The following is a 72,089-nucleotide window of genomic DNA, read 5'->3' as shown; positions in this document are numbered from 1 at the left end:
TATGACCATCTTGCTTTCTGTTCCTTTGCAATCACAATTACATAAACCTAATTAATGGGATGAGAGCACATGCATGCCTGAGTTACTAGTGGTAGTCAGAACTCCTAGAGGATCAACCACACAGAGCGGAATAATTGGATGAAAATAATAAATCTTTTTATGTTGTAAACTTTTGGCATTTTTGTTTTGTGGTCTCAGACACTACAAACCATGTATAGTTTTATCACCTCTGTCACAGAAAGTTCTTAAAGCAAAGACTTGTTCTTACATTTCAATACACTCATATAACATCTTTCAAATATGAGTTTGTAGTTGGCTACAGAAAAATCCCAGCTAGTTGCAAAATTTATTTATCAAGTAATTCAAAGATCCCTACCATCATAGAAACAAGATAAAAATAAACCATAATTAGGGTCTCCTTGGTGGCTCAGTCAATTGAGGATCCGACTTCGGCTCAGGTCATGATCTTACGGCTTGTGAGTTTGAGCTCCATGTTGGGTTCTGTGCTGACAGCTCAGAACCTGGAGCCTGCTTCAGATTCCATGTCTCCCTCTCTCTCTGCTCCTCTCTCTCTGCTCCTCCCCTGCTTGCTCTGTCTCTCTCTCTCTCAAAAATAAATTAAAAACATTAAAAAAATAAAAAAAAACAATAATCAGGTAGTGAAAATAAAACTAAATAATAAAAATACATTTTAGTCACTTAGAATATAATTAAAGTAAAACTTTATATAGCTATGTAACAATTATAGTAAACTAAAAATAAAATGACATTACCAATCATGAAGTCATTATCATCAAAAAGAATGAAAGTAGAGAAATTATATGTGAACAAAATAGTGGGTTTTAACCACTTTGTAAAGAAAAAAAGGGGGGGTTTAAAATAAATTGAGTATTCAATTTAAGCTGAACGAAGGGAAAAACAAACCCAAGAAAATTAGAAAGTTCAAATTATTAGATAAAGCAAATGTTAATAAAATTAAAAAAAATAATGAGGCATTAGAAATGAAATGGAAAAAAAGATTAATTGAAACAGTCAAAAAAAGTACAACTTTCATGAGAAATAAACAAATAGAAAACACATGCAGACTTTTTGAACAAACTGAAAATCAATAACTCTTCTTAGATCCATCAGAGAATTGAGGTCACAGGACAAACAGCTGCCCCCAAATTGGAGATACAGACAGTTGGATATGGAGAATCACAATTTACCAGAACAGTATCCCTCAAACAAAAACCTCTGTTAAAACCTGCATAGGACAACCTAAGCTAAAATTGACAAATTGTTGGAAGCTGAGTGTGAACAAGACTAAGGATTAAAAATCCAGGTCAACCCAGTCCTAGGACTTGATGCTCCACTAGTCCGAGGACCCTACACTTTTGTGAGTTATACCTCTAGGATCTCTACCAGGTTCTCAAATGAAAACTGGAGAAAATGCACTTCTTGCAGTGGGAGGAGAAAATGATTGTGTTAAAATAGGCCCAGAGCATTCTGTTATGCCCTCAAGAGAAACTATTTTACCAGACCCTAAGCAACTAGAGTTTTAACAGAACATGATTCACTTGGGAGAAGAGAAATATCCAAATCCAACCTGTAGTAGAGAAACTATAAATATCTAATTAATATAGGAAAAGTTGCACCCAGAGAGTTAACCTTTATTTGTACCAAAGAACTCACACAATAGAGAAACTCTATCTTTGCAATCAACATGAAAAATCTGTCATTGATAATTTATCCCTATAACAAGAACAAATTCTCATTGTCTAGTCACCACAGGTCTGTGATCACTGTGGATGAGTCCCCAATCAAGCTCCAGCCCTGGTGTGCTAAAGAAAACTCTAAATAGAAATAATCCCTAAAACAAGAAAAAAGTATTTATTTGGAGGAAGAAATTCTTGAGTTACACAAATAATTCATAATGGTGAAGTAGTTCAATTACATATTGGAAATCTATTACTTTTACAGTGACATTTGTAGGACATATGAGGTTCTTCACTACATAAAACATTCTCAGTGTTATGAGTGGAAGACAGTCTTCAGTGATCACTCATTCTTCAGTCAACATTAGTCATATCACACTGTGGGCACACCAATATTTAAGGCATATGACAAAGCTATCAGATGGAGTCCACGTCAGAAAACTCATACCGGGAAGACACATGACTGAGCAAATAATGTGGGCTTTGCCTAATGACCTACTACTTAAAATTGTAACATAAAGATGTAGGATTATAAAGTGGTCATGGCAATCCTGAATGCACAATTTGGAAACAAGTAATACATGAGATAAACCAACTTCAGTAGATGTGTACCTGTGTGTAAGCATGCAGTAGGAATGGTTGCTGAAATATTAAGTCTACTTGCATTTGTCTTGACAAAATCGAGAAACAGTATCTTGAATACAAATGGATTCCATTTGAATCCAAATGGAATTTGAATACAAATTTGAATACAAATACAAATACAAATACATTTGAATACAAATACAAATGGAATACCATTTTTCCTTAATCATATATCACTATTAGTCATTTAGTCAGTTTCTATATTTTGTGCATTCTAAACATAATTGCAAAGATATGCATCAATCAGAAAATACCTGAATGAAACTGAAAATTTTAGGACCAAAAATGAAGTGTGTTAATAAGTACAAAATATGTATATACATAAATGGGACCAAAAGATGATAAATAAATCTTTATTTTGTGAGTTAAAAAAAACTAGGGGATACAAATGATTTAATGAGTTTCTTTATCGGAGGCGGTTTCTCACACTGTTACCCACTTTACTTTCTCTTCTTGCTGAACTATTAAATGACACAACTTTTTCACATTTCCAGAGTGTTCCACAAGCCATCTGTTTTTTTCCTTACCAAAATATGGAAGTATAAATGCTTCCCTTTTTAACTTTCGCATCTAATTTTCTTCTTTTATTTTAAATTTCTGAGGACCAATATGAATTTCATGTCAGCTGCCAAATATTCAGAGATTTTCTGAAACTGGGTGACATTTAGCAATAGTAGTTACATTTTTGAATACTCATTCTACTTTGGTTAAAAAAAAAAAGAGGAGTTAGGCTAAGTCATTACATTTTGCCAAATCCTTTTTAAATTTCATCATGAAAAGAGACGATGGTATCTTTAGGAAACTTTGTTATGAAAACTGAAGCAAATGGAAGACTATTTCACAGGATAATAAAATAAAATGAGATCTAGAATTATGGGGGTGAAATAATTAGATCTCAATAGTTGTGTTAAATAGGAAGTGCTTTCACATACAATTGGTTGTGTTGATAAATAAATCGCATTTTAGCTCCATGTATTTGCATTTATGACTACTGAGGAAAAAAAAAATCTTCACTTAGCTGCCCAATAAACATCAGTCACCGAATCACCAAAAATCATTTAATTCTAGAAACATGAATTGCATGGATCCTACACTTGAAGCACATAAACCTATAATTTTTAATATGTGGATGAGCTGGTGTTTGACCTAATTTAGAAACATACCATACTTTGGCTGCTGTATTTATATAGGCTCCAAAATAATGTTCTTGAAGAGGGATTTATCCAAATATTTAAAGTTAGTATTTTTAGGTTATTGGGAAATTTTACTTATCCTGTGATTTCTCTCCACTTTTAAAATGAAAATTTTAAATCTTGTTTTATCTCTTTGATTACTGAGCCACTTCCTGCCCCAAAACATAAACTTAATGAAGGATTTTGAGTTTCCCAAAGACGCTTATCTACTTCCAAGCTGTTCTGTGTTCAGAGTGCAATTTGCAGTTATAAAATTCCTGAGCTTGCCCCATCAGGGGATAAACTAATTTCCAACTTAATGGAAAGATTTGTGATGGCTTAACTGTTTCATGAGGCTAAAAATTTAGACCAAACTGATTTTAAATCTCATTTCCAGAGAAAGATAGTTATAACCTAAGAATAGTTTTCAAAACTATACCCAATTTTTAAAGGTGTGTGCTCAAAAACAGACTATAGACTTTGTAGCTTCCTTGCCAGTGCTGGAAGGAACAATCACCCCATCACCCCATCATATGAATTGTCTTTATGGTGTCTGCACTCAGAGATTGATGCTCCAGGGAGAATTCACATCTCATTGAAGTTACTCTTAAATTTTATTGTGCAAGTGATCATGTAATTTAAAACTAATTCTGGCTTTTACAGTCATGTTTTCTTTAGCTCAAATTTAAGTAAATTGTCAGAGATGATAGTAAACAATTATGCTTTTATTTTGTAGTAAGGTATTACTTGGAATATAGTGCCAAGATTAACAATTTTTTATAAAGAAAATATATACAGAGTTACCACTATATGTTCTTTTGAATGATATTTTGAATTTCTTTAAAAAGTTATTAGTAATTATTAGATGTTGATGCTCATTACTCCTTGGAGAAATATCTAAAACCAACATCACTTTAAAATCACTAAATGATTTCCAATTGGATGATAAATATGAAATTCTTTTTTATAAAAATTATAACTTGAATGGATTGTGATAGCAGATCATGCATTAACTATTTATGTACTGTCAGAGCATGATATCTATGATGTCCATTCTAAGAAACACAGGAAATGGGTTATAGATATATACTCTTGGGGCATATTTTGAACTATTAGAGTTTATTTAAATATTTAGGTGTGGAGAATGTATTACTAGAGAAGGTCAAGACGTTTGTTTCTTTTTTTCCCTCAGCAAATACTAACTTTGAGGTAAAGTTCAAAAAATAAAAACTTCAGCTTTTTTTTTTTTTTTTTTTTTAATTTTGGAGAGAAAGAGAGAGATGTGAGTCAGGGGAGGTGGACTGAGGGAGAGACAGGGAGAATCTCAAGCAGGCTCCACCCTCAGCAAGGAGCTTGACATGGGGCTCAATCCCATGACCTTGGATCATGACCTGAGCTGAAACCAAATCAGATACTCAACTGACTGAGTCACCCAGGTGCCCCAAAACTTCAGCTTTAATACATACGGAGATGACGCGATGGCTCCACACAGTACTATAGCAATGGCAAAACTCTGATTCTATTGTGACTATTTTTACTTCAATTGTGATTTGAGACCTATTTGATCTTGCCTTTGTCACTCATATATGAGTGACTTTGGCTAAATTTCTTAACACTGTGTACGTCAATCACATTATCTGGAAACTAGTGATCACAGAGCTTAACTGATTTGAGAAAATTAAAAAAAAAATGTGTGAAAGTGGCTGACATATGTATTCAATAAAGTTATAAAGTCTGGTTGAATCAAAATATTTCAAGCCAGAAATTTTTCTTTGCATTTTTCTCTTACCTTAAGATCTAGTAATCTAAACTCTGGATTTTAAAAACAAACACAAACAAACAAAAACAACAAATCTAATGCTTATTTGACACAATGATATAACAACATCAACAAAAATCAAAGAAAAAAAGCTTAATTCTCATTTAGTAAAAGTTTAAAGTTATTTTATCTCTAAGGCTAACTTGTAACTATTATTGTAGATAAAATCAAAGTATAAAGGACATTATGACAGATATAAACAAATGTAATGTCTATAAAAATATAGTCAAGGAAGGAATCACATGTATACTGGTAGAATTTTGAAGCCTTCACAATGGAGATCATATTTGTGCTGGGCTTTGAAATATGAATGGACTTGTAACTATCAAAGGAGATAAGATAATTCCTCACAGAGGAAAAAGCATGAGCAAATTATGGGAATACATGAATGGGCATATCACATTAAAAAATAGGAGGACATAATGAATAACACTTCATTTTGTTGGGATAGAATGACAGGCAACAAAAACAACCCAGTAAATAAGATGTCAGCATTTTCATTCACTAATGTGGTATAAATATTCAAAAACATTCAAAAAAACATTCCAGAGTTAATTCAATGAAGCAGTGTTGTTTTACAAACAGTTAAATCACAACAGGTCGAATCTTTTCATTCATACTTGCTCATTTAATCCATCTCTGAGAGGATATAAACACAATTTGTCATATGAAAAACAAGTCATTATTTTAAATAAGTGAACTTTGGGGCACCTGGGTGGCTCAGTCGGTTGAGCGTCTGACTTCAGCTCAGATCATGAACTCATAGTTTGTGAGTTCGAGTTCCACGTCAGTCTCTGTTTTGACAGCTGGGAGTCTGGAGCCTGCTTCCAATTCTGTGTCTCCTCTCTCTCTCTCTGCCGTTCCCCCTTTCTCTCTCTCTCTCTCTCTCAAAAAAAAAATAAATAAATAAATAAATAAACATTATTTTTTTTTTTAAGTAAGTGAAGTTTAAGACATCTGGTAGGATTCCAGTCGGATTCCTCACTTATTATATTTGAATAAATAATCTTCAAACTTAACAAGTTTATACTAGTGCAGATATTAAATGGAATCCCATTTTTATAGTCCAATAGTGATAAGTAAGGGCTTAAAAATTTATTTAGTGATATCAGGTTTTGTAATTAGAATTAAACAAAAGCACTGAGTCAAATATAATGCAAGAGTAAAACACTCTTACTTTGTTAAAGGTAAAAATATTTTTTATGGTGGCCTTTCTCAATGGACATGATATTTCTAAAAATTCTGGTAAGAGAGCACATCAAATTAAAAAGAAAATTAGTTCTAAGAAAAGGGGTAGACTTATTTTTAGTGGCATTTATTAGAAAGGTAATACATGTTCATTTAACCAGAGCCGTGTATATGCAGGTTTGCTCACAAATACTCAGGAGTTATCTTAGATGTCTATGGTTCTATACAACTGGTCTGCTTAGTTTCCCACCTCCCTCATTATTGGTCTAAACTATCACCTCTAACCCTTTCCCTAGTCTAACAAATCTAGTCTACCTGGATTGAGTCTCTTGTCTTTGTTGAGACAGTAACTCTAGATAATACATTCCTAGTGCTCTCAGAAACTGCTGGTCTGCCAAGAAAAAGATATGACAGGGAGTAGAAGATTGAAGTAAAATGTTATTTTTATTTATTTATTTTTGCTTGATAGTTTGTTTTACATTTATTTTCCTGTTTTCCTTAGAGCTCACCAATATGTCGATATTCTTCCTCAGGGTTCTGATAATGAATACAAAAATATTACATTTTAATTAAATGCACGCAAATGAGAATTCAAAATAGATACAAAAAAAAAACCACTTTGAATGACTAGAATCATCTGCTAATGATTCCCTATTCTATCCTTAGACTACAATCGTGATTATAATGTGCTTGTTTTATTGCTATAGTTCCTGCTCAAAATTTCATAGTTATGATACCTTATTTTATTTTACTTATGTCTGGATGAATATTCACAGTAAGTTGTAAATATATGTGCACACATATATGAGCTTGTATATTAAAATATATTTATTGTATAATAATCCACATGTATGTATTGGAATAGATTTAGCATTTGTAAATTATAATGCTTATTTTAGATTACATATACTATATTTGTATGGAAATGAATGTGGTGATATGAAATTTTAATATGTTATCCAAGTATTTGCATCCTGGTGTTCATGATAATACTAGCAAATATTTCTATTCCAGTATTCCTAAAAACACTGGAGAAGTGATCTTACTAGAGAGAATTAAGAATTGGCAGCAATAAATATTTAGATAGTTTAGTGTGGGACTCAAACAATTTTTAAAAATCTTTCTGTAAATACACTTCCTTCAGCTTAAGGTATGCATATCTTCTTGATGATATCACCAACATCTTAGTAGTGGCCATTTTACTTTCAGTCTTTCTGGGAGCCACAAATATCTCCATACCCTGTGGCAAACCATTAACAGTAAAGTGCTTCCTTTTATCATTTTTACCTATTTAATTTTAAGTTTGTTCGTTTGTTTATTTAGAAAGAGAGGAGGGGTGCAGAGAGAGGAAGAGAGAGAGTACCAAGCAGGCTCCCATCTGTCAGCACTGAGCCAGACATGGGACTCAATCAGATAACGACCTGAGTGGAGATCAAGAGTCCAATGCTTAACTGTCTGAACCACCCAGCTGTCTCCCTTGATCATTTTTAAAAACTCTGTCCAAAGTCTTGTAATGAAGGGAAAATATCAAAGAAAATGATAGTCCTTCTTGTGTGTGTGATTGTATCTACAACGTTTTTCAATTTGTTTCCACCTATTGATGACTACTTTGATTTATTTTTTTCATGCGAGCCAGTGTAACTCTTGCCTCCCCCTTTACTTAGAGCCTTTGTAATAAGAATTATTTTTACATTTCTTGTGTCCATATCATTTTTGAACGTTTATTAAGTAACCCTAGTTTCCTTCACTTCTAGGCAGCTCCATATTTTTCTATTTTCTATATATATTTTCTATAGACTATATATTTTCTATAACACACACTTTGCCTAGTCTTCCAAAAATCAGCTTCGTCTTTTTTTTTTCCCCTGTGAAATTTCTCTGTAAAAACCCATGGAATTAAGTATGGCTTCTTTGGGTATCAGCTAGCATCATGCCTATTCCTCTAATGTTGCAGATATAGCAATTAGAAAACAAAAAATATATATATATATATGTATATTTATTTTCCTTTTTAAAAACAATTCTATTGAGGTGTAATTAAATACAATAAGCTACACTAATTTAAGGTGTGTAACATATGTTTTTAGACACACACACTCATAAAACCATTTCCACAGTCAAGATAATAAGCATATATATCATCCTCAAAAATGTCCCTATGCCCTTTGGTAATAATACCCTGCTGCTCATCTTGCCTACCTTCTATCATGTCCAAACAAAACTCAATCTGCTCTCTATTTCTATATGTTAATTTGCCATTTCAAGAGTTTTATATAAATAGAACACAGGGTATGTTCTCTCTTTTTCTTTTGCTTCTTTCATTTAGGACAATTATTTTGAGAGTCACTGGTAGAGTTTTCTGTATCAATAGTTCATTCCCTTTAATGCTTCAACAGTGTTCTTTTACATGGTGAGGCCACAACTAGTTTATCCATTCAATTGCTGATGGACATTTAGGTTGTTTCCAGTTTGGGGCTACTAAAATAAAACAGCTATAAATATATGTGTACAAATCTTTGCATGGATATGTGTGAATCTTGGGCAAGTGCATAGGGATGAAACGGTTGGATTTTATGGTGGTAGACCTATGAAGGGTATGAAGGGTACACCTTCAAAGGTGTAACCCTTGAAGAAACTGCCAATCCTTTTCCAAAGTGGTTTTACCAGTTTCCATTCCCACCAGGAGTCTGCAAGCCTTTCCATCCCTCTATAATGTCAACGTACTTTGTAGTTTCTTCTTTTATTTCTTTTTCGACCCACAGGTTATTTAGAAGCATGCTATTTACTTTTCTCATATTAAAATATTTCCAGAATTAATCTGTAGTGAACTTTGAACTTAATTCCATTGTGATCGGAACACATACTTTGTATGAATTGAATTCCTTTAAACACATTGAGTGTCGTATTGCCCAAAATACATTCTATCTTAATAATTTTTGTGTGTGAACTTAAACTGAAAATCCTGCTTTGAGGTGAATTAATTTATAAATATCAGTTATTTCAAATTGGTCAATTAGGAATTTCAACTCTTTAATTTATAGGCGTCCTCACTTTGTACAATAGAATGGAATCATACAAATCACAATGCTACTTCTGTCCACAGGTTCAAAATAGCCAAAGTAAAACAAATGTACCATTGAAGTAGTAATTTTAAAAGTTATTGTGCACACACTAAAAAAGACAGTTTACAAACTGGGAGCCCTCAAACCAGAACAGGGAATGAGGTTCAGGCATTATTTTGTTATTTACTTATTTACTTATATTGTTATAATGTAATAATATATGTTATTTACTTATATTGTTATAAAGCAGCTTATATAATGATAAAGCAGTGCCTGTTTTTCTTTATACTGGTCGGTAACAATATTACAATTTTCAAAGATCATCTCTATCAATCTTAAGAAATCATTCAAGTTTTGCCTATCATTTCCAGAGGCACAAGTAAGACATGATCTAGGTCAAGTTAGCCTTGCAAAATAAGCTGAATTAAGCTTTGCCTGCATGACCTGAGCAGTTCTGTCTGATCGGCAAAACTTCAAGTCTTGTCCGAGTCTGTCCTTGATTTCAACAATTCCTTCTGAGGTGTTTACTATCATTTATGTAGAGGCTGGATGAGGTAGAACAGCAGTGTATAGACATTTCTTTTACCTCTAGGTTTATGGCATGAGGATTCATAAGATGCTCTTAATATCCTATGTGTGGTCAGGCAATTATTAACAAGTGTGGAAGTATTCAGAAGTATAATAGTTTTAACCAAGATTTTACTCTTCTTCTCAATTTATTTATTTTTTACAGAAGTAACAGATATAAGAAAAAATAATTTATTTTTGTTTTATTTCCCTTTTTTCCTATTTTGTTTACACAGAAACACACAAAAAAAAATAAAGAAGAAAGAAAGAATTATTTCAAATGAGATACTGTTCTTTTTTCTTTTCTTAGTAATCTCTACACCCAACGTGGGGCTTGAACTTATGACCTCAAGATCAAGAGTCACATGCTCTGCTGACCCAGCCAGCCACCATTAAATGAGATTTTTTCCAAATTAAATCAATGCTAAAGATTTCTGCAATATCTGGAAGAGGATAAAAGTAGTTCCACATGTTTAAAAATACATGTTTATTCATTTCACATTACTATTGTTACTCTCAATGTAAAATCATGTGCCCTGATGCTATGGCAAGAAAAATTAAAGAAGAAAGTTAAAGTAATATGCTGCCAGAGGGAAAAGTAAAAGGTATTATCTCCAAATAAACATCAAACACTAATCATACATTTGTGGTTATCAACTATTAATACCAACATCATTATTTGGCCATTGAAAGCTCAGAAAATGATAATATTGGTGATGATGACAATGTTGATAATGATGATAAAATAACAATAAAAACAATATAAACTATATGGAACTATTTTAAAAAATTTTTTACGTTTATTTATTTTTGGGACAGAGAGAGACAGAGCGTGAACGGGGAGGGAGAGAGAGAGAGGGAGACACAGAACCTGAAACAGGCTCCAGGCTCTGAGCACAGAGCCCGATGCGGGGCTCGAACTCACGGACTGTGAGATCATGACCTGAGCCGAAGTTGGATGCCCAACCGACTGAGCCACCCAGGCGCCCCTAGATGGAACTATTTAAAAATATTTTAAAATATGTTCTCATTTTACAGGTCACAGTTCATACGGCTAGGATTGATTGAGCACTGCTTACATGGATAATTAAATTTACAAGACAAAATTCTCCCAGAGGATTCAAGACAGCAAGTCTCAAAACAGGTTCTTTTGAAAATATCAGTTTGCACTCTCACTGGGAATATCTTCCTTTGTGAACCATCAGGGTGGTGCTGGGAAGGACTGTGCTCCTCCCCATTGTCCAGTCGTTTTTCCAAGGAGAATGCTGATGCTTATTTTCAAGGTTGTTATTGATTGCTAAAGAGGTAATATATAGTCTGTCTGGTCAAACCCTTGCATTTCAGGTCACACCAGACTCCAGTTCTGAAAGTGCTTTTTACGTATCAAATGCAGCCTGTCTTCCCAGTAATTACATCACATTCAACTGAATAATACAGAAGTCATTATTTTCATTGAATTATGCACCTGCTTTCTCAAAAGTCTAGGTTAGTGCTATGCCCGCCTGAGTGAATAAACAAAAGGAAATTTAAATCCTGTGTGAATTTTTTTTCACTAACCATGCTTTTCCTGTATGCTCACCAACTTCAAATAAATAAACTGTTCCAAAATGTTCCAATTCTCTTCTTTATTCCCTATCCTCTCCTAAGTTCCTTTCATGTCTACACTCTCTGAATTCTCTTTCTCTTCATTCTTTTTCTCCATACAGATATTCTTATTTAATTATATAGATCTCAACTCTCTGTAGGTATAATATCAGCTTTCTGATACCTATAATAAGAGTTAATAAAGTATAAAGCTGTTTAATTTTATTCTGACGAATTTACTTTTAAGTCAAATGCTGAGATGTGTAGTGGCATTCTCACTGATCAGCTATCTGGAACACAAAGTCCTCTGGATTTCATGTTTGGTGAGATTCAGTATACATTAAAATCTGGTAACTGTCCTCTCAGATGTGAGATTACTTAGAAATGTGAAATTTTAAGGAAATATTGAGTTTAATATTTACAGACCAAAAGATAATTTTTCTGAGGTCTTTATATCTGTATGTAGGTCAACAACACCCAATAAAAATATATTTCATTACACATACATAATTTAAAATTTTCTAGTAATAATATTTAAGAAGTAAAATTAAATTTTAAATTACTTTTAAAAATACATATTGTTAACTCAATATATACAAAATTTTGTCATTCTAACATGGAATTAATTTAAAAAGAGTTATTTGAAATATGGTGTGTCTTTATACTTAACCTCATATCTAAATTCATACATTAAATTTTCAATGATTAAAATGAAATATAATCCTACCAAAATAATAAAGTTGTGTTTATCATAAAAATGTGTATTTCTTTGCTTTATAAATTAAAATTAAATTAAGTATTTTAAGTTTCAATTGCACTACTCTCATTTCAGGTGCTTAGTGGCTTGGTACACAAGTGGTTTGTAGCTTCCATATTGAATGGGACTACTACAGGTGTTTGAATCATACCCCTGAAGTCTGAGAGAAGTCTTCTGGATGGGATCTGCCTCACAAGCATTGTTCAAGAATGTTCAATCTGTACTTGGGCACCTGGGTGTCTCAGTCAGTTGAGCATCCAACTCTTCATTTTCACTAATGTCATGATCCCAGGGTCATGAGATTGACCTTCTTGCTTGACTGTGTGCTGAACATGAAGTCGGCTTCAGATTCTCTCTCTCTCTCTCTCTCTCTCTTTCTCCCTCTGTCCCTCTCCCCCACTCGCTCTCTCTCTTACTCTAAAAAATAATAATTAAAAAAGCATCTCTACTTAGTTCAAGGCCCAGCTGTCACTGTTCTGAAACCCAAAATCAAAATCAGATGCTCTGAATTTTTATTTTGCATTGGGTTCTGCAAACTAGGTACTTTGTCTAATCCCCAGCATGTGTCTGGTGACTTTGCACTTCAGCCAGCAATTAAATCTAACAATGTACTACATATAGATGACATGTAATTTTTATGTGAAAAGTGTTTGAAAAGGACTCAGTTCAAGTTTCTGGCAAATGGAACCGAGAAGCATAAATTCCAAAGTGGTTGGCCTATAAATATGATGATTTGATTTGATTTTTTATTTTGTTTTATTTTTATTTTATTTTTTATTTTATCCTATTTTTATTTTTAGATTATTTAACATGCAAAAGAAGAATAGTTCTTTGAGAGAGAAGTCTGCATTCAGGAAAAGAGAAAGCTCAAAGACATTTAGTCCAATAAGAGTCCAAATAGCATTCTCTCTCTGTCTCTGTCTCTTATTGTTTAAAGCAACTTCTTTTAAATCAGCAATAACTAGCTAGAAGAAGTTTTTATTCTATTTTTTATCCTCTTGAATTGTCTTTCTTCTTCTTTCTGTGTCTACTGGAATAACCTGGATCTTTATCTGAAATAGCTTTCTGATAACATTTTCTTGTTAACCTTTATGATTATTGACAGCATTAACAATTTTTTCTTTCTTTTTTATTTATTTATTTATTTATTTTTTTAAGTTTATTTATTTTTGAGACAGAGAGAGAGCATGAACGGGGGAGGGTCAGAGAGAGAGGGAGACACAGAATCTGAAACAGGCTCCAGGCTATGAGCTGTCAGCACAGAGCCCAATGTGGAGCTCGAACTCACATACCGTGAGATCGTGACCTGAGCCAAAGTCGGACGCTTAACTGACTGAGCCACCCAGGAGCCCCAACAATTTTTTCAAATTTAGTAATTATTTACCTCTGTAAAATTCTATCAATGGAAGTTAAATATTCCCTGGGACAATTGGAAAGCATTTTTTACTTTCACATTTTAACATCTCTATCAAGGTTATTGATTCATGTGTTAATATAAGTATTTTTCCCATGTGGGCTTTTACCTTATGGCATCTTTAGTCATCAGAATTTCTCAATATATGCTTAGCTACCACAGGAGGTCTCTGATACAAAACCAAGCTTATATATCTATATATCTATATATAGATATATAGATATATAGATATATATTATTAACAAGCGTCCTTTATTAGATTTAATATAAAATTAGTTGGGGAATTTTTTTAATTACTTAAGTGTCATTATCATTCTTTTGTTTATATAATAACAAGAAAAATTCAACAAAAATAACAAAGTTAAGTGTGACTATAAAAACATTGAATGTACTAAGAAATCTATTAAAATCTACATTTGGAAAAAATTAACTAAATGATGCAATCATCACATAATCCTTCCCATTCCTCCCATTTTTTTTTTTTTTTTTTTAATGTTTATTTTTGAGACAGAGAGAGACAGAGTGCAAGTGGGGGAGGGGCAGAGAGAGAGGGAGACACAGAATCTGAAACAGGCTCCAGGCTCTGAGCGGTCAGCACAGAGCCCGACGCGGGGCTCGAACCCACGGACTGTGAGATCATGACCTGAGCCGAAGTCGGACGCTCAACCGACTGAGCCACCCAGGCGCCCCCCTCCCATTTTTTAAATTATTTGGTCAAATATGCCTTGATTAGTTGGAAATTATAAAATTTACTAATGGGAAAAGCTATAGTTTATATTGTCATTCTGCAAGCATAAATAAGCACATTAGAACTTAAGATAGTAATAATTTAGTTTAGACCTCATATATAAAGAAATTTAAAAAATCCTTGATCAAACAGTTTTTTATTTATAAAATTTGAAATAGAATAGTGAGAAGAAAGACTGGAAGGAAAAGAAAGAACATTATAATAATAAAAACGTGATTTAAACTTTTTTTTCCCAATATATGAAATTTATTGTCAAATTGGTTTCCATACAACACCCAGTGCTCATCCCAAAAGGTGCCCTCCTCTCCTCAATACCCATCCCCCACCCTCCCCTCCCTCCCACCCCCCATCAACCCTCAGTTTGTTCTCAGTTTTTAACAGTCTCTTATGCTTTGGCTCTCTCCCACTCTAAAAAAAAAAAAAAAAAAAAAAAAAAAAGAGGTTAGAGTGATTTAAACATTTTTATGTACCATGAATTATCTACTAATTTATTAAGGTTTATTTGTTTATTTTGAGAGACAGAACATGAGCAGGGAGTGGCAGAGAAACATGAGCAGAGGGAAAGAGAAAATCTCAAACAGGCTCCACACTCAGGCTCCACACTCCACACTCAGAGGATTCCCAACATGGGGCTCAAACTCATGATCTGAAACCAAGAGTCAGACATTTGACTGAGCCACCCAGGCTTAGTTCATGAATTGTTTAAAATCTATATACATTATTTCTTTTTCCTCACCACAATCCTCTGATATAAGAAGTGTTGTATTCTAATTTTATAGATTATTACCTTTAGTAATAATGTCAGAATTAAGTAACTAATTTTCATAGAAAATGGTACAATTGTCACATTGACAATTAATTATATAATTAATATAATTATTACTGTTTTAGAAATACTTGATGCCAAATATGTTTCATATTCTGAATTTTCATTATTTTTAAAAGATGCATATGCCATGAATCTGCAACTCTACTGGAATATGAGATAGTACCTTATAATTAAATACATCATCAGTTCTATAGCAAAATATGAATATTACTATTCAATGGCAAAATAAAGAATACAATTCCCATGTTTTAATAGTAATTTTGTCATCAAATGATTTCAGAAAGAAATTATAAATAAGTTTTTAAATTTGTTTTTAATTTTTTTTTTGCATTTTTAAATGCAAATCAGTGATTGTGGATCTGACCAACTATACTATAACAAATTATAAATTTCAATGATATAGCAGGTTAAATTATTAAAGTGAGTTACAGCATTGTCACAAACAGACTTCCAAAAGTATATGCCCTTTACTCAGTAGAATGTTTTATAATTATAAAGAAATTGTATACCAACACTTCTATCTAATCAGTAGACATGAAATGATAGAGTGATTACACCAAATTTGAGGTTTGGGGTATGAGCTAAGATTGAGCAAACTGATTAAGATTCCTTGCATACAACACTAACAGCAGTAGTTAATGAGGAAATCATTTGAGTCAGAATGGTTCTATAGATCCTGATAGCCTAAATCCAAGGACAACAGAACATGAATGAAAGAAATTGGCAGCAGAAACAGCCCTGACAGTAAGATAGTCCAATATGCTGTGTAGACTTATCACATAAATGAAATTATTTAATTATATGTGTTTCTGCAAGTACAGTGGGTCAAGTGTATATACAGAGATAGTGTATTTATATGTATTTGTTTCTTTATCTTGTATTAATTTTCTATAACTTCATGAATTACACTTCAAATAATATGTGATCCCGAAACATTTGAAAATATATTGAGCCAGAGGTGCCTGGGTGGCTCAGTTGGTTAAGCATCTAACTCTTGCATTTGGCTCAGGTCATAATTTCACTGTTCATGAGTTTGAGCCCCACATCCAACAACGCATTGACAGCACGGAGCCTGCTTGGGATTCTCTCTCTCCCAATCTCTTTGCCTCTCCCCCATTCTTGCTCTCTCTCTCTCTTTCAAAATAAATTAACAATCTTTACCAAAAAAAGAAAATATATTGAGGTGAATATTAATAAAAATGTAAATCATGGTGTGTTTTGGGGGCTCAGTTGATTGAGCATCCAACTTCAGCTTAGGTCATGATCTCACAGTTTGTGGTTTCAAGCCACATTGGGTTCTGTACTGACAACTCAGAGCTTGCAGCCTGCTTCAGATTCTGTGTGTCTCTCTCTCTCTGGCCCTCCCTTGCTTGCACTCTCTCTCTCTCTCAAAAATAAACATTTAAAAAAATAATAAAAAAATTTAAATCCAACTGTAATATTGTTTGTTGACAATCAGATTGCTGAAGAGTCAAAGAAAAAGATAATGCCCAGGAAGTAGGCAACTTTCATACACTACTAGTTGATTATTTCTTCTTTGGTAATTTTAGCAATACACATAAATATGTCAAAGAATTTGATAACATGATAACATTTAATAATTTACCCCAAAAATACTTATATGAAAAATTATACTCCCCGAACATTCTTATTAAGAATGAAGAAGAATGTAAAATCACATGATATCTTAAAAATAGGATATTGGTAAATATATTACATACCCATACCATTGCATATTTGAACATCATTAACAGTTTTAAAGAATAGAGGTGATATAGATAATTTCCAAAATGAAATTTCCAAAAGACAATTTCCAAAAGAAAAAGGAAAATATATATCTATGCATGAATCACATAAGACACAATGCTGGAAAAATTGATTAGAAAAATACATAAAAATGAATTCAAATGCTTCATCTCAAGCCATTTACAAAAATCAGCTACAGTCAAATGAAACATTTAGATTGAAATACAGTGGATTAAGACCTTTAAAAAACATTTGGCACTGGACAAAGTGAAGTAGCTTATACTAGATTATATATGTTATATGTTTATATAATACGTATAATCAAGTAATATATGTTGTATACACACACAGATACACATTTACACATAAATATATTAAGTATATACTAAAGAGTTTAATAATGAATATTTCAGACTCACTAATGTATACAATAAAACCAACACCCATGCAACTACTATCTGGCTTACAAAATCAAACATACATAAAATAATTTAATTTAGGGGCACCTGGGTGGCTCAGTCATTTGAGTGCTTCACTTTTGATTTCAGCTCAGGTCATGATCTCACAGTCTGTGGGATCTTGGATGGAGCCCTGCATCAGGCTCTGCACTGAAAGCATGGAGCCTACCTGGGATTCTCTACCTCTCTCTCTCTTTCTGCCCCTCCCCTGGCTCATGCATGCATGTGTGTGTGCACTCTCTCTCTCCCTTTATCAAAATAAATAAATAAATAAATAAATAAATAAATAAACAAACAACATTTAAAAAAATAATTCAATTCTGGGGCCCCTGGGTGGCTCAGTCAGTTAAGCATCCGACTTCAGCTCAGGTCATGATCTCATGGTTTGTGAGTTCGAGCCCCGCATCAGGCTCTGTGCTGACAGCTCAGAGCCTGGAGCCTACTTCGGAATCTATGACTCCCCTTCTCTATCTGTCCCCTCCCCAGTTCATGCTCTCTCTCTGTCTCTCAAAAAATAAATAAACGTTAAAAAAAATTTTTTAAATATAAGTCAATTTAAAGTTGTACCTTCCTCATGGTTAACTACTGGGTAGGAAAATAAATGTCCCCTACCAGATATCTAACCTTATAAATATTTTCTTTTAAAAAAAAATATTTTTGAGGAGGGGCAGAGAGAGAGAGAGGGAGACAGAGATTCTAAAGCAGGCTCCTTGCTGTTATCGCAGAGCCCCTGACGTGGGGCTCAAACTCACAAACCATGAGATCATGACCTGAGCCAAAATCAGGGTTCACCTGACTGAGCCACCCAAGCACTCTAAACTTACGAACATTTTGTTTTTTAAAAAAACATTTTTAACGTTTTATTTATTTTTGAGAGAGAGAGAAAGAGACAGAGAATGAGCAGGGGGATGGCCAGAGAGAGAGGGAGACACAGAACCTGAGGCAGGCTCAGAGCCTTACATGGGGCTGGAGCTCACTAACTGCGAGATCATGACCTGAGCTGAAGTCGGAGGCTCATCCAAATGAACTTCCCCTTTTGAACATGGTCTAATGAAGACAACTAAAACAAAGGTGTAGGACCAAAGTCCTGATTCAAGCTCAACTAAGCATATTAGAAAAATTGGTATATAGCAAAGGAATTATAGATTAATTCAAAATCTGTGCATTGATTACAGGAGAAAAAGTGTTGAAGAAATTAATAATCAAGATGAAGAAAAATTAATTTAAATCCTTTACATAAAGTCATTCATAAAAATCAGTTACAGTCATGTGAAATTTTTAGAGTCACAGACAATAGAAAGACATTTTTGACACTGGGGGAAAAAAAAAGTATCTCATACCAGCACCAGACTGACTGCTCACAAAAGAACAGTAATATTTGGGCAAATGCACATGATAGAAATGTATAATACAATGAAGACATTAGAGAAAATAAAAGCATGAAAGACTTGAGGGTTGTAGTCAATAAAAGAAGGGTGATGCAAGGAATGAGCTCCACTTTCACATATATTTTTTTTTCTCTGGTAACACTTTTTTCCCCCAAATCTCAACAGAAAGAGAATGGTAATTAAAATGGAAAGAAGCAGTCATACTGGGCTAAAAAAAATAAAAATCAGAGCTTGGGGATTATAAAGCGGCTAAAATCCTGGAGAAGACTGAAATGCAGATAAGTTCCATAAATGCGGCATAAACTCAGCATGTGCATAGCAAGTCTCCATAAAGCATAGCAGAAAATCCAGCTGGAAAACTAAAAGAATGGGGTGATAATTTCAGCATTTTAGGGGGAGAAAAATGTTGACATTCTAACAAAGTGACAGGGACCTGGAAAGTACACTTGACTTTCATTTGAGACTCCACAAGAATGATCCCTAGAAATATTGGCCAGGCCCTAGAAGTAAGGACTGTATCCTAGAGCTAGGAGCAAAATAAAGGCTAAATCTAAATTTTAATATCTCTCTGTCTAATGTCTCTATGTCTCTCTCTCTCTTTTAATCCACAATATTTAACATTCAGGGAAAGTTTAGAATTTTTTTGAAGGACAAAAATTGACAATAAATAACACATTTTTACAAGTAATTTGAATATTGATATCTTATAGGGACATTAAATAACAAAAATGAATTGGAATCCTAATTGGAGATTTCATCTCACCTCTAAATAACTGGCAAATAAAAGCAGACAAAAATAAAGTCATTAATAATGTACAAGATTTGAAAAATAAGATTATTCAAATTAATTTACTTTTTTAAAAAAGTGTACTACACCCAATAACTTTAGCCTATGTATATTTTAAGGGGCAGTTGGAACATTTAATAAAATGGACAATATACAATACCATAAGGCAATTAACTAAAAATTTCAAAAACTTAAATAATTCAGTGTGGGTTCTTACACTCCTATGTAAGATTTAAATATGATTTAAAATAAGAAAATAATTAATGAAAGTTAGAACATTTCCCAAATATTTAAAGTTTAAGTCATAGACTTCTAAATAAACCATGAGGCCATATTTTACTATATATATATACATATATATGTATATATATATGTATATGTATACATATACATATATATATATATTTCTTTTTAATTAATGTTTATTTTTGAGAGAGAGAGACAGAGCATGAGCTGGGAAGGGGCAGAGAGAGAAGGAGACACAGAATCTGAAGCAGGCTCCAGGCTCTGAGCTGTCACCACAGAGCCCTACACAGGGCTCAAACTCACAGACCCTGAGATCATGACCTGAGCTGGAGTTGGACGCTCAACCGACTGAGCCACCCAGGTGCCCCAGAGTATATTTTGAATTAAATAATAAAATATAACATCAAAACTTATGGGATACAGCTAAAGCAGTACTTAAAAGGACATTATAGCTTTCAGTGGATATATTAGAAAGAAGAAAGTTACAAGGAAGAAAATGGAAAAAATAAAGAGAATTTAATAAATATCAGAAAATATTAACAAAGACAAAGCAGGTTTTGGAAAGATTTACATATGGAAATATTAATTTAAAAAAGTAAACCTGTGGGGCACCTGAGTGGCTCAGTTGGTTAAACGTCGACTTCGGCTCAGGTCATGATCTCAATGTTTGTGGGTTCAGGCCCTGCATCGGGCTCTGTGCTGACAGCTCAGATCCTGGAGCTTATTTTGGATTCTGTGTCTCCTGCTCTCTCTGTCCCTCTCCTGCTTTTGCTCTATCTCTGTCTCTCTCTCAAAAATAAATAAACATTAAAAAAAAAATTTTAAAGAAAAAAAAACCTATACACACAGAGAAATAAGAACATATTTTTTAATGTCTAATGCATTGATATATGAATTATATATGAGTTATAAGTAAAAAAAAATCTAATTGCAATATTAGAACTAAAATGTAGAAAATAGTGATGAAGGATGAGTGGGGATATTTGAGTTAATTATTCTATATTTTATGTTTCTTTAAGAACATGAATATATTGATAATGTTTAGAATGTCTAAATATGCAGTATTAAAAATAAAAAATTAAACTTAATAAAAAAATTGATTTACAATTTCCAACACAGTAGAGGTGTAAGCAATGTCATATAAGTATGTGATTAATCCTAAATAAAGCAAATAAGAAAAAGAAAATACATACAAAGGTCACGATAAAAAAAATTCAAAATGGGCCAAACCCACTGGCTAAAAGACATCATGTTGACTTAAACATCAGCTATATTTTAGCTGATAAACTCAGACACAGAAAATTTAGAAGATTAATATGAATAAATACCATTTGAGTGTACAAATTGAGAAAATTATTTCAATAACCAGCTCCAAGTTCCTTTTTAAATCATTCAAAGTTAAAATATACATATATATTGTAAAATTTCTTCCAGAATCTCTTAATTTGAACTCATTCTTATTCATGTGCCAATTGTAATTATCATGAATTCCTTTGGCATTCATTGTAGTAGCAGCAATTATCACAAAATTGTTTGCTATTTGTTATAATATGGCTGATCCATAAAGAATTTATTTGACACATATGAGGGCATTATATGTACTTTCTCTTCATAGAACTGCAATTTAACATCTGTGAAGTATTATTTAATGATAATATAAAATAAACAATTACTCATGTTAAGAAATACGTATCTACTACCATTTTAAGAGGTTACAAGTTAACCAAAATACAAGATGCTGTTAGCTGGACAGTTGCCCTATTAAGACACTGTGTATTATCTTTAGGAAGAACAACAAAACCCTCAAATTTATGACAATAGCACAATCACAGTCTTAATATTTGCATAAGACTTTTAAAGTATTTATATTTGCAATTAGTTCTAATACTTTAGAGACTGATGTGTCATAATTCATTTCAAAATATATGCTGACTTCAACTGGGTTACTTTAATTCAACTTTTTAGAAAATTTAAAAAGTTTTATGTGTGTTATAAATCCGTATAAGCTTTGAATATCTTCACTTACTAATATAGTCCCATGGTATTTGCATTGATAAATGCTCTTACAATCATTAACTTCAATTGTCCAACATTTTTCAAAAATTTTCTATGAAATGTAAGTAAATCCAGAATCCCAGGTTCCTAATACTACCCACTATTATGTTCTCATAAATTCAAAGGAGGATTAAATTTATTTCTAGCCTCAAGGCATTCTATATAACTAGAGATATGTATGTTTTCAAAAGTAATTTTATTTGAAGCAAATTTTAAAATATCTATCTGATAAGAATTTCATATTTATTAGTCCTGAATGTTTTTTATATCATTTATTTTCTTCATTCATAACTTGCTATTTCTTTCAATGCAATTGCTTTTTCCCTGAATAAAATCTAACGTCCTTGAACAAAAATTAATAATATTTGATCAAAACTTTAAAAATCCAATTTGTCAAAGCATTGCTCAAAGAAAGGTCTAGTGATTTTGTTTAACCTTACTGTCTTTAGTTTCCTCACCTGTAAAATTGGCATGTTAATATTTACTGTTAATAATTTCTATTAAAATTAAATTATATATGTGATTATATTTATGTATCATATATAGGATGCTTATCTCATAGCTTATATGAAGAACTCAGAAAATGTTACCTTTAAACAATGAATTATATCTCATTTTAAATATTACTTACTGGAATTCAAATAAAAATTGGGCAGAAAAACAAGTACAAATTTGTTTTGAAGGGTATTACAGGTTAAGTAAATTCATCAGGATTCTGCTGATTCTTAAGAGAAGTTTTAATTTTTTATACACTAACTCTCATTTCCCAGAATTCTGAAACCTAAAATTATTTTCCAAAAATACTTTGAGAAAAATTCTAAGTTAATATTCAAAAGTAATCCTAGAACATAGAGCCTATTATGGAAAAGGAGTTGTAGATCAAGCTCTTTTAACTGGAGAAAAAGATTAGAATGTGATTGGCTAAATTCCAGAACACTGGTTTGCATTCATTAGTGGGTGGAGTCACACTGTCCTCATGGTCACATGCCTGCTCTTCTCTTTTTCTTTGTAGCTAGCTGATAAATTTACATCATTGTTTTTCTGGCAAATTGCTCCTTACTGTCTGCTTTTTGTTTTTTTTGTGTGTGTGTTTTTGTTTTTGTTTTTGTTTTTTGCACTGTGCCTTGATTTTTTTTTTTTTTTTTTTTTTTTTTTGAGAGAGAGAGGGAGAGCACATGAGTTGGGGATGTGCAGGGAGAGATGGGGACAGAGAATCTTAAGCAGACTCCACACCTAGTGAGGAGCGTGACCTGGGGCTCAATCTCACAGTAATGGCACCATGATGACCTGAGCCAAAATCAAGAATTGGATGCTTAACCATTTGAAACATTCAGGCACACCTTGATAATATTTTTATTATTGCACATTGCTTCAAATTACAAATAATGTTTTACTAGGGTTTATTCTAACTTGTTTAACAAAAATCTAGAGGTGTTATGCTTCTGATAAATGTTTGGTTCTGTTTCTTATCATAATATTTGCTTTCTTAATATTTTAAAATCCCATAGGTTCCTAAACTGAGATTTATATTAAAACTACTTTTGCCTTTAGAAATTAAAAACTGACCAGTTTGTATATCAGCTTCAGACAGAGACAGACAACTTGGGTAACATGTGAAGCATGTAAAGTGAAGTGGCTCTGGTTTGCATCAATATCCAGAGCTCTAATTTAGTGCCTGGGAACAGGCTTCAGGATATGCTAAGTAGAGGCTTATAATCTTTACTTTTAATAATGTAGGTATATATTTAGAAGCCCATCACAGCCAAAAAATGTCAGGGGACTGAGACACGGAGTCCTAAGGGAAATAAAAGCAGACATACACCAGAGTTCAACCAAGCGACTTGGAGTTCAGGCAGGAATCCAGATACATTAAAAAAATTTAGAATGCTAAAAAGAAATTTAGAGCCGAAATTCTATCCTATGGAATGAGCAACATAGCTGGAATGAGTTTACATCACAAGCACAGAGTTGCTCAAGATGCAGGTGCACCAAATACAGGTCTATGACAAGAATAATCTCAAAGCCCACTCATGTATTTGGATCTGTGAATTTAGTCATTAGGAGTTGGCTGAGTATGAATATGGGCATGAATGACTAACCTAAGCAAAGCTGGAGAAGGAATCAGCTGAAACCATAGGGCTGGGATTGTGCCATTCAATTCTATCAACTTTACCACCACAGTAAGTAGCCCGATACTCATTCAAAACCACAAATAAATAATATATATTTCATTCTGTAATGGTTAAGTGTCAAAATAGTCAATATTTGAGATTTAACAGGAAAGCAATGGCAATAATTCTTTATTGATTTTTTTCTCATTCTAGGACCAGAGAATCTATTGTTTTCATAAGTGTTTTATTGCATGACATTTGCACATAGTAGAGATTTTAATATTGTTTTTATCTTACCATTCTTTTGGAAACAATTACTTGCTTATTTCATGTAATGAAAGAATGGACTTCCAACTTTGCTGTTTAATGTTTAATACTAGGAATGACTGTGCAAATCATGCAGATATTTGCCTCTCCAATGTAATATTTATGTTTCCTGTGCTTTACTAACTGAAGGAGTTCTTCCTATGCAAATACTAAGAAAACAAAATTCTCATACTACTTACATGTACAGCCCAGTAATGCCATAGGAAAACCTGCACTTTTAAAAGTTTGTTCACTTGTTTTTACTGCTGATGGTGATAGAAAAAAAGTATTTTAAAAGTTTCAAATATTTTTGTTATATAAACTTAAATCTAATTTTGACATATACTATACTTTTTTTAAGAGCTGTTACTTAAGTGGGCCTATTTAGATGTGGAAATTTAAAAATATATTTATTTATAATTCTTGGGCTTGGATGCATAATCTCAAAAGCAGAAGCAATGTACAGCTTTGAAACATAAATTCTGTGTATACGGTTTTTACAACTCTATTTCTGCAGTTATAGTTCCCTCACAATATTCTCTTATTAAATAGTGAAAGCATCATAATCCTCTGAGCACATGGCTGTATTTCAGTCAGGGCTGGCTTTTTTCAGAGGATGACCTGTGTAGTTACATAAGGCTCCATACTTAAGAGGACCTTACACATGGTTTAATGTGTGGTTGCCATCTTGCAATTCTTAATAATTTCTGTTTTTTTTTTTTTAACAAGGAGATCTAGTTCTCACTTTGTACTGGTGTCAGTAAATTATATAATCATTCTGGGTTTTAGGCATCTACAGTGGGACTTAGTCATGAGTATTTTGAAAAATACCCCAATTGATTTAGATGAATATTTCTTGTTACACACTACTTGTCCCCAGTTCCTAGCATAAGAGCTTCTAAGACCTTTGGAACTTTTAGAGTGGTGAGTGTCCTTTCATATGCTAATGAGATAACTGGTGTCTGGGGGTTCATAGATAGCTTCAGAATGGGAGTTTTTCACTGGAAAGACCCAGACATAAAAAAAAGAAAAAAGAAAAAGGGAAGAAGACCAAGTCATGATTAGATAGTTGGAATTTCAGCCACACCCCCTGACCTCCAAGGAGGGGGAAAGTGGGGCTGGAGGTTAACTTAAATATCAATGGCTAATATTTCAATGAACCATACCTACATAGTGAAACTTTCAAAACTACGAGTTTCTGGGAGCCTACGAATAAATGAACACATTGAGCTGCTATGAGGATGGTGCACCTGGAGAATCAATGTGTTCCACTCATAACTTGCTGTATGCATCTTTTCCATTTGGCACTTCTTTGACTTGGATCCTTTATAATAAATGGGTAATAGCAAGCAAACTCTTTTCTTGAGTTCTGTGAGCCATTGTAGCAAATTGTTAAACTTGAGAAGATCTTGAGAACTCATGATTTATAGCTAGTCAGAAGTACAAAAAGGCCCATGACATGCAGTTGGCATTGGATATGGGAAGAGTCTTATAGAGTCCTTAACCTTTGGGTTCTTTGCTAATCCTATGATAATTAATGAGATAATTGAATTGAATTGAATTGAGGGACACCTGTTGGTGTCTGGAGAATTGAAGAAACAGTTGGTATAGGAAAAAAACACACACATATTTGGTGTCAGAAATGCTGTGAGTGAAAAGGAACTTCTAACACACAAATGGCCCACAGGTATGTGAAAAAGTATTCAACATCATTAATCATCAGGGAAATGAAAACTAAAATCTCAATGAGGTATCATTTGATATTCAGGATAGTTATATGGAAAAATAAAAGATGGTGAGGATGGACAAGGATGTGAAGAAATTGGAAACTTTGTATATTATTAGTGGGAATGTAAAAGGATGTTGCTACTATTAGAAATAACATGGAGGTTCCTAAAATTTTTAAAATAGAATTGCTGCATTAAATACTAAAAATAGCCAAGATGTGGAAACAATTGAAGTGACCATCAACAGATGAATGAATAAATAAAATGTACTGTGTACATACAATGAAATATTATTTAGCCTGAAAAAAGAGAAAATCCTGTCATATTTTACAACATAAGTGAACTTAGAGGATATTATGCTAGAGTGAAATAAGTCAGTAACAAAAGGACAAATAATGCATATGGAGTATCTAAAATTGTCAAACTCAAAGAAGCAGAGAGGAGAATAGTGCTTGCCAGGGGTTGCAAGTGGGGGAAATGGGGAGTTGTTCAATTAGTGTAAAGTTTTATTTTCAAAAGATGAATAAGTTCTAGAGATCTGCTATTCAACATAGTGCCTATAGCTAGTGATAGTGTATTGTACACTTAAAAATGGAAGAGGGTAGATATCCTGTTAAATATTCTTATCACAATAAAAAAATAACTAAAAACTTGCTTCTCAAACTCTTCCAAAGTATTTAAGAGGAAGAAGACTTCCCTATTCTATGAGGCCAGCATTACTCTATTGCCAAAGGCAGATGAAGACATTGCCAGAAAAGAAAACTACAGACCGATATCTTTGATTGATATTAATGCAAAAAGCCTCAACAAAATACTAGCAAATCAGATTGAGCAGTATTTTAGAAGGATATACACTACAACCAACTGGAATTTATCCCTAAAATGCAAGGAAGACTCAATATATAAAAATCAATCAAAGTCACATTAACAGAATGAAGAAAGAAATGACATAATAATCTCAATTGATGCAGAAAAATAGCATGTGAAAGAACTCCACGTTATTTCTTGATTAAAACAATAAAATAGAAATGGAAAGAAACCAACCTCAACATAATAAAAAACATTTATGAAAAACCTATCACTAACTTGTTAATTGTGAAAGACAAAGCTTTTCTTTCTTTCTTTTTTTTAATCTTCAAGAACAAGACATGGGCACATGGGTGGCTCAGTCAGTTAAATGTCCAACTCTTGATTTCAACTCAGATCATGATCTAATGGTTCATGAGTTCAAGCCCTGAACTGGGATCTGTGCTGGGAGCACAAAACCTGCTTGAGATTCTCTTTCTCTCCCTCTCTCTCTGCCCCTCCCCCACTCACATTGTCTCTCACTCTCTCTCTCTCAAAATAAATAAACATAAAAAAATAAAAAAATAAAAAACAAGACAAAGATGCTCACTTTACTATTTCTATTCAGCTTAGCATTGGTATTTCTAACCATAACAATTAGGTAAGAATAGATATAAAAGGAATCCACTCTTTAAAGGAAGAAGTAAAATTGTTTCATATAAAATGAAAAGATTTTATATTTAGAAAATCCTAAAGATGGTACCGAAAACAAAACAAAACAAAAAAACATATTAGACTACTTAAAAAATTCAGCAAAGTTTCAGGACACAAAATTGACCAAAAACCTATTGTGTTCTATATGCTATCAATGAATTATCTAAAATGAAAATTAAGAAAACAATTCCATTGTCATACCAACAAAAAGAATAGAATACCTACCATTTAAATTAACAAAGGAAATGAAAGACTTTTACACTGAAAATAATATAACATTACTGAAATAAATTAGAGACATAAATAAATGGAAAGACATCCAATCTTTAAAATTTTTTTTTAACATTTATTTTTGAGACAGAGAGAGAGAGAGAGAGCATGAACGGGGGAGGACCAGAGGAAGAGGGAGACATAGAATCTGAAACAGGCTCCAGGCTCTGAGCTGTCAGCACAGAGCCTGACGCGGGGCTTGAACCCACAGACCGTGAGATCATGACCTGAGCTGAAGTCGGATGCTTAACAGACTGAGCCACCCAGGCACCCCCATCCAATCTTTATAGAATGGAAAACTTAACATTGCCAAGATGTCAATACTAGTCAACTCTCTACAGATTAAATTCAATATTTATCAAAATTTTCATATTTCTTGCATAAATAGAAAAATCTATTTTAAAATCCATAGGGAATCTCAAATCATTCCAAATAGCCAAAATAATTTTGAAAAAGAGACACAAATTTAAGAGAATGATGCAAATATAGACAACATTGATAAAGAAACTAGAGTTATTTGTATATAATCATTAATCTTTCTATGTTTATTATAAGAAGGAAGATAATATAAGATCCAGTACTTAAAAATTCCCCTTAAAAATCTGGAAAAGAAGACTACCATTAAAGAGAAGGAATTACAGGAGCACCTGGGTGGCTCAGTCAGTTAAACATCTGACTCTTGATTTTTGCTTAGCTCAGGAGCTCACGGTTCATGGGTTTGAGCCCCACATCTGACTCTACACTGTCAATGCAGAGCCTGACTGATATTCTCTCTTTCTCCCTCTGCTTCTCCCCTGCTTTCTCTCTCAAAAATAAATAAACATTAAAAAAATAAAAATAAAATAATGTGAAAGAATTATAAACCCCCTAGAATAACTAGGAATCTTCCCCCAGAAATGCCATACCTTTTGTTAAATCAAAGAACTCATTTGGTAAGGGTTTACTGATTATTAGCTTTCTCAGAAAGTTCCATTCAAAGCATAATAGAACAATGATTACAAATCTTTAATATGCATACAAATCATAAGGTGTCAATATTAAAACTATAGCTTTTGATTCAGTAAATATGCATGGGGATGGAGATGGTGCATTTATAAGATTCTCAGGTAATACCAATGCTATTCGTACTTGAACCACATAGTAGTAAAAAAGGTAGAAGAAAATGGCAATCTATATTTTTAGTCATTCATCTATTATATTTATTATAAGGCTTAGGGATGACCTCTAGTATGAACAATGTATTGTGAGGTTTAAATTATAATTACCAATATTATATATGGCAACGGAAGCACAAAGTACATTGTTACATGTTACATGTTGAAATAAAAGTACATTGTTGAAAGTTTCTCATACTATATATGAAATGATATAATAACAATAAAAATAATAATATTATAAGGTAGATTATTTTAATGGTCAACTTAACAATGTCTATTGTAAGCTTTACAACAGCTAAAAAATTAAAGAAACCTAGCAACTAATCCATTAAAGATTTAAAATGTGATATTAAATAGTATTCAGTCCAAAAGACAGCATGCAGATAAGGACAATAGGATAAGAAAAAATGTGAGACATAAAGGAAAAAGAATAGCAAATGGTAGAATTCTAATGTAAATAAAATTATGAAACTAGTTTCAACAACACAATAAAAAGGCAAACATCAGAGAAGAAACAGAAGATCCAACCGTATACTTTTTACAACTAGTACACTTTAATAAAAGATGTAGCTAGCTAAAACTGAAAGGGTGGAAAAAGATATTAAATGTAAATAGTAATTATAACAAAGCTATATTTATATCGGATGCAGTAAAATTTAGATAAATTTTAAAGAATTTAAATCATATGCAGAATGTTCTTTTACCAAAACAAGTTGGAAATCAGTTTAAAAATCACAAGAGAAATTAGAAAAAACTATAAACTAAGGGATAATTAAAACACAACATATCAAAATTGTACTACGTATCTGGGGTAGTGTTTTGAGGAAAATTGATAGTTTTTAACTTTTATATTAGAGAAAAAGTAAAGTTTAAGTCAATTACCTGAGTTTCCACCTTAAGTAGCCAGAAAAGGAAGGACAATTAAACTCAATGTAAGAAATAAGTAAATAACAAAAATAAGGGCAGAAATCAATAAAATAGAAAATGGACAAAGAAAACAAATTTCAAACATACCAAAAGAGAGTTATTTGAGAAAAAAAAATCAATTTGATAACCCTCAAGCTTGATTGATTAACCACAGAAAAACAAACAAACAAACAAACAATACCCAAATTAACAGTATTGGAAAAGAAAGAAGGCACATTACTAGAGAGATCATTACAACTTACATGCAATCATCAAATTTATTGAAAAAATAAATAAAACTGACATAAAAAGCTAATATCTAAATAGACATATATACTAAATTAATTGAATGTGTAATTAGAATCTTCTCTTGAAGAAAACTTCAGGTTCAGATAAACTTCACTAGTGAAATCCATCAAACATTTAAAAAAATATCAAATTTATGAAACTTCTTTCATTAAATAAGGGAAAAGGCAACAATTACTACCTTATCTTATAAGGTTAATATTTCCTGAGAACCAAATCTTAACAACAACAAAACAACTTAAGGAAATAATAACAAATTTAATACATAACAACTTAATACATAGTAATTTAATACATAAATACATAACAAAGATAATGCATACTGAACAAGTAGATTGTAACCTAGGAATGTAAGTTGAGTTCACCATATTCATAGAAAGAAGGATTAAAAAAAAAGGGGGGGTGCCTGAGTGGCTCAGTTAGTTAAGGTTTGGATCTTGATTTCAGCTCAGTCCATGATCCAACAAAACAAAGAAACAATTCAACAACATAGGAAACACCTCAAGTACATATTTGACAATATTCAACACACTTACATCATGAAAATTATTAATAAACTAGAAATAGAAAGACCAAGTATGATTAAGAGCATCCAAATAAAACCCACAGCTAGCATTATACTTAGAAATGAAAGAATGAGTACTTTTCTACTAAATTCTAGAGCAAGAATAACTATCTCTTCCCCTTTTCCTTCCCCTTTCCCTCCCTCTCCCCCTTCCCCTTCCCCTTCTTCTTCTCTTTCCTCTCCTTCTCCTTCTCCTTTTTCTTTCTTTCTTTCTTTCTTTCTTTCTTTCTTTCTTTCTTTCTTTCTTTCTTTTGTTCTTTCTTTCTTTCATTCTTTCTTTTGCTTTCTTTCAACACTCTTGGACTGAAAGCCAAGCCAGTTCAATGAGGCAATAAAAGGAAAGAATGGTATAACATCAGAAGGGAAAAACAATAACACTAATAATTCTACAAAAGTTTTATAGAATGAAAGGTATGTATTCAGTTTATTTCTCTATACTAGCATAAAATGGTTGATTTCTGTATACTAGCATAAAAATGGAAAATCAAATTAAAATTTTTTTAACGTTTATTTTTGAGAGATAGAGCATGACCAGGGGAGAGGTAGAGAGAGAGACAGACACAGAATCCGAAGTAGGCTCCAGGCTCTGACTTGTCAGCAGAGAGCCCATCATGGGGCTTGAACCCATAAACCGTGAGATTATGACCTGAGCCAAAGTCAGACGCTTAACCAACTGAGTCACCCAGGTGACGCTGGAAAATCAAATTTTAAAGTACCATTTAAAATAAAATCAAAATATGTAAAAGATTTAGAATAAATTTAATAAAGAATGTGCAAAATCTCTATAAAAACTTCATAAATTTAAAAGAAAATTAATATAATTAAAAAATACAAAATTAGATATTGTTCATTATTTGAAAGACTCAGTGCTCAAGATACTAGTTCCCCTAAGTTGATCTAGAAATTTAATAATAAACTCAACATTTTTATAACTGACAAACTCTAAAATTTGTAGTGCAAACTAAAAACCTAAACAATTTTGAGGGGAAAAAAAAGATAATTTGAAGAATTCCCAATTCTTTATTTCAAATTTAATATAAAGTCACAAAAATGAAAACATTGTATTTATACACATAGTCAAATGAATAATTGAAACATTACATAAAGGCAAAATATTGAGGCAAGCATGTATATTACGCTAATTTTAGAAAAACACACCTAGATAACAATGGGGTAAAGGAGCATCTTTTAAAATTTGGTGCTGCAATAACTGGACATCTCTATAAAAAATTTAAACGTTCTCTAAATCCATATTGAATTTGAGATGGATAATAGACACCAATATGAAAGCTAAAATAATAAATCTTTCAGAAATAACATAGTAGAATATCTCTGTTCTCCTGGAGTGGGTAAACTGTCCCCAAAACAACAACAAAAAACTCAGCAGAGAAAAAAAGAAAGATAAAAAAAATCCAGAAGTATGAGGGGAAAATTAGAGAACTGAGTGATGCACTAAAGAGAAATAATCGATGCATAATTGGTATTCCAGAAGAGGAAGAGAGAGGGAAAGGTGCTGAAGGTGTACTTGAAGAAATAATAGCTGAGAACTTCCCAGATCTGGGGAAGGAAAAAAGGCATTGAAATCCAAGAGGCACAGAGAACTCCCTTCAGACGTAACTTGAATCGATCTTCTGCACGACATATCATAGTGAAACTGGCAAAATACAAGGATAAAGAGAAAATTCTGAAAGCAGCTAGGGATAAACGTGCTCTAACATATAAAGGGAGATCGATAAGACTAGTGACGGATCTCTCTACTGAAACTTGGCAGGCCAGAAAGGAAAGGCAGGAAAACTTCAATTTGTTGAACAGAAAAAAATATGCAGCCAAGAATCCTCTATCCAGCAAATCTGTCATTTAGAATAGAAGGAGAGATAAAGGTCTTCCCAAACAAACAAAAACTGAAGGAATTCATTACCACTAAACCAGCCTTACAAGAGATCCTAAGGGGGATCCTGTGAGACAAAGTACCAGAGACATCGCTATAAGCATGAAACCTACAGACATCACAATGACTCTAAACCCATATCTTTCTATAATAACACTGAACGTAAATGGACTAAATGTGCCAACCAAAAACATAGGGTATCAGAATGGATAAAAAAACAAGACCCATCTATTTGCTGTCTACAAGAGACTCATTTTAGACCTGAGGACACTTTCAGATTGAAAGTGAGGGGATGGAGAACTATCTATCATGCTACTGGAAGTCAAAAGAAAGCTGGAGTAGCCATACTTATATCAGACAAACTAGACTTTAAATTAAAGGTTGTAACAAGAGATGAAGAAGGGCATTATATAACAATTACAGGGTCTATCCATCAGGAAGAGCTAACAATTATAAATGTCTATGCGCCGAATACGGGAGCCCCCAAATATATAAAACAATTATTCACAAACATAAGCAACTTTATTGACAAGAATGTGGTAATTTTAGGGGACTTTAATACCCCACTTAAAACAATGGATAGATCATCTAGACACACGGTCAATAAAGAAACAAGGGTCCTGAATGATACATTGGATCAGATGGACTTGACAGATACATTTAGAACTCTGTATCCCAAAGCAACAGAATATACTTTCTTCTTGAGTGCATATGGAACATTCTCCAAGATAGATCATATACTGGGTCACAAAACAGCCATTCATAAGTATACAAGAATTAAGATCATACCATGCATACTCTCAGACCACAATGCTATGAAGCTTGAAATCAACCACAGGAAAAAGTCTGGAAAACCTCCGAAAGCATGGAGGTTAAAGAACACCCTACTAACGAATGAGTGGGTCAACCAGGCAATTAAAGAAGAAATTAAAAAAATATGGAAACAAACGAAAATGAAAATACAACAATCCAAACGCTTTGGGATGCAGGGAAGGCAGTCCTGAGAGGAAAATACATTGCAATCCAGGCCTATCTCAAGAAACAAGAAAAATCCCAAATACAAAATCTAACAGCACACCTAAAGGAAATAGAAGCAGAACAGCAAAGACACCCCAAATCCAGCAGAAGAAGAGAAATAATAAAGATCAGAGCAGAAATAAACAATATAGAATCTAAAAAATCTGTAGAGCAGATCAACGAAACCAAGAGTTGGTGTTTTGAAAAAATAAACAAAATTGATAAACCACTAGCCAGGCTTCTCAAAAAGAAAAGGGAGATGACCCAAATAGATAAAATCATGAATGAAAATGGAATGATTACAACCAATCCCTCAGAGATACAAACAATTATCAGGGAATACTATGAAAAATTATATGCCAACAAATTGGACAACCTGGAAGAAATGGACAAATTCCTAAACACCCACACACTTCCAAAACTCAAACAGGAAGAAATAGGAAGCTTGAACAGACCCATAACCAGCAAAGAAATTGAATCGGTTATCAAAAATCCCCCAACAAATAAGAGGCCAGGACCAGATGGCTTCCCTGGGGAATTCTATCAGACATTTAAAGCAGAGATAATACCTACCCTTCTCAAGCTATTCCAAGAAATAGAAAGGGAAGGAAAACTTCCAGACTCATTCTATGAAGCCAGTATTACTTTAATTCCTAAACCAGACAGAGACCCAGTAAAAAAAGAGAACTACAGGCCAATATCCGTGATGAATATGGATGCAAAAATTCTCAAGAAGATACTAGCAAATCGAATTCAACAGCATATAAAAAGAATTATTCACCATGCTCAAGTGGGATTCATTCCTGGGATGCAGGGCTGGTTCAACATTTGCAAATGAATCAACATGATACATCACATTAATGAAAGAAAAGATAAGAACCATATGATCTTGTCAATCGATGCAGAAAAGGCCTTTGACAAAATTCAGCACCCTTTCTTAATAAAAACCCTCGAGAAAGTCGGGATCGAAGGAACATATTTCAACATCATAAAAGCCATTTATGAAAAGCCCACAACTAATATCATCATCAATCGGTAAAAAATGAGAGCCTTCCCCCTGAGATCAGGAACACGACAGGGATGTCCACTCTCACCGCTGTTGTTTAACATAGTGTTGGAAGTGCTAGCATCAGCAGACAAGAAAAGGAAATCAAAGGCATCAAAATTGGCAAAAATGAAGCAAGCTTTCACTTTTTGCAGATGACATGATATTATACATGGAAAATCCAATAGACTCCACCAAAAGTCTGCTAGAACTGATACATGAATTTAGCAAAGTTGCAGGATACAAAATCAATGTACAGAAATCAGTTGCATTCTTATACACTAACAATGAAGCAACAGAAAGGCAAATAAAGAAACTGATCCCATTCACAATTGCACCAAGAAGCATAAAATACCTAGGAATAAATCTAACCAAAGATGGAAGAGATCTGTATGCTGAAAACTATACAAAGCTTATGAAGGAAATTGAAGAAGATAGAAAGAAATGGAAAAACATTTTGTGCTCATGGATTGGAAGAATAAATATTGGTAAAATGTCAATACTACCCAAAGCTATCTACACATTCAAAGCAATTCCAATCAAAATTGCACCAGCATTCTTCTCGAAGCTAGAACAAGCAATCCTAAATTCATATGGAACCACAAAAGGCCCCGAATAGCCAAAGGAATTTTGAAGAAGAGGACCAAAGCAGGAGGCGTCATAATCCCAGACTTCAGCCTCTACTACAAAGCTGTCATCATCAGGACAGCATGGTATTGGCACAAAAACAGACACATAGACCAATGGAATAGAATAGAAACCCCAGAACTAGACCTACAAAAGTATGACCAACTAATCTTTGACAAAGCAGGGTAGACTATCCAATGGAAAAGACAGTCTCTTTACCAAAGGTGCTGGGAGAACTGGACAGCAACATGCAGAAGAATGAAACTAGACTACTTTCTTACACAATTCACAAAAATAATCTCAAAATGGATATAGGACCTGAATGTGAGACAGGAAACCATCAAAACACTAGAGGAGAAAGCAGGAAAAGTCCTCTCTGACCTCAGCCACAGCAATTTCTTACTTGACACATCCCCAAAGGCAAGGGAATTAAATAAAAAATGAACTATTGGGACCTCATGAACATAAAAAGCTTCTACACAGCAAAGGAAGCAATCAACAAAACTAAAAGGCAACCAACGGAATGGCAAAAGATATTTGCAAATGACATATTGGACAAAGGGCTAGTATCCAAAATCTATAAAGAGCTCCCCAAACTCCACACCCGAAAAACAAATAATCCAGTGAAGAAATGGGCAGAAAACATGAATAGACACTTCTCTAAAGAAGACATCTGGATGGCCAACAGGCACATGAAAAGATGTTCAACATCGCTCATCAAGGTAATTCAAATCAAAACCACACTCAGATAACACCTCATGCCAGTCAGAGTGGCCAAAATGAACAAATCAGGAGACTATAGATGCTGGAGAGGATGAGGAGAAATGGGAACCCTCTTGCACTGTTGGTGGGAATGCAAATTGGTGCAGCCACTCTAGAAAACAGTGTGGAGTTTCCTCAAAAAATTAAAAATAGACCTACCCTATGATCCATCAGTAGCACTGCTAGGAATTTACCCAAGGGATACAGGAGTACTGATGCATAGGGGCACTCGTACCCCAATGTTTATAGCAGCATTCTCAACAATAGCCAAATTATGGAAAGAGCCTAAATGTCCACCAACTGATGAATGGATAAAGAAATTGTGGTTTATATACACAATGGAGTACTACGTGGCAATGAGAAAGAATGAAATATGGCCCTTTGTAGCAACGTGGATGGGACTGGAGAGTGTGATGCTAAGTGAAATAAGCCATACAGAGAAAGACAGATACCATATGGTTTCACTCTTATGTGGATCCTGAGAAACTTAACAGAAACCCATAGGGGCGGGGAAGGAAAAAATGTGAGGTTAGAGTGGGAGAGAGCCAAAGCATAAGAGACTCTTAAACACTGAGAACAAACTGAGGGTTGATGGGGGGTGGGAGGGAGGGGAGGGGAGCTGATGGGTATTGAGGAGGGCACCTTTTGGGATGAGCACTGGGTGTTGTATGGAAACCAATTTGACAATAAATTTCATATATTGAAAAAAAACTCAGCAGAAACAAAATACCTATAAATAAAACTTAATAAGAAATAATAATTATATTCTTCAAAAGACAGTATTAAGGAAATTAAAAGGCAAACCACAGTTGGAGAAAAAATTATATATATATATATATATATATATATATACATATAGTGTATATATATGTACACATATATGTATATGTACACATATATGTGTATATATGTTTATATATGTACATATGTGTGTATATATATATACATACATGTATATATATATATACATATATATATCTGAGAATAATATTCTTGTTTTCAGAATATGTGAAGAACTTACAAGTTCAAAATAAACAATCAAATATAAGGGGAGTAAAAATTATTGAAGAGACATTATTCAAAATACACTATAAGATTGCCCAAATGTATATGAAAAGATCATTAACACAGTTTCATTAATTCAAATTAATACAAAGTCAAACTCACTAGATTGGCTAAAATTAAAAATATGGTAATGCATTATGTTAGTGAGGATATGGAACAGCTTGAACTATCATGAATTGCTGTCGGGAATATAAAATAATAAAACCACATTGGAAAAGAATTGTGCAGTTTCTTTTAATAATTATCATACACTGATTATATTACCCACCAATCCCACTACTAAAATTTTACATATGTGTGTGTATAAAGCATTACATATATATTTATAAAATATGTTTTACATATATAACATATATAATTAACATATACATATAATAAACATATACATATATACATATATATGTAATAATATGATGTCTGAAATGTTGTAGCCAAAAACTAGAAATAATTCATATTCACCAACAAGAGAGTGAATAGAAAAATAATGGTATACTCATATAGTAAAATTCTACTCAGCAATCAAAAATAAATAATTTCTGAGCCACACATCAACATTGGTGAAACCCTAAAACATTTTACTGAGACAAGAAGCCAGAACAAAAGTATATGTGCTGCATGGTTTTATTTCTGTGAAATTCTGGGACAAGCAAATAATCTATGGTAACAGAAAGCAGATCAAGATCAATGGTTGCCTGAGATGTTAGTAACTAATATAACATTCATGTTAACTCTACTTCAAAAAGGAAAAAAAAACTGAATGAAAAGAAATTCAATGATGTTTTGCAGAATAAAAATATTGTATGCTTTTATTGAGATAATGGTTATATGGGTATATTTATTGCCTGTTCTCTTATATTGGATGATTTGTTTCAATAAGTTTGATTAAGAAAAAAATTTTGAATTACTCTTTACAAGTTCATACCTTGTATTCACTGGTTCAACATCATGAATTGGCGACATCATCTAAAGCTTAAACTGAAAGTGTAAAACATCTTTAAACGTCTGTTTATTTTTTGACATCACTATCAAGCAAGTATTTGTACATGTAAACAATGTGTTCAATATTATTTGTACTTGTAGATTTTCTTCTTTTTGTATCTCTTTTTTTATAGGCCTCAATTTCATTTCCTCTATTTTTTTGAAATATATTCTTAATTTTCTGTCTTTTGGATTACCTGAATGGCTCAGTTAGATAAGCATCTAACTCTTGATTTCAGCTCAGGAGAAATTAATTTCGGCTCACTGTCATGAGGTGGAGGCCTGTGTTGGGCTCAGTGCAGAGCCCACTTGGGATATTCTCTCTCCCTCTCTCTCTGCCTCACTCCCACTTGTGCTGTCTCTCTCAAAATAAATAAATAAACATAAAAAATTCTTTTCTTTCTCTCCTTTTGCTCCAATTTCTCCATTCACCAATCTTAATATAAAAATGACAGAATATTTGTATTATCTGAATAAATTCATACTATATTGATTGAGTCTAGAAAAATAGTACACGTTATTTAAGTACATGCATGAACTTTTAGAATTATTTTAAAATTTTCCTTCAGACAACAATCCCTCAGCTAACATATCTTATTATATGGCCTTTTGTAATTTCTATATGTAGTAGTAGCTCTTAATAGGAATATAGATAGAGAACTACTGATTTAACCAGTATTTTATTAATATTCTGTATGTTGAGATCTATTGAAAGATTTTAAAATGCATACATTCATTTTCTACTTTCATAAAAACTAAGTTAACCCCTTTTTAAACTATCAGTTTAAATATGTCATTGTATCTTCATGGAAAGTAACAAATCAATTTATTCAATTTATTAAAGTAAGACACTAAATTTCAGGTAATATTTCATTGAGCCAATATTAAATAATATCTTCTACCTTTCCCTTAGTGCATAATATGTAAATTCTTCATCAGTCTTCTGCAAGAGAAAATGTCATGACAGTCAATGTTCTTAATTGTGGTAAAGTAAAGCAGAAAAATCCAGTGCATGCCAAAATTTTATTGGTTTTATTTAAACAAATTTACACAGGGAAAATTAGTTCTTATAAGGAAAAATCACCCTGGTTAGTCTCTTATACTGTCGATGACTTTAGGAGAACAAACTAATACAAAGAGCATATTGCTTCTGCATATTTCTCTAAATATCTTTGCTCTGGCAGTTAGCTTCAGAGATTATGCAAGGAGTAAGTTTCCTAAATTACAATTGTTAGAAAAAAGTCTCATTATGTGATATTAGAAAAACAATTTGATGCATATATCTTTATCGCTAGCTTATCTTTTCTAATATTGCATATGTTAGAAACATCTGGGAATATCTTGAAGATTTTTTTGGGTATCCATATTTATTTTCTTATTGCTGATCATAATGAATATGTCAGCAGTGTGCTAGAGCCTTATGGAATATACAAGCACATGTGTGGTGTAATAATGTTGCAAAGTTAAAAAAGGGAGAGAAAGACAAACTAATAAATTTACAGATTTTTGAAGAGTATAAATCACAAACTACAGCAATCAAAATGTCAACAGAATCAGAGTAAAGAAGGCTATTTCTTGGATTTGAATTCAAAGCTTGAATATATTTTATGAAATGAGGAAGTTAGTCTGGAAAAATGGTATAGGAATGTTTAAATTTTAAAAAGAAATAGGACAACAAAGCAGAAAAGGTCATACGTTGGAAACACTACAGACATTTTCAGTTCCTTGCACATATTTCCTGGTACTAGTTTTTTTCAGTATGCAATCATGGTGTCCTTGAAAAACACCTATGATTGTTTGCCTGATGGCTTTCTCTAATCTTGTAAGCTTGTGAGAGCACCAATCACTTTTGCTGCATTTCACTGGCCAAAATCGGTGAGAATGCACTCCTAGACTTAAGTCTTAGGGAAGTAGACTACACATTTTGATGGGAAGAGCTACAAAATTATATTGCAATACATGTAAATATGGAAGCAGTTTTGGGTGGAGGGACTGAGACCACTTTTGCAAATATCAAATCCAATGTCTGGTCCCAATTATTCATGAATATTTCACTAAATATGCTCAGATCCATCTCAGGATCAAAGGTAACTTTCAATTATGACAGTAGTCTCAGTGAATCATCATGTCATTTTCTACATTAGACCTGGATGTAGTCTTCAGATATGGCATGTTTTGATGCAGACAACTATGAACTGAAAAGTCAAGTTATTTCCTCCACACTCTTAATAGTTTTATAATGATTCTATCAGGTAAAGAGTAATATCCAATATATTCAAAAGTTGCTTATTAGAAAAAGTTCTGAGATGACACTAATATCAGGTAAACTAAAATTTTATTTTGTAGTGTAAAATTTAAAGTATAATGTCCTCCAATTTTAGAATGGGAAATTGTGAAAAACAGGTGATAACTGGAATCCTGTGCAAAGTCCACTCTACAGTGATGCCCTTTTCCTGGTTATTTCCTCAGTCAGTATGTGAATAATTAATTAGGAAATACAAATTCATTGGATTGTGAGTAACTTGTTCTGCGAGTGTTCCACAAGACAAGCAAACATTTCTAATAAATTTTAACTTGATAAACGAGGGATGTCTTTTAATACAAGTAGTATGTGATGCCAAACGTCACATGATCACAACTGAGCCAATGGCTCTTCTCTCTCTAGCTGCAGGATTGTGGGTGGTCATCTCCCATGCTCGGATGTTTGGCCTCAGGCCATAGTGTTTGGCAGAAATCAGTGATTTTCCACAACATTGGAAAATGTCCTCAACTAGTGTATTTTTTGTCACTTCAAAGCACCTATGGAGAGTTCTTTGCTTTTCCATACTAGAGTAAGCTTAGGAACGCTTTTCTTCATTTCTACATCTGCAATGTAGACTCTTTGCTGCCTTATTGCCAGTTACATTAAATACAGTATGTGACAAGAGTTTACTAATACTGTGTTGTAGTCAGTATATGTGTGAGCATATACAATGGCCCCATGCAGAAAAAGATTCCATGGAGCCAATAGATAGCAGTGATTCCATTAGTGGTAGTGAAAGTTGTCCTACACAATAACCCTCCTCTCATGTCTCCCTCACACCAGCCATGATGAAGGTTTTCAAAGGTAAGGGCAGGTTAATTTGTTTCTTTTTCTTTATATTTTGTATATGTATATTTTCTTTATTATTTTGTATTATATTATAGTACTATAATAATTTTTATATGAATATTTTTGGGTTTTGGAATGAATTATCTGAGTTTCCATTATTTCATATGGGGAAATTTGCTTTGATATACAAGTGCTTTGGATTATAAGCATGTTTCCAGAATGAATTATTCTCACAAACTGTGGGGAATAAACTTAGGAATTCCCTGGGCTTGCACTGATGGGTTAACAAGGCATAAAGAATTACAAAGCCATAGGATGCTCACACCCCCAAGTCTGGGTAAACAAAATTAAGCTAATAAGGATAGAGAGGGTGGGGCAAAGACCCCAATACAAAGGTATATGAGGTGAACAAGATTAGGTATTCAGAACAAAAAACCAGCCCTCCAATTTAGTACTCTAGCAGAAAGCTGCTTTCACAGGAGGGAAGAACCACATTAGGTAAACAGGCAAATAGGCCTATAGATCCCTGTGGGTGAAGCTGCCCAGAGCAGAGCTAATTAGCAAAAGAAAGGTGCCTTGTTAACCCTGAGGCAAAATGTTGTATCTGTCTTATCCCCTAGGCTGTCTAAAATAAACAGGTCTTGGTGTCTCATGTCTGTTATTAACATCCATCTGCCCAGTGCCAGGATTTTGGTTTATATTGACCCAAACCCCTAACCATATATCTTCTAAACCCCCTTCCCCCATGCGCATAAGTTAATGTTCACAGATTCATTGTCTCTCAGCGCACGCCCATCATGTTTGTAAACCTTCTGATCTTAATAAAGATTTTAATAAAGATCAGAAGGAGGAAGGACCCTTATTCAGGACTCAAACATTAGCCATCTCTTGCATTTTAATCCTATATCCGCTCTTGGTGGACAAGAGAGAACTTTAGACCCAGAGTCTATGACAACAAACCAAATTTTACTGTACTTAAAAACTTACAGAAAGCTAATACTTGTTCCCTGATCTATGAAGACATTGTTGACAGAGCCAATAGAAGAAACTGACATATCTCTCTTCAAAGCCCAACCAATATTGTACATCAGAAGCAACATTACATCCCAGAAGGAATTTCAGAGGTTACCACCACCCTCCAACACCACAGGAGGCAAAGTGGATGGCCCCATAACATCTCCATTCAATTCCTTATTTCTTCCCTTAAATCATGGAGTCTGAATATTTTGCTTAATGTGCCATCTTTACAGAAATCAATCAATAAATCCTTAGTTTGTGTCTACTGTCATGACAAACACCTTTTCAATCCTCATAGAAAGAAAACACCAAAACATATCCCTAGTACATGGGAAAAATAATGATAAACATTCTCTTGCCTCAGGAACCTCAAGGATCTTGGTCATTTAAACATTTTGTGCAGCACTGACCTACTGCAGTGATTAAATGAAAGTGAACATGGTAATATAACTGGATAATTACTTTTGTTGCTATTTTAACACACATGTGCCAGAGAGTGAAACATTGAGAAAACATAAAGACTCCCTAACATGCTGGAGAAAAGTCATGATTTAAACATTTCTGAAATAACTTCCATTTGAAAAAAAAACAAAAAAGCAAAAACTCTTGACATAGTATTAGGCCTTTGTAAAGACTGAGTACCTCGCTATTGATCATCAAATGAAGATGTGCTCAGGGATGCCCATTATGGACTTAGAATTGTCAATTCTCTGAGCTATAGACTGACTTGGCATAGCAGCAACCCATTGCATGATGGGAATGATACAAATAATTTTCTGAGCAGGTGGCCCAGCTTCCTATATCACCCAAATTCTGTTGTAGCAATACTTCTCTTTCGGTGCACATCTACTGACTTGCAGGAGGTTGTCTATGGTCCATTTATGGAGTATAAAATGAATGTGTGCCTGATTTATGATTGGTTGTTTGTTTGTATTAAAACATACAGGTGGTATAACTATTTCTCCACTCAGCAGATGACTCCAGCACTCAGAGATGGCCCTAAAGGAAAGAGTTGAAGGAAAATCTTCCATGTAAGCAGACTCCAAGTATTCCATTTAGTCATTTATTTTATACGGAGAGAAAATAGTTTGAGGTATACATATATACAGAATTATGACCAGGGAAAATGACTTCCCTTGTTAATCAGTTGCCTGGTGACAGGAAGATTAGAAGATCAGAGATAAGGAAGTATAGGAAAAAAGCAAGTGAGTATACATATGGCAATAGGTATGTGAAGTGGAGAGACAGTAATAGCTCATATTATTGAGCACCAAAAAGCAACATCCACAAAAGAGATACTCAAAAATCAGGTGACAGTATGTCTCTTTCTGTGGATATGAAATATCCCTTTTTCTCTGCCACTCTAGTGCCGACCAATAAGCCCAAAATGGAGTGCTTGTGGTGCCAGGTCTCCTTCCTAAGACTGCTCTAGTTATACACATTACACTCAATACTTACCCTGTAAGCAGCCAATCCGTCTGTATGGTTTCATCCCTTAAAAAGCCTAGCTAGGTATTTGATAGATATATAAATGATTTCATCACACCTTTTCTAAACTGGAAGGGGCATTTGTTCTTATCAGAATTAACAACTACTCTAGATATCAGTTTACCTTTTTTTATTTTTTTTTCAGTTAAACTCTACATCCAACCTGGTGCTTAAACTCATTATCCTTGAGATCAAGCATCACATACTCTACTGACTGAGCCCATCAGGTGCCCTATGATAAGAGTTTATCTTTTAAGAACCTTAGTGTTTCTGCCAGCACCTCCATTGAAGGGTTAGTTGATTGTCTAATTTACTAGATTAATTTACTAACACAAGATACTGTATAACACCAGTGGATTGGGTAAATGACAAATAAGTTTCAATAATGGATTTCTTTTCTTAAAACTATTATCTGTAAATATGCAGAGCCAGAATTGTGTAGACAGGAAGCACAAATTCCCGACATCACTGTGATTAATGGTATGGAGAGAGGGAGCCTATACTTCCACCTATTAGTTTCTGGACTCAAGTATTTTACCAACTTGGGAATAGGGCTATATAATATTTAGTGATTTAGCATGTATACTTTGTCTTGGAAGATGATGTCGTATAATTTTAGGTTGTTACCTCCAAGGTAGCACTGCGGATATTCTTTCAGTAAGTTTCTTTTAGGTCAACATATTCTCTGTGTATTGCCACTTGTGGTAAAACCAGTGCATTGTACGATTGTAAATCCATCCCCATACTTACTTTTCTGTAAAGGAAGTCCCTGGCTCTGATGCACTGTTAAGTCAAATTCCATGACAGTGGATCCAGTGATCTTAAATTCTTAAAGAGTGATGCTAACTCAGGCCCTATAAATATGTACTCCTGCCTATTCAAGGGATTATGTTTGGATCTTTTGGCAAGCTTTTATAGGTGAATCGATGCATAAGCCCTCAGGATTTTGGAGCAAAGCCCTAACATCCTCTACATATAATTACTCTTCATTTGAGACATAACTCTTGGCCTGCTACTGGACCTTAGTGCAGACTGAATACTTAACCACAAGCCACCAAGTTACTATGCAACCTGAGCTACTCATCATTAATTGGGTATTATCTGACCCACCAATATAAAGTTGGGCATGCACAACAGCACTCCATCATCAAAAGGAGGTGGTATATCCATGATGAGACTCAAACAGGACCCGAAGGCACAAGTTTCATAAAGAAGTAGCCCATGGTCCCCACAGATACTATACTGCTTCTCTCTCTGAGCCTGCATCTATGGTCTCATAGGGAACTCCCTATCATCAATTGATAGAAGAAGAAAAGATTGGGGCTTGATTCACATTTGGTTCTGCAAAATATGCTGGTACTACCTCAAAGTGGACAGCTGCATCATTATGCTTCCTTTCTGGAACATTCCTGAAGAACAGTGGTTAAAGGAAATGCTCTAAGTGGTCAGAACTTAAGGAGTATACATGGCTGTTCATTTGTTTGGAAGCAGAAATGGTTAGATATGCAATTACCAATTTATGGCTGGTTCAAATTACTTGGCTGGATGATCAGGGACTTTGAAGGTATATGGTTGAAAAACTGGTGACAAGGAAATTGGAGAAGAGGTTATGTGGATGGACTTTACAGAATGGGAAAAAGCATGACCTTATTAGTGTCCATGTGAGAGCTCATCAAAGCGTGACCTCAGAAGAGAATTTAAAAATCAAGTGAATAGTGTAATCTATTCTTTGAATGACAATAAGCTTCTTTCTCCAGCCATCCTTGTTATTATCCTTGTTATCACAACAAAGTTGTAAATAAGTTAATCATGGTTACAGGAATGAGTTAAGCATGGGCTCAGCAACATGGCCTTCCACTCACCAAGGCTGACCAGGCTGTGGCCACTGCTGAGTGCACAATCTATCAGTAGCAGAAAACAACACTAAGTCCCAGATATAACACTCTTACCCAGAGTGATTAACCAGCTACCTAGAGATAGTGTTGATTGCATTGGACATGCTCGTCATGGAATGGCAGCCTTTTGTCCCTACTGGAATAGACATTCACTCTGGATATGGATTTGTCTTCTATGAATGCAATGCTTCTTCTAAAACTACCATCCAAGGACTTACATAATACTTTATCCACTGTCATGATATTGCATACAGAATTGTTTCTGATCAAATAACTCACTTCACAGCAAATGAAGTCCATCAATGGGCCTGTGCTTGTGGAATGTACTAATCTTACCATCTTTCCCACCATCCTGAAGTAGCTGGTATTCTGAACACTCAGTTATAGTGCTAGCTATGTGGCAACACCTTGCAGGTCTGAGATAAGGTTCTTCTGAAGACTATATGTCCTCAGCCTCCAATAAGTGGTGCTGTTCTACCATAGCCAGGATTCACAGGTTCAGGAATTTAGAGGTGGAAAATTGAGTGTCACCTCCCACTATTACCTCTAGTAATCCATTAGCAAAAGTCTTGCTATCTCTTCCCATGACTTTATGTTCTGTTGACCTAAGAATCTTAGTTCTAAAGAAAAGAATGCTTCCACCAGAAAACCCAGCAATGATTCTATTGAATTGGAAGTTAAGACTGCTGTCCTGCCTCTTTGGTCTCCTCGTACTTCTGCATAAACAGGCAAAGAAAGGGGCTAATATGCAGGCTAGGAGATTGTCTTGACTAACAAGGGGGAAATTGTGTCACTACTCCACAATGGAACTAAGCAAAAGCATGTGTAGAACACAAGAGATTCCCTAAGGGCATCTCCTAGTATTGCCATGCCCTATAATTAAAGCCAATGGAAAACTACAACAACACAATCCAGGCAGGGTTATTAATGGCCCAGATCCTTCAGGAATAAAGATTTGGGTCATCCCACCAGGTAAAGAATCATGACCTTGAGGTGCTCTCTGAAACCATAAAGAATATGTTAAGTGTTTAAATAAAATACAATAAATAAAATAAAATAAAACAAAACAAAACAAAATAAAATATAAGGAGTATGTAATGGATAGTGGAAGAAGGTAATTATGAAAAACAGCTATGACCACTGACCAGTTATAGAAACAAAGTCTATAATTATCATGAGTATTTCCTCCTTAGTTTGTTATGAATAGATTTGTGTATGTGTGTATATTAGGCATATATGCAAATTTTTCTGTATGTATATGTATATCTCTTCTTTCTTCTCTTATTCCTTTATCATGTAACATAGATATATTGACATTATATTATAGTATTTAAGAACTATTATTTTTACATCATAGTGTGTAAGCTATAGAGTATCAAGCAGAGGAAACATCACTCAGGACTTTTATTTCCTCTTGTCAGGAAGGTTTAGTGCATTTAGTGCATTTAGTGCATTCCTGTACACAGGACAGTTGTATCATGTGAGGTAGAATTTTGATTGTGTTTTTTTATATTTGGATATTAAGCATGGCATGTGGGTGTCAAGTTGACTAGGGGTGGACTTGTGATGGTTAATTTTATGTGTCAACTTCACTGGGACATGGAGGACCCAGATATCTGGTTAAACATTATTTTGGGTTGTGTCCAGGAGGGAATTTCCAGAAGAGATTAGCATTTGAACTGAATTAAGCTGGTTGCCCTTCCCAAAGTGTGTGAGTATGATCCAATCCACTGAGGGCTTGAATAGAAAAAGGCAGAAGAAGGTCAGATTCCCTTTCTAATGGTTGAGCTGGAAAATCAGTATTCTCTTGACAAAGGCATCTGTGGTTTTCATGTGGTCAGACTGAAATCATCTCCATCAGCTCTCTTGTTCTCAGACTTCTGAACTACATTATTGGTTCCTGGATCTCCAGCTTATAGACAGCAGATTATTAAACTTTTCAGCCTCAATAATTGCATACACTAATACTTTATACTTTAAATTTTATAGTAAATCTTTAAAAGTTTATTTATTTATTTTGAGAGAGAAAGAAAGAGAGAGAGAGAGAGAGAGAGAGCAAGTGCATACAAGCAGGGGAGGGGCAGAGAGAGGAGAGAGAGAATTCCAAGCAGGCTCCACTCTGTCAGTACAGAGGTTGACAGGAGGCTTCATCTCACAAACTGTGAGATAATGACCTGAACCTAGATCAAGAGTTGGACTCTTAACTAACTGAGCTACCCAGGCACCCTGAATCTTTAATAATATATATTTAATATTTATGTATTATGTTTCTCTGGATAAATTTGACTAATACAAATCTTAGGATCAGGAGAATCTGGCAAACAAACTCATGTATTACTTTATTATATTCCATGCAGTGCTTTAAAATTGGGGTTGCCTTCAGAATTGCCACAATCTGGGGTAAAAAGATTGACCAGTCTTAAATGTATGCTTTCCAAAAAAAGGAAACTCAACCTTTCAAAAGATGATTGTCTTTACAACCAAGGGCAAGTCTCCAAGCTGAACTTCCTGAAGTTTAGAATTTTCTTTTTGTTGTTGTTGTTGTTGTTGTTGTTTTTAGTTTTGAAGGGACATCTGACTGATAAAGAAAGCTATGAAAGGTACCTAAATCTGAAGATTTTACTACCACATGGTTATTTTGTGTTTCTCAGATCAATGGACCAAAAGACAAGTAAAGAAATTTTTCGACCAGCAGACAGTATCAGTTGTGATTATCACGGGGAGCTGGAATTGCTAGTACACAATGGATGTGTTGTGAACTTGAAGTATTCGATATGCCATTTCTTATTACTTCCACTCTTAGTAAAAATGGTGAATGAACAATTACTGGAAACTGGGAATATAAGCAAAGACTCAGATCACACAAGCATGAAAATTTATAATACATAACCAGGAAAACAAATTTCTTCAGCTGCATAGCTTGTTGAGAGTGATGAGAAACTAGGAGAGATGTTAGAGAAGGAACATAATGACTATCAAGGACAGTTGTGGCAGTGAGATCTACAGAATGTCTTTTTAATTCTTGTGTATTAAATATTTCATAGAAATTGCATTCCTTACAGTCATTGGCACAGGAATACATACATATATATGAAATACGAACATATCAGCATGATACAAGTAATGAACCGCTTCAGGAATTTTTGATGTTTAAAACTGCATCCTTTTAGTCCCACCTCTGATTTCAGGAATTTTTGGATAAATTGTTTCCTTGCATGCTTGAACTCACTTTGACTTTACAGTATTTTGTCTCGAGTGTGAGCACTACATCTCTGCCTCCCATTCTCAGGCTTTACAGACCCTACAGATAGTGGCAGAGCTTGCACACACAACTTGTAGAGGTAATGGCATCCCGAGTATCAAGATTCTGATAATGGATAAATATTTCCATCTCCGGTTAGTCAGACTACTATTTTTTTAATGTTTATTTATTACTGAGAGTGAAGCGAGAGTGGCAGAGAGAGAGGGGACAGCGGGTCTGAAGTAGGCTCTGTGCTGACTGCAGAGAGCCTGTTGCAGGGCTTGAACTCACAAACCGTGAGATCATGAGCTGAACTTAAGTCAGACCTTTAACCGACTGAGCCACCCAGGTGTCCCTAGTCAGACAATTCTTAAAGACACTCTTTATATATTCAGGAAGTCCCAGAGAAATTGAACCTTGCTACCCACAGACCCATTTGAATAATGCATTTTGATATCAAGGTCTAAATTATGAATCTTACAGGAAAAATATCTGAGTTTGTTAACTCTAGTGACAACCTGAAAGTTGTGTTTTCCTGAGTTCTGAAACTAAATCTAACTGTGTTGCCTTGAAACATTGGAGAATTATAGGCTTTCTGTTGCTTAAATGCAATTTTTTTTTTTTTTTTTTTTTTTACATTTGTAATGTGAGAATTTCAGTTGCTCAATTACTTCATTGGTCTTTTCTTCAGTATTCTGCCCTTTGGTCTTAAGTATGTTATTAAAGGGAGATACCACTTTGAAGACTGACTTCTTTTGAAGACAAAATACTCATGGTCTTCACTCCATGCTCTGAACTATCATCACATCTGTACTGTATTCCACTGTACTGCAAAGAACACTCATTGAGTTGAAAGAAAACTCTATCACATGGATGATGAAAAGCACATGCATCAGGGAATGATAATCAAGCAGATATATACGCTACTTCCATTTTCCTATTCTTTCTCTTCCTGGAATTTCAACTGGAGCTACTTCATCCAGTTAATAACACACATTAAAAACAGAACGCCCCAAAAAACAAACAAACAAACAAACAAAGCAGCCTAAAAAAATTGTTTTTAAATCTCTGGAAACTTGAGGCTTATTTGAATAATCAAGAAGTTATGCCACTTAGAATCAGTTCATTTACATAGAAATAAAAAAAAATACATATTCATTTACTGACACCTTTCAGATCTTTAGACATATTTAGTAAACATACTATTTAATGAAAATATAAAGAAATTATTGCTGATAAAACTTGAGAAACAATTTTAAGTAAATATTGTAGTTATTTCACTAGTACATGGTTTCCAACTATGATTATTTTAACCTCTAAAAGTTGTGTTTAATTTCATTTTATTACGTAAATTGAGGGCACTTAAATAATTCAGATAATATTATTTGAAATAGTCTTTTTCAGTTTAAATTCGAAGTCTTTCAGTGTTTCCTCCTTCCCCTATTCTTAGAAAATATAAACACAGTGAGAAAGTGGCCATCTACAAGACAAAGGAAGAAACCTCACAAAAAAACAACAACTTGATCTGATCACAGATCAGAAACAACTTGATCTTGGGCTTCTAGCTTCTATAAGTGTTAAAAAAAATAAATTTCTATGGTTTAAGCCACCCTGTCTGTGGGATTTTGTGATGGTAGTCCTAGAAAACTAATACATCTATCCTGAAGTGTTTATTGATACACATCAGGTAAATGCAAATTAAACTCATAAACACCCTAACCAAAGTGCAAGAATTCATAAGTCTGACAGTACGGAATTTTAGAGATAAAGTTGACTAATTAGTGTTCTTATTCATTATTGATGAGAGTATAAAGTTATGCAATATCTGGAAAATTCAAGGATAGTAAGAGAATAATTCTTTTTTACACAGGAATTCCACTTTCAGACATATATTCTAGAGAAATATTTGCCATTGAAAACAAGAAGTCATACTCAAGGAAATTTTATTACAGTAGTATTATTTATAATACCAAGATGTAAAAATAATAGAATTCCCCAACCAGAATAATTATTATCAATTGAATTGAATAGAGTAGATATATTTGCATTAACACAGACAAATCTCAAACCTAATCATGATACAACAAAAAAGTAAAAATAAAAAAAAGATAGTAAAATAAGATATAGCAGTAAAATAAGATATCCCACTTTTATATATCTAAATATGCAAAATGGTACTTTATGTTGTTTATAGATGAATACATTTAATGTAAAAATACAAATGTATGCATAAAAATGCTACACAGAAAATTCAAGCTAATGGCTGCTACTGAGGTAGAATCGGGGTGAAAGTTATGGGGTCACAATTTAGTGATACATTTATGATGCATTTGTTAAAGAAAAAGATAATCTCTGAAATAAACATGGCCAAACACACACACAAGTTTACATGTGTTTGAATTCTATGGAGGATATATAGGTGACCTTTATATATTTATATTTATTTATATATTTGTATATATTATATTTATATATTATTTTCTATAATTTTTCAGTGAGTTCAAGATAGTTTGTTATGTGAAATCATCTTAAAAAAGAAAGTTGAGCTCTTTAGCCAGCACATGATAGCACTTGATGTTGGGATGCTGTCTAATAAAAGATGTTGATTTCATCCTCACTCCCCATTGACACTTTAAGTCATCTTATAATTAACAATATATGTTTGAACTTCAAGACATTTGACCATATACTTTTCTTCATGTTCACTTTGAATTATGACTCTCTCTCTTGGAAAATTATATATGAGATGAAATGGTAATATTAAATTCACAACTGTGACTATAGCTTAAAGACTAACCATGTCACAGAATAAGTAGGCCAAGATGAAAGGGAAATAGGCAAAATTCATGGATACTGGACTATCAACAATAACCCTAACACATCATATCTGGATGCAATGACTTGAGGTAATTTGATATACCTCCAATTGGAGATCCGGTGATTCTGCTTGCTATTGCATTGTTTTCGTTTATTTTTGTCTGCCCTTTAAACAGTATTATTGAGGTATAATTAATAGACAAATAAATTCAAATATTTAATGTGTATAATTTGATGAGTTTCGACATCTACAAATACCTGTGATATCATCACCATCACCAAGTAATTGAAATATATGTAAATATATATATAAATATATGTATATTTTAAATATTTATATATATTAATATTTATTATATTTATTTATATTTATATTTTATATATTTAAATTTCCTTGTGTCTCTTTAAATTTTGTTTTATTTTTATTTATTTTGTTTTGTGGTAAAAACAGTTAATATGAGATCTACACCCTTAACAAATTTTGAAGTGCACTATACTGTCCTGTTAACAATAGGCACTATGTTGTTGTACAACATTATGATTTAGCAACTCCATTCTGGACATACAATAATGGAAATGAAATGAAAATCTAAAAAAGACATCTATACTTTCAAGTTCATTACAACATAATTCACAGTGGCCAAGATATGGAAATAATTCAAGTGTCCACTGAAAGATGATAAAGAAAATACAGATACAGATATATGCATACAGATAGAATACAATGAAACATTATTCAGACTTAAAAAAAAAAAGTAAATCTTGCCATCTGTGACCACATAGATGAACCTGAAAGACATTAGCCTCAATATAATAAACCAGTCACAGAAGAACAAACAATGCATGATTCAATTTATGTGAGGTGTCTAAAATAGTTAAATTCACAGAAACAGAGAATATAATAGTGAATACCAGGGACTGGAGGTCAGGGATATAGAATTACTGTTCAATGGGTATAAATTTTCAATTATGCTAGATGAATAAATTCTAGAAACTTGCTGTTGTTTTTTAGAATAGTTGTTATCTTAGGAATATCTTTGGCTGTATACAAAAAGAATATATGTATGTTCATATGTGCCTGATGAGAAGGAAAATATAGTAGATAAAAATTAGGATGTCTTCCAAATCTTTGCCTGGGTTGTGACTGTTTGATCCCAATTTAGGGACTACTAAAGCTAAGGCTATCATATTGTCTCTTACAAGAGTTAAAAATTAATGATTTACACAGCCTCAAAACTGTTAGTCTTACCCTGTTGATGCCTTCTAGAGTCACTGATTCAACAAATTTTTTATTAAAACTATTTTAAGTTTCTGTTTTTCAGCTACTATATCTTCTGCACTTAAAAAAGTACCTAGAACATAGTAGGCTTTTAAGAAATATGTGTTGACACAGAACTAGAACATAACCCTAAATTTTTAGGGAACTACATAAGACCTCAAATAGCCAAAGCAATCCTGAGAAAACACAAAGCTGGAGGTATCAAAATCCTAGATTTCAAGATATACTTCAAAGCTGTAGTAATCAAAACGGTATGGTACTGGAACAAAAAAATAGACACAGAGAGCCCAGAATTAAATTTACACGTTTATGGTCAATTAATCTATGACAAAGGAGGTAAGAATGTACAAAGGGAAAAAGACACTCTCTTCAACAAATGGTGCTGGAGAAACTGAACATCTACATAGAAATGAATGAAACTAAACCACTTCCTTAACCATATGCAAAAATAAACTCAAAATGAATTTAGAGATTCACTTGTGAGACCTGAAACCATAAAACTTCTAGAAGAAAACATAAGCAGTAATTTCTTTGACATTAGCTGTAGAAACATTTTTGTCAGTATGCCTCCTAAAGTAAGAGAAACAAAAGCAAAATTAAACTACTGGGACTACATGAAAATAAAAAGCTTTTGCACAGCAATGGAAACCTTCAATAAAAGTACAAGGCAACTTGGGGCGCCTGGGTGGCTCAGTCGGTTAAGCGACCGACTTGAGCTCAGGTCATGATCTCACAGTTCGTGAGTTTGAGCCCCACATTGGGCTCTGTGCTGACAGCTCAGAGCCTGGAGACTGCTTCAGATTCTGTGTCTCCCTCTCTCTCTGCCCCTCCCTGCTTGTGCTCTCTCAGAAATAAATAAACGTTAAAAAACTAAAAAAAGAAAAGAATTAAAAAAAAAAAAAAGTACAAGGCAACCTACTAATTGGCAAATATATTTGCCAATGATGTATTTGATAAGGGGTTAATATCCAAAATATATAAGGAACTTATACAATTCAACACCAAAAATCCCCAAATAATCCAATTAGAAAATGGGCAGAGGACCTGGATTGATATTTCTCCAAAGACTTTCAAATGGCCAACAGACACATGTAAAGATGTTCAACATCACCCTTCATAAGGGAAATGCAAATCCAAACCACAATAAGATATCACCTTACATCTCTCAGAATGGCTAGAATAAAAAAGACAAGAAATAACAAATGTTGGAGAGGAGTGGAGAAAAAAGAACCCTCACACAAAACAGTGTGGAAAACAGTATGGAATTTCTTCAGAAAGTTAAAAATAGAATTACCATATGATCCAATAATTCCACTATTGTATATGTACCCCATAGCCAAGATATAGAAGCAACCCAAGTATCTACTGATAGGTGAATGAGTAAAGAATGATATATATGTACAATGAACTATTAGTCATAAAAAGAAAGATATATTTCCACTTGCAACAATATGGATGCACCTAGAGATTCTAATGCTAAGTAATATAAATCAGACAGAGAAAGACAAATCCTATATGATTTCACTCATATGTGAAATTCAAGGAACAAAAGAAATGAACAAAGGAAAGAAAAGACAAACATCCTGCTTAAGTAACCAGAAAAGTAGGATACAAATATACTAAATTGTTTCAAAGTAATTTCATTACATCCCAGAATAAACTCCAAGAATATTTATAGTAGTTTTAAAAACCAGAAGCTAAAATGTAAAACAATGCTACAGATTGAATGTTTGTGTCCCTTGAAAATTCATTGTTGAAACCCAGTCCCCAGTGTGATGGTAGTAGAAGGTGGAGCCTTTTAGAAAAAATTGGAATTAGTACCCTTTTGAAAGAGACTCCAGAGAGCTCCCTTATCCTTTGTACCATGTGAAGACACAGTCAGAAGATGGCCATCTATAAACTAGGAAGTGAGTCCTCACCAGATGTTAAACTGATCAATGTCTTGATCTTGAAACTCCCAGCCCCCAGAACTGTGAAAAATAAATGAGAGAGAGAGAAAAAAACACTTCATAGAACAAACTGGTGACTGCTGGAAAGGAAGTACATGGGCAGATGGGTAAAAGAGATAAAGGGAATTAAGAGTACACTTACTGTGATGAGTACTGAGTAGTGTATAGAATTGTTGTATCATTATATTGTACACCTGAAACCAATATAACACTATATGTTAATTATACTTCAATAAAAAAAGAAATATGTGGGGCGCCTGGGTGGCGCAGTCGGTTAAGCGTCCGACTTCAGCCAGGTCAAGATCTCGCGGTCCGTGAGTTCGAGCCCCGCTTCAGGCTCTGGGCTGATGGCTCCGAGCCTGGAGCCTGTTTCCGATTCCGTGTCTCCCTCTCTCTCTGCCCCTCCCCCGTTCATCCTCTGTCTCTCTCTGTCCCAAAACTAAATAAAAAACGTTGAAAAAAAATAAAAAAAAAAAATAAAGAAATATGTGTTGAATGAATGGATAAACATAGATTTATTGGGTACCCATTAGGTATGTTAGTGTAAGTTTTGATAATTCAAACACGAAAAAGCTAAAGAAAGTTTATGCATCCATAAAGCTTACAGTCTATTGAAGAAAGGTAAAAATACACCTAGAATATAAGAAATCAATAAGAGTAAGAAAGAAAATAAACTAATTAATGAAGTAATAAGTGACAAGGGATGGAATATTATCTGGTTGGGAGGGCAGAAAAGGTTTCTCTGGGAGATGATACTTGCGTTGATATATATGATATTGAGAAAGAGCCAGTTGTTTGAAGACCTATCTATAAGAAATGTATTTCAGGAAAATGAAACGAAATTTACAAAGAACTGGCATGAGAATGAGAAAAAGATTTTCTAGGAATCAAAAGAATGTAAGTATTGATGGAACTGTATGGTCATGGAGAAAGGATGCAATCAGGGATACTGAAAAAGACCAGGTCAAGTAGGGGAGCAGTAGCTATGGAAGAAATATGGATTATATTCCAATTTTAACAGGAAGTCAATTGAAATTTTTAAGTAGAAGAAAAAATAATTGAGACAAGCAGTGACAATATCATTGTTGCTACTGTTGTTGGTGGTTGGTTGGTAATAGTGTGGGACAAGATTGGGGATTTTTATTTTTTCATTATAACTGCACTTACGTAGTTTCAATATACCCATTGTCTTTCACACATTAGATATTGTCTGCTGTTTTCTCATAAAAGCACCTGAATTCATATATTCAGTAACATGCATTTTCTTAGTCAATTTATTGTCGTAGACTCTAAGTCTAAAGATCTCTTTTGGCCAGCAAAAGAGCGGACCCAAGATTAAAATGAGAGATGGCTAATGTCCGGGAAAATAACAGTAGCCCCAAATAAGGGTCTTTGCGCCATATTTATTCAGATCAGAAGGCTTGCAAACGTGATGGGTGTGTACAAAGAGAAAAAGAAACTGTGAATATTAACTTGAGGACGTGAGGGGGAAAAAGGGGTTTTGAAGATATAACAGTGTTTGGGGTTTAGGTCAATATAAAGCAAATTCCAGGTGCCTGGCAGATGGGTAGATAGTTGTTAACAAGAGACAGGAGGCACCGTGCCTGTTTATCTTTGCCAGCCTAGGAGATGAGACAGACAGGGGCAATAACCTCAGGGTTAGCAAGGCACCTTTTCTTTTGTTAACCATCTCCCTCTGGGCTGCTTTGCCTTCAGCGCAGTGGTCCAAAGTCCAATTCACCAATTTACCTAACCTGGCCCTATTCTCCTATGAAAGCAGCTTTCTGCTATAGTACTAAACTTGGGGTGCTTTCACCCTGAATATCTAATCTTGTTTTTCCTATGTATTGGGCATCTTTGCGCCAATTCTATTTCAGGCCTTTGCCTCTCTCTCTCTATTTTTGGAGGCTCTGCACCCCCTCCTTATTTTGGGGTACCCTTTGCACCTCCCTATTCCTGGCACCTTTGTGCCTCCCTATTCTCAGGTTGTCTTTGCACCCCTGTATTCTTGGAGTGCCAATCTGATTTACCCAAACTCGAGTGCGAGCATTTTATGACTTTGTATTCCTTTATGCCTTGTTAACCCATTGGTGTAAGCCTGGGGATTCCTAAGCTTATCCTCCACAATTTATTAATTCTTTAATGAATATATTAATTTTTTGGTTGAACAACTAAATTCAACTGAACTGTATACACAGTACATATATACAGTAATATATATGGGTATATGTATATATGTATATACATATAAATATACATACGTGTAAAATGCAAATGTATTTTGCCTGTTATGTGCATGTATATTTGTACTGTGTATGCTGTCTATGTCCTTGCTTGACCAATTGACATTAGCCAATCCCAGTGATCTTGCTTCAAGGTAGACCTTCAGTTGCTATTTGGGAGACTGAGTCACTGTTGCTGCTTAGAGGGGAAGATAGACTGAGACTTGCTTTTTTCCCTTTCTTGACTTGGTGAACTTATTTCTCAGCTAGTTTTTTTTTTCCCCCAATATATATGCAGCTAGTAAAGAGAGTTTGTAGAAAGTTAAGAGTTTTACTCTCTCTAATGTTCCCAGAATGCAGACTAAATTGTTCCCAAGCTATTTGGGTACCACTAGTATATTTCAGATGAAAATTAAATGCCTAAAACATTTGGCAAAGGGATATAAGACTCTCTGCCACAAGTATTTTCCCCACAATGACATTTCTTCATAGGTTCAACCCAATTTTATGGTCTTATGATTTTAGTAATATCTATCAAAATATTTATAAGTATTCAGTATCCTAAAACCAAAAAAAAGAGCAAAATTTACATTGGAATTATACTTGCATAGACAATCACACTCACAAGAATAACATATTTACTTAAAATTGCTTCATATAAAAATATCCTTGTGTTGAAAGCAAAGGAAAATTTATTACATGGCTAAATCAATGTTAAAATGTATTTGTAAAGACGTATATTAGATAAATGTAATACAGCTAATGAAATTCTATAGCACGAACACTCTGCCTTGTAGCAATATATTATTTAAGATCTGTAGAAACTAAGTGTTTTAATGCACATAGTGCTGTTGATCATTATAGGTTTTTGACATCTTAAAAACAGGTTGTGTTTACATCATGGAGATAGGGAGATAAACAAACACATTGAAACCTAAAGTCTCCTCTAAAACACACGCTTTCATTTTATAGGTGTTATTATGAACATCAAGCTTTTTACAAATGATTAAGCTCAGGCTGAAATGGTATTGAATAACTTTTGCTTGAGTTTACAGGGATTTTTAAATTGTTGACAGCTTTTTTCACTAAAATACAATGGCATTCAAGGAGATGACAGAATGCATTGTCCCTTCTTACGGCTATAAATTCTGTTGCTAACTGTGTATGTGTAAGAGCAAGGAAAAGTTGAGAAATGTCATGCCTCATTCCAAACTCCATACTCCTTAATGCTTACATAGGATTACCTACTTTGATCTCATTACCCTATCTGGGGTTCCCCTTTGTCTCCATCTTCAGTACAAGAGCAACCTATTTTGTTTCCCACCTTCTCATTCCCATTCATGTCATCAGTTATTGAGTGAGGTTTCATTATGTCTGAGACAAAATGCTAGGCACTGAATATTCAAAAATGGCCAGCTCTTTGTGACCACATGGATTGACCTATAGGATATTGTGCTAAGTAAAATAAGTCAGAGAGAAAAAAGCGAATACCATATCACTTATACATGGAAGCTAAAAACAAAACAAAACAAAAACAAATGAGCAAACAAAGCAGAAGGAAACTCATAAATACAGAGAAAAAACTGATGGTTGTCAGAGGAAGGAGGGATGACAGAGGGGTAAAATAGGTGAAGGGGATTAAGAGGTCCAATTATAAAAGAAATAAGAAATGGAGTGGTGCCTAGGTGGCTCAGCCTGTAAAGCATACACCTTGATCTCAGGGTGAGTTCAAGCTCCATGTTGGGTGTGGACCCTACATAAAATCAATCAATCAATGAGTCGTGGAGATGAAAAGCACGGTGACACATGGTACTTACACTTATCATGGTGAGCTTTGCATAATGTATAAAATTGTCAAATCACTATGTTGTGTACCTGGAACTAATGTAACAGTATAGGTAAACTACACATCAATAATAAATTTTTTCAAAAATTGCTCTACTCATGGCTCCTGTTCTTAAGTTTCCACATAATCATTTGAATATACATGTATATTCATAAATATTTTCTTTGTAAAATGGTGATTGGAAAAATGGAGGGATGCATACATACAGTATTATAGCAATGTAAATAATGTTTCTCTTTTAAAGTGTTAATCTTATTTTTAAGGTAAAATATTGATAACTATTTATGAATTAATGTATTACTTTTCTCATCTACATGTAGTATAGATTAAGTTATTTATACAAAGAAGTGAATAATTTAAGGAATTTTATGTGGAAACTAGTTTAAGGAATTCCATGGAAAGTTGATATTATAATTTTTTATATATAATAAAGAGAGAAGCTTTCATTCTATCATTCTACTATGTAGGCCACTTGCTATGTATTTGGAATAAATAGCTACTTTATATAAAGGTGTTAATTTAACTTTATATTGATAGCTGTTTGTTATTTTACTCCAGAAACATAAAAACATATACTAGATATAATGAGTTGGGGGGGGGTATGATCCAAAATTGGAATATGATGTTATTATAAAAGAATATCATATCAAAGAAGGAATATTTGACAACATGCTATTCTAGTTAGCATAGCAATAGAATTTAAACATTTAGGAGTTTGAAATATTATTTTAAATACTAGGTTACTAAAGTTTATAGATGGGCTCAGTAAAGAGTAAGAGCATTGTATGGAAGCACCCTCATAATCCTCCTAAGATGCACAATAACACACATAAACAGAGTGTTGCTGCTGATAATTACATCATAGCTGCATGGCTGAATAAATAAAGATTGACATTACTAATCCATAAATATTGCCATTGTATTCTTTAATATTAATAAATTAGTAATAATGCAAATAATCTTTTAAGTGTACAGAGCTGTTTTTAAGACTCCCACTTTAGGAAAATGTCAGTGATGAAACACATGAAAATAGTAGATCAAACATGAAATATCCATAGAAAGTTTCTGAATATGTCTTAATGAGGTTCTTCAATAGATATGTGAGCTGCAGTAAAAAAGCAAGATGAGCATCAGAACTTGGACATAATTATCTCATTGAATTCCTACCATAATCATTTGACATGCATATAATCATCCCTGTTTTTTTCAGATATTGAACTGAGGATGAGGAAATTCAAGTAATTATGTTTAAAATCCCAGAACTATCAAGCAGAAGAATCAAAATTTAATTACAAGAAGTCTTAGAGGCACTAAGATGCATAGGAAAATTAAAGCAGTACAAAACAAAAAAATACATGGACCTAGACTGAAGAAATCATAGGAAAAATATCAAGACATAACAAATTTTGGTACTATGGGGTTAGACAACAATCTATATAAATTATAACTTCATATTTTAGTACATACATAATTTTGGCCATATTATGTAACCTCTTTGAAAGACAGACTACATATATGAGAATATATAAATAATTATACTTGTTTTCAGTTTAGTTGCAATTAATGTAATATATACTAGCCATTTATTAAAAGCCAGTCACCCATAACAATTAAGTAGTTCCCTTCATTTCCCTCACTTTGGGGAAATATATAGTCTAATGAAAAAAATATAACTTGTATTCATATAACTAACACTCAGAAAAGAATGTGTGTAATGCTTATAGCATTTTCTCATAGAAAAGTTTTAAAATGTTTTGAAACCTGTCTTCTTCTAAGGATTATTTGGTTTCTATAAGAGCAATGCTTTATTATGGTTAGATGTTTATTACTGTATATGTTTTTATATTCACAATTTATTCTGTCTGCCTTACATGTAGTGAATAATTTCCAAGTTTCAACTCTATAAAACTTAGGTTCTAGTCCAATGTCTTGGATTCTGTAACTATTGAGGAATATAATTATATGACACCTCTCTTTGTCTTAATTTTCTCATATGTAAAACTGAATTGAGTTTTCTGCCAAACTGTATTCATAGAGATTTGGGGGGGAATAGGCAAATTGATGCAAAATCACTTAGAAACTTAATAGGTTGATAAAATTATTATTGCACCTCATTTTTGATGTTAATAAAGTGATTTTTATTAAACTTTCAGCACTATGCATACTTTTAATTGCTAAGATGGCCAAATAGTTGACACTAGCTAAAAATAATAGTTTTTCAGTATGCTCATGAAATTCTTCAAGAAACATATATCTCATAGCTAAGTATTTTGTCCTATATTTCTGTAAAATGTCAGAAACTCAAATAGTCAAAGAACTTTACATTTAAATGTAGCAAAGATTTCACCACAGGAATGCAAACCTGGCTTTTCAAAAAAAGAATGCAGCTATTTAAGGTGAAGTGTACTGATATCCACAAGTTACTTAAGTGACATATCAAAAATGAAAGGGGTGGATGGATGGATAGTAAGATAAACAGTTGGATCTATATGAGGAAACCAATTTCAGCAAAGTATTAAGAATACAATCTCTATAGTGAGTAAATGAGTATTCATTCTAAAATTCTTTGAATTTTGCTTTGGAAAAAAATGGGCCATTCAGGTAGAAAAATTAGCCATTAGAATCTATGTCTATACCACACCCTATGACTTTCAGTGTTTATTTCTTTTTATCATCCAGGGTCCTGTGCGCTGTCCCACCACACCTCATCCACCTCACTCCCTTATCCCTTCACTCTTTATTTTGTCTATGGCTTCAGTCTTGGTGCCGTGTCCTTTCAGCGCTAACAGCTGTTTAATTTCCAAGTGATGTTGTTTTTCTGTTGTGACATGTGCTGTACTAACTGCACCTTCCTCCCAACTGCCTCCAACACAAATATCCATGGGAGATGGGTCAGCAATGTTAAATCCATACATTCCCCATGAGGAAAACTGAGACAAAGAAGAAAAACCAAAGTGGTGTAGGCATTTGCCATTCTATAAGGAGATGATTTTCAAATCAAATATATTTTTTAATTTTGTTAATGTTGATTTTATTTTTGTGAGAGAGAGTGCAAGTGGGGGAATGGCAGGGGCTGGTGCAGAGGATCTGAAGCAGGCTCTGTGTTGACATCAGAGAGCCGATTCAGGGCTTGAACTCATGAGATCACGACCTGAGCCAAAGTTGGACGCTTAACTGACTGAGCCATCCAGGTGCCCTTCAGAATATATATATTTTAGGAAGCTGCAATGATATATTGGAATAAAGTATTTTAATAACCATTTACCAAAAGTGGACTCCCCTTAATTTTAATTTTAGGGTAGATGAATCAAGCAGTCAGTAGCAGACTGCTTTCATTGTTGTTATTTGTTTCTCTTATTGTTACAATTCTTTCTCTGATTAAACATTTATTAAAAATCTGCCATATGGTAGTCTGCCTACTCCAAATAATCATGTTTTGATGTATGTTAGTGACAGATTTCAATTTTCTTCTATGTTTGATCTTATTTCTCTTTTTTCTATTTAAACAAAATCTTGTATTTGGCATTCCAAATTTTCTAGTTGTTTTTTTTTGAAACTACCATCAGTAGTATGTGATGAGAAGAGCTCTAGAATAGGAGACAGAAGACAGAATTTCTAGGAAATAATTAGCCATGTATTTTAATAGACTTTTTGAGCTATGTAAATAATTTAACTTTTGACCTCCTTTTTAATGTTTTTTTTTTCATTTATAAATTAAAGAGACCAAACTGGATGATTTCTTTTTTCCAAGGTTTATTTATTTATTTTGAGAGAGAGAGAGAGTCTGAGCAGTGGAGAGGCAGAGAGAGTGAGGGAGAGAAAGAATCCCAAGCAGGCTCCACCCTGTCAGTACACAGCCCGATGTGGGGCAAACTGTAAGATCATGACCTGAGCTGAAATAAAGAATTGGACACTTAACTGACAGAACCACCCAGGTTCCCCTACCTGGATGATTTCTAATGTTTATTCCTGTTCTATCATTTTGTCTACTTCTTTATGACTAAAATCCTTCACTGTATAAAGCGTTAAATGTCTAGAGGAATACAATCAAAATCAAATTCTAATTATACTCCAATAATAAATTTAAAAATCAAATAAAATATAAAATTCTATTTACACAATTGTTTCCTATTATTTATTTAGATAATTATTTAGTCTGTTTTTCAGTATTTTCTGTTATTCAGTTAGCTATAACAAAGTTTCCAGGGGATCGCTACATTCTAAAATTATATTTATTTATAGAAATGTCAATTTAAATATAAATTTTATTTTGACAGTGTATTGGGGTAGAGTACACACCTAAAGGAAACATGTAGATAGGTCTTCATTCAGGGGGCTAATTGAAATAATAAAAGACTCTGCCTTTCCTCACCATATTGCAAAAAAAAGTAAAACACAATGATACAGTAGAAAAAGTACAGTTTGTGTTCAAAGCCCAGTTGAGATACTTGGATGGTGTATAACTTTAGGGGAGCTACTTCTGTGAACTTGATCACATTATTAACATTGACTTCTCATGATTGGGTTACATACTGAAAATAATATATTTGTAAAACATTTGCCATAGAGTAGTGTTACATAAAATAAAACATTAAAATCAGCTCAGAATGTGAAAGATGGTCTCAAATTTTGATAGTAATAGTCATTGGCAACAATATACTAATCAAATAAAGCAACTGCAGGTAAAACTTGTTTGAAAGGATGATGTTAATACCCTTCAGTCAGGATAAAGCAAACAATGAGTAAATTGTAAATAACTTCAAATTAATTTTTAGTGAATTAAACATTCTTATATTTTGCAAAGGACATGACCACTGAAAGAATTTCATATAATATACTAAGTAAGGCTGAGGATGTTCTTTATTTCAGCTACTCATTTTTTTTCTAACACCTTCAACATACTATACCTACAGCTTCTTGAATTTTCTCACCAAATATGTTATGTTTTCATGCACTTCATGAAGCAATATCAATTGCTTCTCCAGTTCCAAAGCATAAGACACTCACTGTCCTGCTTGTTCTCTAATAATCCTTTTCTCTTGTCTATTTACTCTTATCTATTTGTTTATCCATTTCTACCAAAATTGCTTTGTAGAGTAATCGTCCCTTTACATCTCTGGTCCCCCCTCCCACTCACATTTACTTGAGTTTATTAGGGTCAGATGGTATATCATACCCTTCTGAGTAGTTTTGGTATTTTTTTTTTAATGACACACAGCAAACATTCAATATGGGCCCTTTATTTTTTTTTTTTTTTTTATTTTTTTTTTTTTTTAAATTTTATTTATTTTTTTTTTTTATTTTTATTTTTATTTTATTTTATTTTTTTAATATATGAAATTTACTGTCAAATTGGTTTCCATACAACACCCAGTGCTCATCCCAAAAGGTGCCCTCCTCAATACCCATCACCCACCCTGCCCTCCCTCCCACCCCCCATCAACCCTCAATTTGTTCTCAGTTTTTAACAGTCTCTAATGCTTTGGCTCTCTCCCACTCTAACCTCTTTTTTTTTTTTTTTTTTCCTTCCCCTCCCCCATGGGTTTCTGTTATGTTTCTCAGGATCCACATAAGAGTGAAACCATATGGTATCTGTCTTTCTCTGTATGGCTTATTTCACTTAGCATCACACTCTCCAGTTCCATCCATGTTGCTACAAAAGGCCATATTTCATTTTTTCTCATTGCCACGTAGTATTCCATTGTGTATATAAACCACAATTTCTTTATCCATTCATCAGTTGATGGACATTTAGGCTCTTTCCATAATTTGGCTATTGTTGAGAGTGCCGCTATAAACATTGGGGTACAGGTGCCCCTATGCATCAGTACTCCTGTATCCCTTGGATAAATTCCTAGCAGTGCTATTGCTGGGTCATAGGGTAGGTCTATTTTTAATTTTCTGAGGAACCTCCACACTGCTTTCCAGAGCGGCTGCACCAATTTGCATTCCCACCAACAGTGCAAGAGGGTTCCTGTTTCTCCACATCCTCTCCAGCATCTATAGTCTCCTGATTTCTTCATTTTGGCCACTCTGACTGGCGTGAGGTGGTATCTGAGTGTGGTTTTGATTTGTATTTCCCTGATAAGGAGCGACGTTGAACATCTTTTCATGTGCCTGTTGGCCATCCGGATGTCTTCTTTAGAGAAGTGTCTATTCATGTTTTCTGAATATGGGCCCTTTAAATAGCATAGTGATTAAGATAATAAAGTTTGAGATTTATTAAATGGATATTTATTTTACTACCAATGATAAAGAAAATTTAAATAGAATATAAAATAATATGCTGACATTGGAAAAAAATAGAACCTCTGCAGCCTAGTTTTCTTATTTTACAGAAATCTAATATGATGTGAGGAAAGAATTCCTAGTATATTAGTTCACTAAGGCTACCATAATAAAGCACTGCAGACTGGATGGCTTAAACAACAGAAGTGTAGTTTGCCACAATTCTGTAGACTAGAAGTCTGAAATCAAGGTGTGGATAGGGCTGGTTTCTTCTGAGGTCTTTCTCCTTGGCTTATAGATGGCTATCTTCTCCCTGTGTTTTTTCGTGGTCTTCCATTTGTTTATGTTCATGCCCTAATCTCTTTTTCAGATTAGTACATATATCTTCAGTTTAACTTTCTTGCCTTTTCTTTTTAATGCTTATTTATTTATTTTGAGAGAGAGAGAGACAGTGAGAGAGAGAGAGCACTAGTGCACATATGCATTCACAGGCACGAGGGAGAGGCACAGAGAGAGACAGAGAGAGAGAGAGTGAGAAAGAAAGAATCCCAAGCAGAGTCCTCACTGTCAGCATAGAATCTAACACAGGGTCTGATCCCACAATTAGGTCCCACAACCTGAGCCGAAATCAAGAGTCCAACGCTTAACTGACTGAGCCCCTTGAGGGCTCCACTCTCTTGCCTTTTTAAAGACCCTGTTTGCAAATACAGCCACATTCTGAGGTACTAAGGGTTAGGATTTCTACATAAGAATTTTGGATAAAAACAATTCAGTCTAAAAGATCTAACTGGTTAGCAGATAGTTAATTTCCATTGAACTAAAATTCAATTTCTTTGAATTATTTAAGTATTATACTTATTAAAATTTTTGGACCACATTTTGCAAATAGATTCCCAGAAGATCAAAACATAATAAAAGCAACGCACCTTGGACCAATATGGCCTCTAATATCAAGTTTAGAGGATACATGGAGCAAAGATCTGTAAAGGTATAAAAACAGACAAGAAAATGTTAAAACAAAAATCATAAGGGTAGTTGACATTTCCATATGTTAAAACATAACATAAAGAAATAATAATTAAAAGTTTGTCAAATCATAGAATTAAAAGACTTTGACATTACAACAGAAATAAAGAACAAAATCAATGGAACAGAGTAAATAATCCCCAGAGACCGAATAATATATTAACATTAAGTTTATATTAATATAACCTCTCACCCATAAGAGAAAATATAGACACTTCAACAAATGTTGAGACAAGTCGTATACATTTAGAACAAAGTAAATGTTAACACCTTTTCACAACCTGAATAAAATTAAATACATTTCTTTTTTTGTTGATTTTTATTTAAATTCTAGTTAGTTAACATACAGTATAATATTAGTTTCTGTGATTCAACACTTCCGTACAACTCCCAGTGCTCATCACAAGTGCACTCCTTAATCCCCATCACTTATTCAACCCATCCCCCCACCCCCCTCCCCTCTGGTAACCATCATTCTCCATAGTTAAGAGGCAAGCCAAGAAACACTCTTAAAATTAAATACTTGTGTTACATAAATAAAAAATTTGGGACACCTGGGTGACTCAGTCGGTTAAGTGTCTATCCATTCATCAGTGGCTGGACACTTGGGCTGTTTTCCATAATTTGGCTATTGTAAGTAATGCTGCTATAAACATCGAGGTGCACGTGCCTCTTTCAATCAGCATTTTTGTATCTTTTGGGTAAATACCTAATAGCACAATTTCTGGGTTGTACGGTAGTTCTATTTTTAACTTTTTGAAGAACCACCATACTGTATTCCAGATTGGCTGCACCAGTTTGCATTCCCACCAATAGTGCAAGGGAGTTCCCTTTTCTCCACATCCTCCCCAATCCCTGTTGATTTTTGTGTTGTTGGTTTTAGTCTTGGCAAACACACACTCACACTACATAGTTGTTAAAGTATTATGAAAAAATTCCAAAGCTCATGTAAATGCCTTTTATATGTACTAAGGCCATAGCCTTGAAAGTCTTTTATATGTTTGATACAGTGCCATATAAACATATACATAGATTGTTAATCACCAAGAAAACAGACAACTTAACAGTTCTAATTTCCCCAAATTCAAATACTTCAATTCATAAATGCTTTCCATGCATTTATTTATTTTCTATAGATTATATTAAGGAATGGAATATCTATATCAAATGATTCCCTCTATATATATCCATTTATTATAAGATTGCCTCAAAATACATATGTGTACATATAATGTATATATGTTATCAAATTGTTTTACAAAATATATATTTAATATGCACCTACTATCAAAATGTTTTAAAAGTATATTATGCATTTTATATAAAATATTATATGCATATATATCAAAAATTTAAAAATATACTTATTAATATCAAACATTTATTTGTCATATTATCACATATTATATTATCATATATCATATATCACTGTCATACATCCCATATTGTAGTGACATATATTCACCACAATTAACCTTCTCTTATAACTAATGTAGATGAATATATTTTCATACACTTGTGCATTTATAGCTTTTTCATATTAATTGGATGTTAATAAATTTTGACAATTTTTTTTCACTTATTCTTTTATTTTTGGATTTTAAAATATTTTGTTTTATATCTTTTTCAAATAGTTCTTCCAGACATTCATTTACTTTTTAACTTTGTGATTTCTCTTTGTGGGCTGATTTTTTTTACAAAGTGTTTTTGTTTTTTTTTTAATGTTGATTTTTGAAAGAGACAGACAGAGTGTGAATGGGGGCAGAGAGAGAGGGAGACACAGAATCCAAAGCAGGTTCCAGGCTCTGAGCTGTCAGCACAGAGCCCGACTCAGGGCTTGAACACACAAACCATGACATCATGACCTGAGCCGAAGTCCGACACTTGTACAACTGAGCCACCCAGGTGCCCCTCTGTCTACTTATCTTTCTATCTCAACCAAAAAGACATAATTTAAACAATTGTCCAACATTAATATTGTATGTTCATAATTCTGGGAGTTTGAGTTAAGCTGGGGATTTCACGGTTAACTATTTGGCAACAAAGATAGACTTTTTTGGAAAAGAGTGTAGTTTCTGTGGTTTGATAGAAGACATAAATTATTGGGGCGCCTGAGTGGCTCAGTTGGATAAGCATCCAACTTCAGCTCGGGTCATGACCTCACAGTTTGTGGGTTCAAGCCCCGCATCTGGCTCTGTGCTGACAGCTCAGAGCCTGGAGTCTGCTTCCGATTCTGTGTCTTCCTCTCTCTCTGTCCTTCCCTCGCTCGTACTGCCTCTCCCTCTCTTCCTCAAAAATAAATAAACATTAAAAAAAAGACAGAAAACATAAATTATTGTTTCTTCACTAAACAGACACCAAACTCATGTCAATGCAGAATGTCCAGAATGTGCCTGGCATTCCAAACAGCTGTTTGCCAATTTAAAAAGTTTTCTGAAAAGAAAAGGGACTTTTTACATTCTTTTTCAAAGAAAAAGTACATGGTTTGTGGAGCAGGCCCCATAGGAAACAAAAACAAAAACAACCAAATAACTTTTCTGACAGTTCACACAAATTTTTCTCTTTCACTTAGATACCTAAGTAAAGAATCTTTTTCTTTTCTTTTTTCTTTTTTTTTTTCTTAATTTTTTTTTGCTTCTTTTTATAAAGAGTTTGTGTTTGTGGGGGAAAAGTCATTCTAGCTATAAGACTAGCTACCATTTAAAGATAGCCAGCCACTCCGCAATGATGCAAAAGGCATTTCAGCAGTGTTAAAATTTACAGTTAGGCAATGTAAGAGCACAAGGTGGTTTGAATCAGAACTATGGACACAGACAAGGCAGTTGAGATGAAGACAAAATGAAAAACATAAAGACTCAAACAACACAAATTATGTTTTAGGGAAAAAAGCTGGTAGTATACAACAATGCTTGAGGCTCAGACTTTGATATCAGATAGAAGGTGAAACCCCATCTGACTGCCATTACTTATGACCTTGAGCAATTTACTCAATCTTGTTAACTTCTATTTCTTCACTAGTAAATGAAATGAATTACACATCAGCATTTTGAAGTGGTTGATAACATAAGACATAAATTTCTGAGTCCAATGTGTGGCATATGTTAGACAATAAAACATATCAGTTGCTATTTTTACTATTATTATTATGATTATTATTACTATTGAAAATAAACTCATAGGTATGAATACCATTAGTCATTATTTAATACTTTTGCTACACTTTTAAGACATTTTATCCAAAGGATATTTATGTCTGCTGAAGAAGAACTTCCATATAATAAAATATCTAGTGGTATCTAAGGGTAAATGAATTATAAAGTATCATTCTCTTGTATTACAAAATGATAATCACTAAAATATATTATTCTGCCAAGATTTTCTTTTCCTCTCATATAGAAACATTGTAAAGTCTCAGATGCCTTGCAGTCATTAAAACAATATGTTTTCATTCCACTCTTAAAGCATTGAAGTGTTAAAGTAATTATGTTTGAATGTTATAAATTAAAAAGTTTATTTTTAAAAATAATCTAAATAAGATATTGCAGAGTGATTTTGTACATAAGAATATATCATAGAGATAAAGAATGGTTTTTATATAATTATAGAGGAATTGCACAGCATGACACACAAACATATACACCATACACACACTACCTCAGAGTAGTAAACAAGCTTATGATTGTCAGCATTCCTTCATGTGTTTGTATTTGCTTATGTCAAAAGATGAGTCAAAAAGTGACTAAGCAAATAAATATTTTTTCCCTAGAAATCGCTAAAAATATGCATCTGTAAAATCAAATTCTACAGCTCCATGCTATTCTGATAAAACATAGGAAATATTAAATAGTTGGAATCTCTGGGGGTGCCTGAGTGGATCAGTCAGTTAAGCGTCCAACTTAAGCTCAGGTCAGGATCTCACAGTTCATAGGTTCGAGCCCCGCATCAGGCTCTGAGCTGGTAGCTCAGAGCCTGGATCCTGCTTTGTATTCTGTCTCCCTCTCTCTCTGCCCTTCCCCCACTCATACTCTCACTCTCTCTCTTAAAAATAAACATGAAAGAAAGAAAGAAAGAAAGAAAGAAAGAAAGAAAGAAAGAAAGAAAGAAAAAGAAAGAAGAAAGAAATCATTGGAATCTCTGGATACTGATATATTCTAATAATAAATGATAATTATGTAGAGCACTATGTGAGCTGAAAATATAAAATGCAAAATGTCATGATGTATACATGTGACACATATCCATGAGTCTGCAACAAAACCTATCTTGTGATTTGCACTGTTGTAATATTCCGTCATTCCATTAACTTTGTTTTTACCTTTTTTTGTGTCCTGGGCCCTCATACAACTTTTGGTAACTGAATTTATGCATGTTCTCTACTACCAGAGACTCTGATTTGATAAGCTTGCCTTTTCTCAATGTAGAAAACGTTTAAATCAATAAAACTCGATAGTATCCAGCATAATGTTGGCATAGAATTTACTTTTGTTAATAGTAAGTTATCTACCTATGTAGATTCTCACTTCACTCAGCTCTTGAATTCCATAGTCCTGCCTGTCTTTGATGTTAATAGAAATTAACCCTGTTATTTGTTACTAATATATTCTAATTTCTACTTATTGTCCGCCAGACTGAATTTTCACACATTTCTTTCTTCAGACATTTATGTGACTACACATCACTTAACTCTAGTATTGGGAATTTCTTCTTTTTTAATATTTTAATGTTTAATCTAAATATTATTTCATGTTCCAGTTATTTTCATCATATAAAATCCTTTCCAGACTCTGTATTCCTACTATCTATTCTCTCTCCTTTCTACATTATCTACCCTTTCAACAGGGTAGACCACACTTTCTCATCTCTAGGGTGACCATATGCTTTGGGTTGGCTAAGATAGTTGTAATTATATCTGTTTGCCTGCTGAAGTTGTTGCCAGCCCTTGTATCACTTTTAAAATGTTCTGATTTAGATGATAAATGTTATTCTCACCCTAATAATTCAACATATTCCATAAAACACTAACGTTAGAATCTTTTCCTCATTAACATGAAATTTTGCTCACCAAAATTACAAAGATTCATATTTTCCAATGACAAGTAACATCAGCCTTTATCTTACTGGATTCCTCTTCCATTTGACACTGTACCCTTCACTCCTTCATAAGCCAATGATCTCTTGGAGTCCATAATTTCACATTATCTTCATTCTTTTTCTCTGTCTACTTGTTCTACTTCTCCCTTGCTCATACTACTTCTTCTCCCTGTCTTTTAAATACTAACATTGCCCAAGATTTTTTTTATTGCCCTATTGCTCTTGTGTATATTTTCCTAAGGTTATTCTATGACATTTCTCATCCCACTTATGTAAATGGAGATGATTCCCAAACTAATATCTCCAACATATCTCCCTGCTCTACCACTCCTCCTCTATATAAATTTTATAGAACTATTTTTCATATCTATTGCGCCCCTTGACTGGTAATATTACTGTCCTGGTTACTAATCCATTTTTATCACTAATCTTCTTTTCTTTAGATGTAACCCTTTAAGATTTATTCCTGGACTGCAATGGTGTTTTAACACTCATAAATCAATCAAC

Source organism: Panthera leo, chromosome D1, assembly GCF_018350215.1.
Source record: "Panthera leo isolate Ple1 chromosome D1, P.leo_Ple1_pat1.1, whole genome shotgun sequence".
Taxonomy (NCBI): Eukaryota; Metazoa; Chordata; class Mammalia; order Carnivora; family Felidae; genus Panthera; species Panthera leo.
Note: the sequence above shows the minus strand (reverse complement) of the source record.